Source organism: Pangasianodon hypophthalmus, chromosome 30 (assembly GCF_027358585.1).
Source record: "Pangasianodon hypophthalmus isolate fPanHyp1 chromosome 30, fPanHyp1.pri, whole genome shotgun sequence".
Lineage (NCBI taxonomy): Eukaryota > Metazoa > Chordata > Actinopteri > Siluriformes > Pangasiidae > Pangasianodon > Pangasianodon hypophthalmus.
This window is the reverse complement of record NC_069739.1, coordinates 12,683,256-12,739,710: the sequence shown is the minus strand read 5'-3', so window position 1 is coordinate 12,739,710 and position 56,455 is coordinate 12,683,256. Positions and strand designations below refer to the sequence as shown.

General features: G+C 42.1%; 1 protein-coding gene across 1 annotated transcript; it reads left to right on the top strand.

Moving 5' to 3' along the window:
* The first annotated feature begins 15,228 nt into the window (after window positions 1–15,228).
* LOC113528725 (zinc finger protein 345) lies at window positions 15,229–49,419 on the top strand. The gene is made up of 7 exons (XM_026917405.3): window positions 15,229–15,468; window positions 19,343–19,430; window positions 19,693–19,855; window positions 20,613–20,884; window positions 25,117–25,184; window positions 25,347–25,537; window positions 44,736–49,419. The coding sequence occupies exons 2-7, from the start codon at window positions 19,362–19,364 to the stop codon at window positions 46,250–46,252; spliced, it is 2,280 nt and encodes a 759-aa protein (XP_026773206.2). The 5' UTR covers window positions 15,229–15,468; window positions 19,343–19,361; the 3' UTR covers window positions 46,253–49,419.
* The last annotated feature ends 7,036 nt before the right edge of the window (window positions 49,420–56,455 follow it).

The window sequence follows — 56,455 nt, the reverse complement described above, 5'->3', positions numbered from 1 at the left end:
CTAGAGAGGGTTAGTGAGAGTGAGAGCAGCGTAGTTTCTGTAGGGGAAAGTCTGGATGCCTTAGGCGGAGTTAGTAATCCCCCAACTCCGGCATTAGAGCCCTCACAGCGGGGCGAATGGGTGACGACTCGGCGGCATAATCGCAAAGCCAAAGCTAACGCTAAGGCTCGCCCACAGGAGCACCACTCCTCTCCGCTTCACGTGTCCAACAGGTTTGCTCTCCTCAGTGAAGCACCCGCTGAGAAACCTGAAAGAGCTCTGGTTATAGGTGACTCTATCTTGCGGCACGTGAAATTAGCTAGGCCTTTAGGGGCACCAGCAGCTTTAGTTAGGTGTATACCGGGAGCCAGGGCGCCGGACATAGCAGGTAATCTTAGGGTCTTAGGCAAGCACAGGTTCTCAAAGATAGTTATTCATGTAGGAGCTAATGATATACGCCTTCATCAGTCTGAGGTTACTAAGATTAACTTGGTAGAGGTGTGTAAATTAGCGAAGGCGATGTCCGATGCTGTAGTATGCTCTGGCCCCATCCCAATGCGGCATGGCGATGTAGCTTACAGCAGGTTATGGTCGCTGAACTGCTGGATGTCCAGGTGGTGCTCCGAAAACAATGTGGGCTTTATAGATAATTGGACTAACTTTGAGGGCAAGGCTGGCCTGTTAGGGTGGGACGGTGTCCATCCCACTCGGGAAGGTGCTGCTCTCATTTCTTGCAGCATAGCACATAGTCTCAGAACAGGCCTAGTTAATCGGTGACAATCCAGGGCCAAGGCCAGGGAGCAGACAAGCAGGCTAAACCGACCGTCTGCTAGCTGCACTGAGTCGTCACTTAGGTTCCACCGTATTGAGACTGTGTCTGTTCCCCGAGCTAAACAAAATTATAGACATACTCAGACAGTTTGTTTTAGTAATCTAATTAACATAAAATTAAACCATACCGAATGCATAGCCAGCACTGTTGATCTGAAGCTAGGACTGTTGAATATTAGATCTCTTACGTCTAAAGCGCTTATTGTTAATGAAACCATTACTGATCAGGAGTTTGATGTACTGTGTTTAACAGAAACGTGGATTAAACCAAACGAGTTTGTAGCATTAAATGAAGCTAGTCCTCCCGGGTACAGTTACATACATCAGCCCCGTCTAACTGGCAAAGGAGGAGGCGTCGCAGTCATTTATAATGATAATCTAGCCGTCACACAAAAACCTAGTCATAAATTCAACAAGTTTGAAGTTCTTTATTCTAACATAACATACGTAGCCACTAAAAATAAGTCTACCCAGGTGATTCCAGTAATTATTATTTACAGACCCCCAGGGCCATATTCTGAATTCCTGTGTGAATTTGCGGATTTCATCTCTAACCTGGTTGTTTCTTTAGACAAGGCATTAATTGTTGGAGACTTTAATATTCATTTTGATAATCCAGATGACCCTCTGAGAACAGCAGTTGTGTCCATTCTAGATTCTGTAGGGGTTAATCAGAATGTAATAGGACCCACCCATAGTGGTGGTCACACTCTTGATTTAATACTAACATTAAATATAGAAAATATAGTCTCATGTCCACAGTCTGAAGCTATCTCAGATCATTACCTCATCTCATTTAAAATGTGTATTAATCATAGTATATGCACCTTGCCACGTCACCGTGTCAAACGTACGTTCACGTCAACAACTGCACAGAGTTTTATCAGTAATCTCCCAGATTTATCAACCATGATTGGATCACCGTCTGATCCCGAAGAACTTGACCAGGCAACTGAATGTTTAGAATCAACGTTCTGCAACTCACTAGATAAGGTAGCTCCACTTAAAAGAAAAATAATTAGGGAGAAAAAGCTAGCACCCTGGTATAGCGATCACACACGAACTTTAAAACAGACCACTCGAAAACTAGAACGTAAATGGCGTCAAACTAACTTGGTAGTATTTCAAATAGCATGGAAGGAGAGCCTATTGAGCTATAAGAAAGCTCTTAGTGCTGCTAGATCAATGTATCTCTCCACCCTAATTGAAGATAACAGAAATAATCCTAGATTCTTATTTAATACTGTAGCAAAATTAACTAGGAATAAGACCACAATAGAAACACGCACACAATCATTATATAGCAGCGATGACTTCATGAATTTTTTCAATGGTAAAATTGAAAATATCAGGCTAGAAATTCAGACTATTAATTTAAAACCGGACAGTTCTATAACTAACCCTGTAGATGATAATATGATAATATTAGATAAACAACTACAACGCTTTAGTCCCCTTGAAGAGACTGAACTAATTTCACTAATTTCATCATCAAAATCATCAACCTGTATGCTAGATCCTTTACCTACTTGTTTCCTCAAACAGATAATTCCTGAAACAATCAAACCTCTTTTAAAGATAATCAATTCTTCCCTTAGCATTGGCTATGTACCTAAATCTTTTAAATTAGCAGTTATCAAGCCCCTGATTAAAAAACCTGACCTCAATCCCTGTCAACTGTCCAACTACAGGCCAATATCAAACCTCCCCTTTATTTCCAAGGTCCTTGAAAAGGTTGTAGCACAGCAGCTATGCTCATACTTACATAGGAATAACATTCATGAAATGTATCAGTCAGGATTTAGGCCTCATCATAGCACAGAGACAGCACTGGTAAAAGTTGTAAATGACTTACTACTGGCCTCTGATCAGGGTTGTGTCTCCTTGCTGGTGCTGCTTGACCTTAGTGCAGCTTTTGATACCATTGATCATGCTATTCTCCTCAATAGACTAGAAAATGTAGTAGGCATTAAGGGAACAGCCCTTTCCTGGCTCAGGTCTTATTTGACTGATCGTTATCAGTTTGTAAACGTAAATGGTGACTTCTCTTCTCATGCTAAGGTAAAGTTTGGTGTTCCGCAAGGCTCTGTTTTAGGCCCACTGCTCTTTTCTTTATATATGCTACCTCTGGGCAAAATTATTCGTAAGCATGGTATTAGCTTCCACTGTTACGCTGATGACACACAGTTGTATGTTTCAGCAAAGCCAGATGACAGACACCAGCTTAATAAAGTTGAGGAATGTGTAAAAGACATTAGAAACTGGATGCTTATTAACTTTCTCTTACTTAATTCTGACAAGACAGAAGTACTTGTACTAGGACCACATGCAGCTAGAAGTAAGCTTTCTGATTACATAATAACTCTGGATGACCTTTCTGTTTCATCATGTGCAGCAGTAAAAGACCTTGGTGTGATTATCGACTCTAGTCTTTCTTTTGAAGATCATGTAGATAATATAACTAGGATTGCTTTCTTTCATCTCAGAAATATTGCTAAAATAAGAAATATATTGTCACTACACGATGCAGAAAAATTAGTTCATGCTTTTGTTACCTCTAGGTTGGATTATTGTAATGCCTTACTGTCTGGATGTTCCAGTAGATGCATAAACAAGCTCCAGTTAGTCCAGAATGCAGCAGCGAGAGTCCTTACTAGAACCAGAAGATATGACCACATCACCCCTATCTTATCCACACTGCATTGGCTCCCAATCAAATTTCGTATTGATTATAAAATACTACTATTGACCTATAAAGCACTAAATGGTCTCGCGCCACAGTACCTGAGCGAACTTTTGGTCTTTTATGATCCGTCACGCCTACTCAGATCAAAAGATGCAGGCTATTTGTTGGTACCTCGAATAATGCGGGCTACAGCTGGGGGTAGAGCTTTCTCATACAAAGCCCCACAGTTATGGAACAGCCTTCCACTTAGTGTTCGGGGCTCAGACACAGTCTCAGTGTTTAAGTCTAGGCTGAAAACATATTTGTTTAGTCAAGCCTTTTGTGAATAGTTTTCTTAGGTACAGGGGCAGGTCTGGAGGGTTTCACAGGCATAGAGTGTTGTGGTGAACTGGGATGTTTGGATGCTGTCGCCCCCCCACTCTCACACGTTCACTCAGGTTTGTCGACGGTGGAGTGGCTGGCTGCCTTATGTCCCAGGGTGCCCTCATGTCTGTGTTAGCTTCTGGCTCTCCCTTTCAGTTATGCTGTCATAGCTAGTCTTGCCGGAGTCCCTGCTTGCACTCTGCATGCAAAGTACATCGTGCTTAACCATTAGAGGACAAAAGCTCACCTAACAATCTCTTCCTTTCTCTCCATCTCTCTCTCTCCCTCACTCTCTGTCGAGCTACACATGCTACTTCTGAGATGCCAGTGATGCCAGTGATCCTGACCCCTTCTGCTCCTCCTCGCTGCCTGACCCATCCTGATGCCCTACTTCTGGTTGGAGTTCTCATCGGTTGAGTTCGCTCGCTGCTGCTGGGGGTGGCCCCATATGGACTGCCTGAAGAACTGTTTGGATTGCTGGGGATGGTGCCACCTGGGGGCTGTGGAGATGGCTTGGGGATCACATATGGGGAGCTGTACTGTAATGGCTTGGGACTGCGATTGCTGTAGTGGCTTTGGGGCTGCAGTTGCCACGAGCAGCTTCGTACTCAGGACTCCATCAGTGGACAGTGGATAGATTTTAACCAGCCGGACCTCTTGCAAATACTGTGATGAATTTATTGGTTGCACAATTGCACTATTTGTCCATATAGTACACAATAGAAGGGATTTATTTATAATTGCACTATCCGTTGCACCCAGATGAGGATGGGTTCCCTTTTGAGCCTGGTTCCTCTCAAGGTTTCTTCCTCATATCATCTCGGGGAGTTTTTCCTTGCCACCGTCGCCACTGGCTTGCTCATTAGGGATAAATTCACAGTGATAAATTTAAATATTTACAATATATTTTTGTGAATCCATTTATTTCTGTAAAGCTGCTTTGTGACAATGTCCATTGTTAAAAGCGCTATACAAATAAAATTGAATTGAATTGAATTGATATAAATTTAAAATTTATGAATTTATGCCTAATGGGTACGCCAGAGGCAACGGTGGCTAGGAAAAACTCCCTGAGACAATAGGAAGAAGAAACATTGAGAAGAACCAGACTCAAAAGGAACCCATCCTCATCTGGGTGACACCAGACAGTGTGACTATAAAAAAATCCCCTTCTATAACAGTGTACTACATGGTCAAAAAGTGCAGTTGCCTGTACACTTCTCAGAAATGCAGCAGGTCATGGTTATGACAAGCAGCTGTTTCTACTAAGCATCAATGAACTGGACATGAGCAACTTCACACCTTTCTACAGGTCCATGATAAAGCCTGGAATGTTGTCTTTTCAATAGTTATGAACATCTCACAACCAAGCAACTGGATCATGGGGGAACCACTGTTTCACAAGCACTTGCTACAAACAAGAGTTCTGGCATCCAGAACCCTGGGGAACTGCTTGCTGAGGGCTGGCTGCACCATGGTAGGCCATCTAAGAGAGTATGGACAGTGGAAAACAGCAGCATCTCTTCAGGATGAAACAGGAATCCAGTCGCTAAGATTGCTGCAATATATTATGGACAAAGTGAGAGCAGTGCTGCCACATGGATGCAGAGAGGTGTTGCAGCAGTAACCACTTCAGGGACAGGGGCAAAATAAAAGCTTTCCACCCATCAATGTCATGCCTTCACAGGAGCAGGAGGAATCTGATGATGCAGACACAATCCTGTCCAAGACTCTGTTCAAGACTCCTGAGCTGGGGAAGTTTCAGGACACTAAGTAGAAGGCACTGTACATCATCTGTGTGAAAGTAAACCACCAGTCCTCTTTGAGGAGAGTGAAAGGTGGTCAGAAGTGTTTGGACTAGACTTTTCTTTGAGAGGACGGTGGAGGTCACTGTACAAACCCCCACTGAGAAATGGGTGGCGGCTCTACAGTGGAGGTTGATTATCGAGGCCGTAGCTACGAACAGACACATGGCACATGTTAATCCAGCAGTAGGAACCAACTGGCCATTCTGTGGGGCTGAGGAGACAGTCCAGCACCTGGTTCTGTACTGTGGCAGGCTGAGAAGTCTTTTATGATTTTAAAAGCATAGTTTAGTGGATTTGAAGAAGATTTCACTTGATGTTGTTTTCTCAATGGTCAGGACACAAGGTGTCGGTTCAACTAGTGCAGAGAAGCATTGCTATCAGTTTGCATCCATGTAGAGTTTGCATATTTTAGCCTGATAAACAACATTACAGTATTCACATCATTGTGAGGTGTGGGAGGAGTTTTTATGTGATGTTGGAGACATTGGGCAGTTTTGGATTTAATGTTTTAAACTTTGAAGTTGTATTCTTTTTTATTGTGTGGTTTTATTTTATTTATTTTACTTCATTATTTATTAACAGTTTGAAGAGTATTTCAAACCTAAATGATTTGAATTACTGTTTTAACATGTTATTTATTGTTCTATAATAATTAACAGGAAAACTAACTGAGTCAAACAGCTCAATAAAGTAGTGTTAAATCTCTTTCTCTTTCTGGGAATTGTTGAGTGAGAGTGGCATTATTTACAGCATTTTTTTCTCAGTGTTTTTGCATCTTTTTCACTTGGTGGACAACTAATATTAATAGCGAGCAAACAGTGATATTTGTTTTATTTCTTGCTGTTTGGAACTGTTGGTCTCTTGCGAGAGTGCAGGGATGGCCGTGGAGTCCGTCCTCTCTCACTCCATCACGGGGTGAGGTGTGAGGTGAACTCCGAGGCCTTGGTGGACCAGGTATTACTTGTCATGGAGAATTCTTTCATGTCACATACGTAGGTTTGAGGATTAGCAAGAAAACGAAAGCTTCTCAAAAACAACAAGAAACTTTATTATAAAGGAAACCCTAAGCAATAGCGTTGCTTAGGAGTGTACACTCCCCCCCAGCGGTAATGCTAAGGAGGCACTCTGTGAACTGTGTGGGGCTATTAGTGAACTGCAGTACACACACCCTAACGGACTGTTTCTTGTCGCTGGAGATTTCAACCATGCGAATTTCAAGTCAGTGCTCCCTAAATTCAATCAGCATGTGGACTTGCTGGAGAGAGGTGAATGCGCTGGATCTTGTTTACACAAACACCCCTGGTGCGTACTGGGTGTAGCCCCGCCCCCACCTCGTCTACTCAGGCCACATCGCTGTTATACTAATCCCAGCATACAGACTGCTCATCAGACTCTCCAAACCGGTTCTGAAGGAGGTGAATTCCTGGCCAGCAGGAGCCATCTCTCCTCTTCAGGACTGTTTTGAGCACACTGACTGGCATATGTTCAGGGAGGCTGCAACCGACGGCGACCTCCCCAATTTGGAGGAATACAGACTGCAGACGTGTGTGCACTGTTGAGGACCTGAGACTCCGCCTTTACAGCAGGTGACAAGACAGCCCTAAGAACAGCGAGGGCCAAACTGCCGCAGGGCATCAGACAGGCAAAGCGTACATGCATGGAGAATCCACAGCAACTTCAAGGACAGCGGCGACACGCAGCACATGTGGTAGGGCATCCAGGCCATCACCAACTACAGGACAACATCACCTGCCTGTGACAGTGATGCCTCCCTTCCAGATGCACTGAACAACTTCTACACTCGGTTTGAGGAGCAGAATGACGTGGCAGTGAGGAAGACCACCCCTCCTCCCAATGAGCAGGTATGGTGCCTTACCCTGCCTGAGGAAAACTCTACACAGAGCCAACCCACAGAAGGCTGCTGGACCAGACAGTATTCCAGGCAGAGTGCTCAGAGGATGTGCAGACCAGCTTGTGGATGTTCAACATATCCCTGAGCAGCGCCATTGGTCGAACGTGCTTAAAGGCCACCACCATCGTCCCAGTGCCAAAGAAGTCTTTAGTGTCCTGCCTCAATGACTACCGTCCCATTGCACTCACAACCATCATCATGAAATGCATTGAAAGGCTCGTCATGAGGCACATCAAGACCCTGCTGCCTTCAAGACCCATCCCTCACTGGACCAACCGCTCAAGAGATGACGCCATCACCACCACCCTCCATCTGGCCCTCACCCACCTGGACAAAAAGGACACGTACATTCAAATACTGTTCATAGACTTCAGTTCAGCATTCAACACAATCATTCCTCAGTACCTGAAAGCTGAAAGCTGAACCTGCTGGGCCTGAACATCTCCCTTTGACACTGGATCCTGGACTTCCTGACTGGGAGACCACAGTCAGTCTGGATCAGGAATAGCATCTCCAACACCACCACACTGAACACTGGGGCCCCCCAGGGCTGTGTGCTCAGTCCATTGCTGTTCACTCTGCTGACTCATGACTGTGCAGCAATGCACAGCTCAAATCACATCATCAAGTTCACCGGTGACACAATCGTGGTGGGTCTCATCAGCAAGAATGAGTCAGCATACAGAGAGGAGGTGCAGCAGCTAACAGACTGGTGCAGAGCTAACAAGCTGTCTCTGAACATGGACAAAACTAAAGAGATGGTTGTTGACTTCAGGAGAGCACAGAGCGATCAGTCTCTGCTGAACACCGACGGCTCCTCTGTGAAGATCGTGAAGAGCAATGAATTCCTATATGTGTGTGTGTGTATTATTGTACATGTATTTTGGAGTGGAAGAAATCGAGTGGCCTGCACAGAGCCCTGACCTCAACCCCACTGAACACCTTTGGGATGAGCAGGAATGCAGACTGCACGCCAGGCCTCCTCGCTCGACATCAGTGCCCGACCTCACTAATGCTCTAGTAGCTGAATGAACACAAATCCCCACAGCCACACTCCAAAATCTAGTGGAAAGCCTTCCCAGAAGAGTGGAGGTTATTACAGACGTGGACAAATTTGTTGGTACCCTCCCACGAAAAAAGATTTTCTCTTAAGTAATTATTAAGTTATTAAGAAATAACAAAAGTAATTGGCATCCATCATTGTTTATTCCATATTTTATAAAAATCAGACTCAGCATTGTGGACGACCCTCACACAAACTCCTTGCCCTTCTGCCATCTGGCAAACGGTACCGAAGCGTTCGGGCCTCACAACCAGACTGTGCAACAATTTCTTCCCCAAAGCCATCAGACTCCTCAATACTCAGAGACAGGACTGACAACACACACACACACACACTCAACTGAACACCGTCCCACTATCTTTGCATTTTTTGCACATTTCTATATTTACTACCTTCATTTTTTGCTGCTACTGTATTTATAAAATATTGTATATAATTCTTATTATATTGTATATAATAACTCTACCTGGCTGCTACCCCAATAATTGCTATGTCCAGATATGGTATAATTCAGCTTATCTGCTGAATACTATGTCATAGTTGTTATGTTTACATTCATGGCATTTTATCATATTGTTATTCTTTTTCACTACCTGTTATATCTGAAAGTTTCATACTAGAACTGTGTACTGGTCGGAGCTGAACTGTTTCTTACTGTGCCTATTGTCCTGATTTAATAGTTGTTGTACTGTCTTGTGCTGTTTGCACCTGAGTGCATGTCTTGTAGTCCTGTGTTGTTTTATGTAGCACCATGGTCCTGGAGGAATGGTGTTTCACTTCTCTGTGTACTGTACTAGCTGTATATGGTTGAAATGACAATAAAGCCACTTGACTTGATTTGTATAGAGTCCATCTGACACACACACATACACACTATTCTCACCCATTCCAGATTTAGTCCATGCTTTGTTGTTATAATAACCTCCACTCTTCTGGGAAGGCTTTCCACTAGATTTTGGAGCGTGGCTGTGGGGATTTGTGTTCATTCAGCCACAAGAGCATTAGTGAGATCAGGCGCTGATGTTGGGTGAGGAGGTCTGGGGTGTAGTCGGTATTCCAGTTCATCCCAAAGGTATTCAGTGGGGTTGAGGTCAGGGCTCTGTGCAGGACACTCGAGTTCTTCCACTCCAACCTTCACACACCATGTCTTCATGGACCTCACATTGAGCACAGGGGGACTGTCATGCTGAAACAGATTTGGACTAGACCCCTTAGTTCCAGTGACAGGAAATTGTAATGCCACAGCATACAAAGACATCCCATACAATTGTGTGCTTCAAACTTTGTGGTAACAGTTTGGGGAAGAACCACATATGGGAGTGTGATGGTCAGGTGTCCACAAACTTTTGACCATATAGCATATATATCTTGGACTAAGATACAAATGCCCTAAATATTGACAAAAATATGTACATTGAATGCATACGTAATAATAAATTACATTTTATCTATATATTATTATAAAATCATGTATTTTGGGTAGGAAACACACACACATGTCCAATCTTGGACTTCATCAACAGGTTAAAGATATATAACAGGTTATATATATGTGTAACGAATCCGGTCTCTGTGGTTCCCCCTGATCGTCACCAGAGGTCACCATCACCCGAGTATTGACTTCTCCCTCTAAACTCCATTTCCTATCACCCCTTGCGTAGCACTGATTACGAGCTCACCTGCAGCTCGTTACCAGGACTACTTAAGCCTCAGCCTCACACGCATTCTCCGCGAAGTCTTGTTTTGCCCTGGCTGACATTTCTGAGCGTTACCACCTTTGTTATTGGATTACTGTGTTTGACCCTGGACTGTTCTCTCTCATTTCGACCACGCCTGTACAACTGTGTCTTCCTTTTATTAAAAGCTGCAGATGGATCCCCACTCCGGTGACTCGTCATTACAGAAGACTTCGCCAAATCTCGATCCAGCAGCGGTCTACAGACTCTCTACAGAGGTCTCTGCCCAGGCTAACGTGCTAGCCGCCCATCAACAACAGCTAGCATGCCTCACGTCCCTCACGGAGGATTTAGTAAAAACTTTGCAAGCGCTACGGCTACCTTCATCTGAGTCTGCCTCAACGCCATTAGACCCAGCACCCCAAGCACCTCCTCCGAGTCATCCCACGGCCAGCCCTCGCTTAGCTTATCTGGAGAAATTCGACGGCACACCAGCTAAATGTAAGGGTTTTTTGCTTCAATGCTCCTTGTTTGTCTCACAACAACCGGCGCTATACCCCACAGAGGAAAGTCGCATCGCTTTTGTATGCTCTCTCCTGACTGGCAAAGCACTAGACTGGGCCACCGCCGTGTGGAATTTTAATCGACCAGCTTTTCCCTCGTTTGAGGCTTTTCTGCTGCGCTTCCGGGAGGTGTTTGATCTCCCCGAGGGAGATGAAGGAGCGGGTGAACAGATTCTCATGCTGCGGCAGGGGGAAAAATGGCAGTGGAGTTTGCCTTGTCATTTCGCACACTGGCTGCACAAACTGGATGGTCTGATAATCCCTTAAAACTGCTTTTTCGCAAGGGTCTGAATCTGGAGCTACAGGCTGAGCTCGCTTGTCGAGATGAGGGAAAAACTTTGGATCAACTGATTAATCTCGCCATTCGCACCGATAATCTGATTCGCTCTAGGAGACCCAGCAGGGGTTCAACGTTCCGTTCACCGAACCCTCCGTTAGTACCCGAACAAGAGGCGATGCAAGTGGGACACACTCGAATCTCTCCAGAGGAGAGAGATCGTCGTTATCGCAGAAACCTCTGTCTCTACTGCGGCCAAGCCGGTCATATGAAAGTCTCCTGCCCCACAAGACCCAAGCAACACGCTGCCTCTGCGGTAAGTCAATCGTCTAATGCTTCTAAGTGTATCAAAGTACCTGTTAAACTAGTCGCTAGTGATGGTGTGATAGAGACAATGGCTCTAATTGATTCTGGAGTGGCTGGAAATTTTATTGATGCTGACTTCGCGAGAATTCATGACTTTCCTCTCATACCCTGTGAATCTCCTTTGGCAGTGGCAGTGTTAGACGGGAGACCTCTGGGTGCCGGCCAGGTCCAGTACACCACCAATGACATCTGCCTGACTACTGGCACCATGCACTCAGAAATCATCCGTTTCTACGTTATACAAGCTCCCAATAATCCGGTTATTCTTGGACTTCCCTGGCTTCAGCTTGCACTCAGCTAATCTACCCTCGGAGTATGCCGATTTAGCTGAAGCATTCAGCAGGTCCAGCGCCACCCAGCTACCCCCCACATCTTGAACTGGCCCCAACCTACATCTGTCAAGGAGATGCAGAGGTTCCTTGGGTTCACTAACTTTTACAGACGATTCATCAGAGATTTCAGTTCCATTGCAGCCCCCCTGACTTCAATGACTAAGAGGAGGGGAGGTCACTTATCATGGTCACCAGCAGCTGACAGAGCCTTCAGCCACCTCAAGGAACGTTTCTCCACTGCACCCATACTGCATCACCCTGATCCTGAGCGTGAGTTTGTAGTAGAGATAGACGCTTTCAGCACAGGCGTCGGGGCAGTTCTTTCACAACGTCATGGCAGCCCATCCAAACTCTTCCCCTGTGCCTACTTCTCTCGTAAGCTTAACCAAGTGGAGCAGAATTATGACGTGGGGAACCACGAGCTATTGGCAATGAAGGCAGCCTTTGAGGAGTGGTGACATTGGCTTGAGGGAGCCAAATTTCCCTTCTCAGTTCTCACTGACCATCGCAATCTGGAATATCTCCGCGCTGCAAAGAGACTCAATCACAGACAGACCAGGTGGGCTCTATTCTTCACACGGTTTCAGTTCACAGTAACTTACCGCCCAGGTTCCAAAAACACCAAAGCAGATGCGCTTTCTCTTCAGTTTGAGTCAGCATACCAACCCCTTTCACCTGATCCCATCTTACCCTCCACTCTCATTGTGACACCCGTGCAGTGGGATGTCATGACCGAAATTGCGGAGGCTCAGGGCATGGATCCTATACCTGCAGACTGCCCACCCAACAGGACCTTTGTACTTCTTCCATTGAGGAACCGAGTTATTCAACAGGTTCATGACCTCCCCAGCTCCGAATAACGGCATCCATCCAACTTCTCACCAACAAATTCTGGTGGCCCTCACTTCGCACTGACACCATTGCATACATTAAGAACTGTGTTATCTGCAACACCACCAAGTCCTCGAAACAGGTGCCTGCGGGTTTGCTCCAGCCTCTACCCGTTCCTCAGAGACCCTGGTCCCACATTGCCATCGATTTTATCACCGACCTTCCTAACTCCAGAGGCAATACCACCATCCTTACCGTCATCGATCGCTTCTCTAAGTCCTGTCGCCTGATACCATTACCCAGACTACCTACAGCCCTAGAAACAGCAGAGACTCTGTGCAGTTATGTGTTCCGCTTTTATGGACTCCCAGAAGATATTGTCTCGGACAGAGGTCCTCAGTTCACCTCACAAGTATGGGTAGCTTTCTTCAAACACCTCGACATCAACATAAGTCTTACCTCCGGCTACCATCCTGAATCCAATGGGCAGACTGAACGCCTCAATCAAGAAATCACTCGCTTTCTAAGATCCTACTGTCACCGCAACCAGGCGGATTGGAGCAGATATCTGTTCTGGGCAGAATATGCACAAAATTCCCTGCGCAAACCATCCACCGGACTTACACCTTTCCAATGCGTGCTTGGATTCCAGCCACCTCTCTTTCCCTGATCCGGGGAGCCAACAGACCTACCCGCAGTCAATGACTGGCTCAGGAGGAGTGAAACTACCTGGAACGAGGACCATACTCATCTCCAATGCGCCATCAGGCGACAGAAGGAACAAGCAGATCGCCACCGACGTTTCAACCCTGAGTATGTCCCGGGATCGTGGGTCTGGCTCTCCACTCGAGATCTTCGGCTCTGACTACCCTGCCGAAAGCTCAGTCCCAGGTATGTGGGTCCATTCAAAGTCATTAGACAAATAACCCCTGTTTCTTACCGTTTGGCTCTACCTCCACAATACCGTATCTCACCCACTTTTCATGTCTCTCTGCTCAAGGCAGCTGGTGCTCCGAGAAGGGCGGACGACCTAGATGAGTCCCGGAACCAGGGACCCCCTCCTCTCATCATCGACAGTGAGGAGGCATATCGGGTTCAGGAGATCTTAAACTCTCGGCGCCGGGCAGGAATTCTGCAGTATCTCGTGGACTGGGAGGGGTATGGACCAGAGGAGAGATCCTGGGTCGATGCCAAGGACATACTTGACCCATCACTCACCACTGACTTTCACAGGACCCATCCAGATAAACCGGCCCCTTGTCCTCGCGGAAGACCCCGGCATCGTCACCATCACCCAAGTATTGACATCTCCCTCTAAACTCCATTTCCCATCACCCCTTGCGTAGCACTGATTACGAGCTCACCTGCAGCTCATTACCGGGACTACTTAAGCCTCAGCCTCACACGCATTCTCCGCGAAGTCTTGTTTTGCCCTGGCTGACATTTCTGAGCGTTACCACCTTTGTTATTGGATTACTGTGTTTGACCCTGGACTGTTCTCTCTCGTTTCGTGTTTGTTTGCTGCCTGCCCCCACCATTCGCCTGTCTTATTACTCTGCCTTTTGTCTCGCCTCTGATTACCCTGTTTGCTGTTGCTCGACCACGCCTGTACAACTGTGTCTTCCTTTTATTAATAGCTGCAGATGGATCCCCACTCCGGTGACTCGTCATTACAATATGTGTGTGTATATATATATATATATATATATATATATATATATCACACACACACATATATATATAATGTGTGTGTGTGATATATATATATATATATATATATATATATATATATATATATATATATATACTGCATATATACTGGACTTCAAAATCATTAACATCATTAATAAATATTAACATTATAAATATTTACACAGTACACTATAATAAAAATATACACAAAAATGTACAGAACAAAATATTTTGTGCCACTTTGGTTTGCCTGCCTTTGCTTCCTGCCCCCTCTCTGACAGCAGCTCCCTTCAAAAATTTACAAACCCCTCTGTTGCCTCTTTTTTAGAAGAGTTCTTTCTTATAGTTCCTGAAATCACAGAAGAATTATTATCATTTTTTGTTTATCAGTGAAAGATCAGGAACGAATATTTCATTTTCATGTCTATGCTCAAAAAGGGGCGTGGCAGCTAACAGGTTAAACTTGTTTCAAAGCAAAACTGTCCCCGGGTTCATTAAAACCTATAAGCATGATGCAACAAAACTACATTTTTCCCATATAATTATAACGCTGTCTACAAGCTTATCAATGAGTTTAATCTATAATTTAATAATAACCATCCTACATTCATATGTAATGATATCTAATAAGCCTCATTTTACTGTTTATGATAATGCTTTGCTTAAATTGCCAGCAGGGCCACGTGTATGGATATCACTGGGAGTTACAGATAATGCGTAGAGACTGTTCTGCTCTTTCCATTCTAATAACTTACCCGAGACTCAGAATATTGAAAAACTGATTTTAAAAGTATAATGGTTCACTGCTTTATATGTGACCTACTGTATTTTTATTACGGCACATTCTATTCCACGCTGAAACTCCACTCCAGTCCAGGTGGCGGCGGTAACGCGCCCGCTAGCGGCGTCTCCAACCTCCAGCAAACACTGAAGAAGAAAAGCTTTTCTCTCCTGAGCATCTGTTTACCTGCCCGAACTAACCGCATTAAAATATTTCTAGTAGAGTTTACACTTACACTTAAATTTGATCTGAAATGAAAAGCGCGTTACTGTGAGGATTTAAAACTCCTTTCTGCTTTAAACCCTGAGGTAAGTTTAACTGAAGCTGTGTGGCTCTTGCGCATATTCACCGCTGAGCCAAAACATTATGAACACCTGCCTAAGGTGCTGTCGGTTTTCCGCTCGGACCCGCTGAGGCTTGGACTCTGCAGAACCTCTGAAGGTGTGCTGTGATATCTGGCACCAAGACATCAGCAACAGATCCTTAAGTCCTGAAAGTTGCGAAGTGGAGCCTCCGGGGATCAGGCTTGTTGTTCCAGCACATCCCACAGATGCTCGATAGGATTAAGATCTGGGGAATTTGGTGGCCAGGGCAACACCCTGAACTCTTCATCATGTTCATCATTGGGCCTCATTTATCAATCTTTTGGTAATGTTGTGTGTAAATGTTTGCGTAAACTGAATTTTTATTTTTTATTTTTTTTGCTGGATTCACAGAAGTTTCAGAAACGCTGATTTTCTTCCTTGTTGAATGTGTATGCCGAATCACCTGTAAATTACCAAGTGCATACATGGCACAGCTCATTTGCATTTAGTGACGCCCACAAAACTCCATAAAAGGTAATATGCACGGCCAGCTGGGAGCACGAAATGAGTGATCAGGGTAAAGGCTGAAAAACCAGAAGTGGAAGTTATTTTGACTCACTTTTATGCCAGTAAAAATATTTAATAATAATAAAAGTAATTTAATAATAATAATCATAATAATAAGTGAGCACTAAATCCTCCGTGAGGAGTGCAGTAATCCATAGAGATTATATGATCTGAAGTCGATCAGTCCAGCTTACCATTAGTTAGTCTTATGCAGAAATTTACACACACTCAGGAGCATGAGTAGGATACAAATGTTTTTCCAAATTTACGGAATTTCCATGAATACCAAATTACTTGCGTAAATGCTCATAAGCATAATTACAAAATATCAGTTCATTTTCAGCTTGATAGATGAGTCCGAATGTGTTTCAGAGCACATTATCCTGCTGAAAAGGGCCACTGCCCTCGGGGAATACCACTGCCATGAAAGGGTGAACCCGGTCCACAGCGATGTGTAGGCAGGCGGAATGTGTCAAACTGACGCGACATGAATGCCTGGACTCAGGGTTTCCCAGCAGAACATCACACTTCCTCCACAGGCTTGTCTTCCATCGTCCCACGGTCCAGTTCCGACACTCGTGTGCCTGTTGTAGGTGCTTTCGATGGTGGACAGGGGTTAGCATGAAGGGTTTGTAGCAACGCAGCCCCATATGGAGCAGAGTGCGATGCATTGTGTGTTGTGACATCTTCCTCCTGTAACCGTCATTAAAATTTTCTGTGACTGTGCCACAGTAGCCCTTCTCTCCGTTTGTTGTCCTCAGACAGCGAGGAGCCTTGGTTGCCCAACACCTTGTTCCTGGTTCACTGTTTGTCCCTTCTCGGACCCTGAGGGTTGGTACTCACCTCTGCTGACCGGAACTCACCCCACAAGCTTTGCCATTTCAGAGATGCTCTAACCCAGTCGTCTGGCTATAACAATTTGGCCCTTGTTAAAGTTGCTCAAGTATTCATGCATGCCCATTTCTCCTGCATCCAGCGCTTCAACTACAAGCACTGTTCACTTACCGTCTAATATATTCCAGACCTTCGACATATGCCGTTGTTACCAGATAATCAACGTTATTTGCTTCATCTGCAAGTGGTCCTAATGCTTTGGCTCATTAATGCTTACACAACGTTATGGTACCTGATAGCACTAATTTCTCCAAAAGCAGAGAGAGAGAGTGTGGTAACAGTGCATTTGTAAGAGCTGTGTGTTTGCGGTCACTTCTGAGCTTGTACACAAATTACGCTAAAACATTTCATTATAACTTGGACTGGATTCTTTAAATGATCCACTTCTAGATGTAAAAGCAAGTTAATTGCTATAGTGCCATTTTACAGAACAACTCCCACAATACTGACGTAATACATAAAGTACAGTTTATTTTAATATACTTCAAAATATACACTACCGTTTGGTTTTATATATATATATATATATATATATATATATATATATATATATATATATATATGTATGTATGTATGTGTGTGTGTATATATATATATATATGAGCTTCTAATGTATTCAAATCCATCAAATCCATCAATATTACATGTGGATTCAATTTTATTATCTATTCTTCAGAATTTTGCCCATAATGCTTCAGAATTTTCATAAGATTCTGAAAAGGGAAGGCTATCAGGACCTACAATTTGGGGAATTTTCACTGTATCATTTCCTCTTTACATGTGATAACAGCTTTGTCCGATTATTATACAAGGTAAAGTTTTGTAAAGTGCTTGCCAAAATATTTCCATAATGCTTAAAAATCTCCAAAATCTTCTGAAAGAGGAAGGCCTCCTGTATCTATATATGTATTATCGGAGTGTATTACTGTATAGCTTTGTATTAAATGCAAACATAACGCTATATGTTCTTAAATATGATTATTACATAAAGGTAACAATTGATCAGCTATTATTAAAAATTTCTATACTATAATACTTTAGAAAATCCACATTGCTATGTATTAGGAAGGCCTGTACTATCACCTTGTCCATTTTGGGGAACATTTACTGTACCAGTTTCTCTTCAATTCAGAATGAAAACTGTATGTGTGTTAATGGGATTATACGTATGTTGGTATGATTTATATGCTTTATATGCTTGCACAAAATATAGATCATATTTGTTGAGTTTTTTTTTTTTTTTTTTTTTTTTTTTTTCTTTTTCTTTTCCCCCACAGTGCTTAAAAAATCTTTACTACCCTCTGAAGGAGCAAGGCCTTCAGTATTTGCATCCACTGTGGGAAAATTTTACTGTGCAGTTTCATGTTAAAGGCAATCTCTACATGTGCTTAAATAGGATTATTAAATATACGATACATTTGGTCAGAATTTTCTCGTAATGCTCCAAATGTTTCATGACTGCAGTCACAGAGGAATAACTTCTCTATAATTAGTTCCATTTTGGGGAACAGGAAAAATGCATCATCCCCACAGCTGCTGGTTTATTGGCTACCAGCTGCTATGGTGAGAAACAGGGTTAACAAATTGAGATCATGCATTTTCCCATTTCTGTAGCCAGATAGCTACACTATAACACAGAGATATGGAGGCGAGAGCTGGTGGAGTAGCTACTGGAGGAAAAGAAAAGTAGATTGGAAATTATATTATGTGAATTTTATACTATTTTTAAACCACCAGAGCATCCTTGTTCCCAAATCTTGGGTAAATATTAAATCCTGAGCAACTTCATTTCAGTCATAAACTCTTCTTCTCACTGTCTGGTTAATAATCATATTTTGATGATGTTTCACTAAGAATAAAATAATTTAAAACTCGTTGGCACTAAATCTTGCTCCCGGTACGTGGATATCTTTGATTTGTATTATATAACATGTATATAAATAAACATCGTTTACAGACTGTTCAGTTTAGGGTACACATAAACAGTTAATTGGGAATCTTCACTCGGAATGAATTCATACAGACTTTACATTTAAACACAGACAGTGTTCCTGCATCAGATTACGCTGTGCACAATAAACTGGACCATCTCTGTTAAAGATGAAACGTGATTGGACCTTATCGTTTCTGTGACACAGGGACTGTACGTCACGCCTCAGTATAAGCAGGACAGTCACATTTTTACCCTCTCACTGTTACTGAACACGTTACTTACATTAACCCCTCGATAATCCATTTACTAGCAAACGTATTGTTTTCTCAATTTAACAGTAAAAAAACACAAAATGAACTTCATACCGTAATTTCTAAATGTTCATGTAAGAAATACATCTCGTATAGAAATAGAAAATTCCTCGTCTGATGAAAAAAGTTACCCATTATGGTCCATTGTCATGTATAGATGATCTTTTTCTAGGTCAAGGCAGTAAAACACTATGAGTTCAGCTGGAGACAGACAGCACTCTTCCAGGAAGTCTTCGGCTCCTGATTCTGCTCGCTCACAGGTAAAGCTTAATGATGATTTGTGTGAGAAATCAATAACGTAATGTTAAAGTTTGACCAGTTTTCTGTCTTTTACTGCCTTAATTCACTGATAGCCTGCAAGCTGTCTTGCTAATCACTCGTAGCTTAATGATATTTACTGAGGAGTTAAAAATTTAAAACTGATTTCATATTAACAAACTAGAGTCTATACTGGTATAAACAGCTTTATAAACAATGTGGATGTTGTTTGCTGAATAAGTGTCGTTGTTGTTTGATCTTTAGCTGTCTGAGGCCATGAAAACAGAGACTAATGGAGGGAAAGAAGGCAGTGTGATGAAAGAGGAGACCCTGGAGCTGAGCATCAGTAACCATGGAAACGGCCTTACCAGCACACCTGAATTTATCTCCATTAAAGAGGAAGAAGCTGATGATAAAGACTTCCTCTGTAAGACCTCAGGGCACTTTAGAGTCCAGTCTGGAGCTCAGTAACACTCTCACTGATTATTCTCCCTGTAGTGCACTAAAAGTCCAAAAGGGAGTCACTTGGGTCTGAGTCTCTGTCTCTGATTATTTATTCAGCAGTTTAGTTTTTGGTAAAGTGTGAACTGGCAGCTTTATATTTGGTCTCTCGGCTGGGGAAAAGTGGAGCAGCCACTAAGAATTTAAGAGAGTTTGTAAACCTTGTAAAAGTTTTAAAGTTTCTACTTAGTCCCCAGTCCTCCTGGTCACCCAGGTTAGCCCCGCCCATTCTCTTTACAGCAGGTTAGCCCCGCCCATTCCCTTTACAGCGGGTTAGCCCCACCCATTCTCTTTACAGCAGGTTAGCCCCGCCCATTCCCTTTACAGCAGGTTAGCCCCGCCCATTCCCTTTACAGCAGGTTAGCCCCGCCCATTCTCTTTACAGCAGGTTCGCCCCGCCCATTCCCTTTACAGCAGGTTAGCCCCGCCCATTCCCTTTACAGCAGCTTAGCCCCGCCCGTTCCCTTTACAGCAGGTTAGCCCCGCCCATTCTCTTTACAGCAGCTTAGCCCCGCCCGTTCCCTTTACAGCAGGTTAGCTCCTCCTGTTTACTTTATAGCAGGTTAGCCCCGCCCATTCTCTTTACAGCAGGTTAGCCCCGCCCATTCTCTTTACAGCAGGTTAGCCCCGCCCATTCCCTTTACAGCAGGTTAAAAAGGGGAATTTTTTTTCTCTCTTTCCAGATTGCGAAGTTTGCCAGTCCTTCTTCTTTAAAAAGTGTGAGGTCCACGGTCCGGCGCTCTTCATCCCTGATACTGCTGTTCCCATGGGGGTCACTGACCGAGCCAGACAAACTCTTCCTCCTGGACTAGAGATTCAGAAGTCCAGTATTCCTGATGCAGGCCTGGGAGTGTTTAATAAAGGGGAGACTGTTCCAGTTGGTGCACATTTCGGACCCTACCAGGGAGAGCTAGTAGACAGAGAGGAAGCTATGAACAGTGGATACTCTTGGGTGGTAAGATATTATTCATTTACTATAAATATTAAACATTTAATTGTGTTTGGGATAATGTTGCCTTCCTACTTTTTTTGTTCTCACTACAGGATAAATGTTAATTCAAATCTTTCAGTTTCTTGTTGCCAATGATAAGTAGAGACACTTTAAACTCACTTTCAGCTGCCTCAAACTTACTAGCACTCAAAAACCAGACAAAATTTTACTGACTGACTTGGTTAAAAGAACTACAGGAAACTGAATAAATTAAGAAGTGTAATTGTTTAAGCTTTACACTAAAAAGACAGTTCCACCTCAGTGCCGTGGTAAATGGGCTAGATCAACCTTACTAAATACAGCCAGAATTTTGATAAATTTGATTTTCTTTGTTCTCATGTGTATACAGTCATGGGAAAAAGAAAGTACACCCTCCTTCAATTCTATGTTTTTATTTATCAGGGGCTAAACAAGTCCTCACCAACTTCTATAAACAAACAAACAACCTCAGGTGAAAACAAACAAAAAGTCAACAAATTTCAATATGTAGTCATTTTTCCCAGAAAGTAAACCAACATTCAGAAACCAGGTGGGGAAAAAAATAAGTACACCCTTCCTACTTCCACAATCATTAAGAGAGTAATTAGCAGCCAGGTGTTACTAATGAAATGCACAAGATTAGTAAATCATCAAGAAGTGTGACTAACTCTAAAAAAGCAGAACTTTTTGCAGCACTCAGGTGTGTGTCTACATCATGCCAAGAAGAAAGAACATCAGCCATGACCTCAGAGAAGCAATTGTTGCCGCTCATCAATCTGGGAATGGTTATAAAGGCCATATCCAAACAATTTGAAATTCACCATTCTACAGTGAGAAGGATTGTTTACAAATGTCCGGCATCACTTGAGGGCCACTAGCTTGAAAAGGGGATCATAACTGGATCTTTCTGACAACTGTTGAGAGCTTTGGAAGGAAGATTAGCCAGTAACATTGCAGGTGGCTGGGCCTTCCCAGATGTTTAAGCAGTTTTGCCTTTATAGGAAGAAAAACAGACTGAAACTTCCCCTCAGTAGTGTGAGTGTGAAGTTTATGGTCAGCCAGGCAAGAAAGGTGCTACAGCCCAGCAACCTCTCATCAGCAGTCTCTCATCACATAAATTTGAGACCCAGGTACCTCAAACTCTTGCAGCAAATGTTGAGTCACATGATCATAGGCTTCAAAATTCACAAAACATACACAAAACTAGATTAGCACACTCCTATAACCCCTCATGAAGTTGTGCAAGAGTAAAGAATTGATCCACCATTCCATGGCCTGGGTGGAACCACCATAGTTTCTCCTGAATCTTAGGTTCACCTATTCAATTCAATTCAATTTTATTTGTAAAATGCTTTAACGATGGACACTGTCACAAAGAAGCTTTACAGAAGTAAATACATTGTAAATATGAGACTTTATCCTTAATGAGCAAGCCACAGTGGCAAGAGAAAAACTCCCTGGGATGATATGAGGAAGAAATCTTGAGAGGAACTAGACTCAAAAGGGAATCCATCCTCATTTGGGTGATTGGGTGGGGGATAGTGCAATTAGAAATAATTCCCTTCTATAACTGTGGACAAATAGTGCAGTTGTGTAACCAGGAAATTCATTACAGTTTTCATATGAAGTCTGTTTTGTTGAACCTATCCACTGATGGAGACCTGAGTACAAAACTGCTCGCGGCAACCGCAGCCCCAAAGCCACAACAGCAATCGCAGTCCCAAGCCATCACAGTACAACTGCCCATATGAACTGCAGTCCAAAGCCATCTCTCAAGGTGGCACCATCCCCAGCAGCATCAGCGAGCGATCTCCAATCGATGAGAACTCCAACCAGAAGTAGGGCATCAGGATGGATCAGGCACAGAGGGACAGAGGGAGAGGGACAGAGGGAGAGGGACAGAGGGAGAGGGACAGAGGGAGAGGGACAGAGGGAGAGGGACAGAGGGAGAGAGACAGAGGGAGAGAGAGGGAGAGATTGTTAGGTAAGCTTTTGTCCTCTAATGGTTAAGGACAATGTACTTTGCATGCAGAGTGCAAGCAGGGACTCCGGCAAGACTAGCTGTGACAGCATAACTAAAAGGGAGAGCCAGAAGCTAACACAGACATGAGGGCACCCTGGGACATAAAGCAGCAGCCACTTCACCGTCGACAAACCTGAGTGAACGTGTGAGAGTGGGGGGGCGACAGCGTCCAAACATCCCAGTTCACCACAACACTCTATGCCTGTGAAACCCTCCAGACCTGCCCCTGTACCTAAGAAAAAACTATTCACAAAAGGCTTGACTAAACAAATATGTTTTCAGCCGAGACTTAAACACTGAGACTGTGTCTGATCCCCGAACACTAAGTGGAAGGCTGTTCCATAACTGTGGGGCTTTGTAAGAGAAAGCTCTACCCCCAGCTGTAGCACGCACTATTCAAGATACCAAAAAATAGCCTGCAACTTTTGATCTAAGTAGGCGTGGCGGATCATAAATGACAATAAGTTCGCTCAGGTACTGCAGCGTGAGACCATTCAGTTCTGTATAGATCAGTAATAGAATTTTATAATCAATGCGTTATTTACATAATCTACATAAGCTTCAAATGAAATACTGGAGTCAATAATCACACCAAGGTCTTTTACTGCTGCACATGATGAAGCAGAAAAGCCATCCAGAGTTATTATGTAATCAGAAAGTTTACTTCTAGCTGCATGTGGTCCTAGTACAAGTACTTCTGTCTTGTCAGAATTAAGATGCTTTTGTGTGTAAAGCATCCAGTGTCCTTTACACATTCCTTAGCTTTATTAAGCTGGTGTTTCTAATTTGGCTTTGCTAAAACATACAACTGTGTGTCATTAGCATAACAGTGGAAGCTAGTACCATGTTTACAAATAATTTTGCCCAGAGGTAGCATATATAAAAAAAGAGTATGCGCAGAAAAGTTACCATTTACATCTACAAACTGATAACGATCAGTCAAATAAGACCTGAGCCAGGAAAGGGCCGTTCCGTTAACTCCTACAACCTATTTCCTAGTCTGTGGAGGAGAATAACATGATCAATTGTATCAAAACCTGCTCTAAAGTCAAGCAACACAAGCAGGGAGACACAAACCTGATCAGAGGCCTGTTGTAGGTCATTTACCATTTTAACCAGCGCTTAAATCATAACTGAAGTGCTACAACCTTTTCTAGGATCTTGGAGATAAAGGGAAGGTTTGATATTGGCCTATAGTTGGACAATTGACAGGGGTTGACCTATCAGACTTGTGTCTCCTCTCCAGACCTCTGTCATGGTCTTTTTCTAGGACATTGAGAAGCAATTTCCCCCTGGGATTAATAAAGTTCTTTGAATCTTGAATCTTGAATCTTGAATGATTTCCCTATAATTGTAACACACCCTTAGGTGCCCTTTTTAAAAAATAGGTCCCACTGTTTCAGTTTGCTAGTCAAAAGCGCTGCCCCACATATCACCATGCAACATTGAAGAGTCATGTTAATCACACAATTCCAACCCTGTCCAGTGTGCCTTTAACACCTCTAGCCAGATCTCATCCATTCCAACAGCTTTGCCACTTTGACAATTTCTAACCACCATAGTAACTTCAGCCCTGAAATGGATGACAAAACTCCCTCCTGAAGGTAGGGCATGCCCACTGAGTTATGGAGTTTCTCAAAGTTCCTTCCATTGCTTAACAATATCCCCAGTGGAGGTCACCCCTTCTCCTCACTTTCTTAGCAAAGATTGTGAATGATCTTGTCTCCCCTCCTGATGTGCTGAATGGTTTACCAGAACATTTTTGAAAATTTTAAAAATCGTTTTTGCATTGTCTCTTCAAACTCATCCCATGCCTCATCTTTTGCTTCAGCAACCTCTTTTTCTGCAAATACTTTTTGGGGCCACTGTATATCTAAATGTAATGCTCTTCATGGTGGTGCCACTAGAATTAGAGAACTGAGCAAAATAAAGTTTAGTGCAAAGTTGTGATATAACTTGCTGCTAGCACAGCATGCAGTTACCTCATTATTAAACATATCAAGAGAAATTAAAGACACCAGCCAGACTAGAATAATATTTATCACAAGCACCACATAGCCAGAACATTCGTCAGCGACTTTTCAAGGCCACAATGTGCTACGTTAGAAACGTTGTAGAAGTGGATATTGATCATGTAATCATATGCTCATGTGTTGATTTAATGGATAAAATGTAAATGTGCCATTTTTTGCAGATACATATGGGTAGCCAGTGTGAAGAATACATAGATGCCAAGAGAGAGATGCATGCTAACTGGATGAGGTGAGGAATACATCAGTTGTTGGGTCTTTATTTAGTCTTTAAGTCTTTCCAATTCCTTATTTGTTGGAAGAATGCATTCCTTGCTTTCTCTTAGTCTGTATCTCTGACATCTGGGTATTTTTTCTTTGATCCCCTTTCTACCACTTTACTTCAAACTCTTAGGTATGTGAATTGTGCTCGTAATGATGGAGAGCAAAATCTTATGGCATATCAGTATCGAGGGGAGATTCTGTACCGTTGCTGTCGACCCATTAATCCAGGACAGGAGCTCTTGGTGTGGTATGAAGAGAAATATGCCAGAGATCTAGGCCGTACGTTTGACTACCTCTGGAATAAAAAGTGCTCTGCAAATGGTAAGGTCCATACGTAGCGATATGCAATATTTATTTGGTCTTAAAGCTAATTTTTTGTTTAAAAACCTCTGTATACCTAAAACCTCGAGTGTGTTAGGTTATTGTCTTTTTGAACTGAACCACTGAAATAGAACTCATTTCCTTTTTCATGCCTACTGACAGCAAGAGATGATGCAAAGCACACTGGATGCTTCTATGTCTATTAAACAGGTCAAAAACCTACACCGATGTGGTGCAGTGATTGATGTAATGATTGGTGTAATGTAATGCAAATACCTTCCTTACACAGGGCAGCTTCTTTGCGGTTTTATTATTTACACTAAGGGGTGACACAATACCATTGGCTGTATCTGTTTACTGCTGTATTTGTATTCATGTCCATACCACTGTGCCCTGGAAACACTGAAAAACACTGAAAAAATGGAAAAAGAAGTCATTGTTCATTCACAAAACATTGCAACAAACAGCAATTTGAACATAACTTTATTCAACTCTTAAACCAGAGGTTATTGGACTTTTCTGGCAAGCTCTCTATCTTCTATTTTATATGACTGACTAAGTAAACTATGTTTTAAAACACCATTGGCTTTCCCAAATCAGGCACCTGTTTATAGTGTACATCAGTAGCCATGTAATAAAGCAATAAGCCGTGAGATGGCATGCTTTATGGCGGTAGAGGTAACCTGCCTGCACCATCTGTGCCCCTGGCCTGTGGACCAACTCAAATTTGAATGGCTGAAGTGCCAGATACCAACAAGCTATCTTTGCATTGGCATCCTTCATGCAGTGGAGCCATTGGAGCGGAGTGTGATCGGAACAAAGGGTAATGAGGTGCCCTGGTTGGTAGTACCTGAGATTGAGGACCGCCCACTTGATGGCCAGACACTCCTTCAATATCGTGCTATTCTTGGTCTCCCTTACTGAGAGCTTCCGGTTAAAGTACAGTATGGGGTGCTTCTGCCCAAAAAGGAGACAAAAGTTAGGAGAATTCAACAGTAGACCCTCACACAAAACCACTTTAACCTGGCAAAAAGCCCAGTCACATGGCTCTGCTCACTGGACTGGATCAGTCACTCCCTTTTAAATGAGGTCAGTCAGCAGGCTGGTGATATCTGAAAAAAATTAGGCACAAACCTGTGATATAGCCAGTCCCAGCAACTGCCTCATCCCATTTTTTGTCTTTGACCTCGGGCAGGCAGCAATCTCTGCTGTCATCAATCTGGTGACACACCTTCCCATGGCCCAAGTGGAAGCCCAGATACTGTACTTTCACCCATCCCTTTGCACACTTCTTTGGATTTACTGTGAGTCCCTCTCCTCTTAAGGATCTCAGGACAGCTCTCAGATGTTGTACATGCCGCTGCCAATCATTACTGCAAGTGATCATGTCATCTAAATAAGCAGTGGCATATGCATTGTGCAGGTTGAGTATTCTGTCCATGAGACATTGAAATATTGCTGGTGTTCCAAACAAACCAAATGGAAGCATGACAAATTGGTATAACCCAAACAGAGTGGAAAAGGTAATTTTTTTTCTCAAGATATTGGAGTCAAGGGAATTTGGCAGTATCCTTTGATTAAATTCAGTGTTGAATAAAAGAGAGCTGTGCATAACTGATCATCAGTGCCATTCATCAATGCGTGGCATTCGGTATGCATCAAATTTAGACACCGCAGTTACTGTTCTAAAGTCCACACAATAATGGACCAACCCATTGGCCTTGGGCACTGAGACCACAGGGTTGCTCCAATCACTGTGGTATTCTTTGATTACTCCCAAGTAGAGCATAGCCTTGAGTTCATCCCGAGCCACATTTTTTTTGTGTTTGGGTAAATGAACAATGCTACGCTCATTCCACATCTTGCCTTCTCCTTCAGGACCCATCCACAAACATTTCTCTTACTGATGCTTGAAATCCTGGCCAATTTGGCCCAGGAATTAGTGGACAGGTGAGGTGAGGAATAATCACTGCTTCTACTCTGTGCTTTTGGCCCCGAAATTTAAGAATGACAGGCACAGTGGATAATTATGAACATCCCTGTGCACATACCTCACCTTCACCAATCATGTGTTTCCCAATGCCCCACATTCAATCGGGCTTTGATGGACGGTGGACTGGTTACACCTTGAGTCCACCAAGGCTTGACGTGTACTCCCTTGTATACTCACTGACATGCAGTGTGTTCTTGCTCAACCGGTAGAAGCCTGAGGCATGTCAGGGATCTGGATCAGTCTTCTTGCTTCCATGAGGGAACACTGATCCTGAAAATGCCTGGCTTCTCCACCTTGTGAGTGCTGTAGTTTCTACCTGTGTGGAGAAAGAGGGAGCTGGGGAAGTCATCAAAGAAGAAAGGGGGAGAAGGAGTTTCAGGGTCCTGGCAGTTCCGGGTTCCAAGGAGCTGGGACCAGGGGAGGAGTAGGGAGGAAGAGGTGGCACACCTTGGGAAGCTGCAGCATCCAGAAATGTTGCTCCTCTGGTGTTCGGCCGACACACTGCAGGAACACCCTCATGATGCTTCATGGATGGATACTCCAGTTGCATGGATACGGCCAGCTGGGCTTCCCCGATAGCCCATCCCATTCCCACACAGCTGCAGCACACAGGAAAAGCTCCAAGAAGGCCTCTGGATCATCAGTGGATGCCATCTTGGTGAGTGTTTGGTGTGGCACAGTGGCAGGGGACACAGTGGAGGGCTGCAGTAGCTTCTGGAGTGCTCACCGGCTCTCAGCCTGCTGCTTGTTGTGCAGGTCGAGAAACACTTGGTGTTGGGTTTGGTGGAGGCTGGTGAGGAACTTTATGATCCCGCAGATTGGGAAGGCCTCCAAGGCGGCATCTGAGTTTACCAGGATCAGGGTCATGGCACCACTGTAGATCCCTGGTGTGTAAGGATGTGGACGAAGACTCGAGAGGCAGGCAGAATTTTAGCAGACTTCCAGGCTCACATTTATTTGCATTGCACTTTTCAGCACACCTTCAACAACTCAATCAAAAAAAGAAAAGACAAACCAACGGAAAAGGGGCCATCACTAACTTGTGGCTTTCTGTTCAGGTTCAAGTTAATGCTCCATGTCTGAGTGTTTCACACGCCGCCAACTATATTACTCTCGCTCTTTCTGGTTATGGCCGTCTTGAAAGCACAAAGAAACACACATAAGTAGACTGGCGGTAATAAGACACAGGTGAGAATCACTTCCGCTGCCACAAGTACATACAGTAATCAGCAGCATAGTGAGTAGATTGTTGTGTGATGAGTAAAACCTTATCACTATGACTAACAGCATAGATGTCCCTGAGTGTTAGGAAAAGAAAAAAGACTGTTGTGCTTTGTTTGTATGACAGGTAATACTGGTCTAGGTGGACAGTGCATAATGATTTTGAGACCAGGTTAAGCCATCAGACATGTGTATCTCTAGAAACCAACAGTTCAGCACTGTCTGTACAGCAGAGTTATAGATGAGCAGTTGTTGGTGGTGCACACTGGTCTTCCTAAAGTCACCAATCATCTCCTTTGTCTTGTCAGTATTAAGAGACAGATTGTTGAGCTGACACCAGTCTACAGCTGCTCCACCTCCACTCTATATGCAGTTATCTGCAAATTTGATGCATTTTGAGCTGTGCTTCACAGTACAGTTGTGTGACAATGTGAACAGCAAGGGGCTGAGCATGCAGCCCTGGGTTGTGCAGGTGCTCAGTGTGAAGGTGCTAGAGGTGTTGCATCCGATCCAAACAGCCTGTGGTCTTTTAGTCAGGAAGTCCAGAATCCAACTGCAGAGGGAGGGAGTGAAGCCCAGCAGGTTCAGCTTTGTGACCAGTTTCTGTGGAATAATTGTTTTGAATGCTAAGTTGTAAATAAATAGCATTCAAAAATGTCAAAGTGAGATAGGGCAGTGTGTAGGACACTGGATATAGCATCATCAGTAGGTTGGTTTGAGTGATATGCAAACTGTTGGTTAAGTGGACTTGGAAATGATGCGTGGATATGACCTATTACCGTCTTCTCAAAGCACTTCATGATGACTGAAGGGAGTGCTATGGGAGAGTAGTCATTCAAGCACGTCACAGTACATCTCTTTGGCACAGGTATGACAGTTGTTGATATGAAGGCATGGCCACCTGCCTTTAGAGAGATCTCTGAAGATTTGTGTGGATTGACCTTCTCCTTACATGCACTGTGAACAGAGTACCTAGTTGCTGAGTGGAGGGGTGGTTTACTTCACAACAATGTTGTTCTATTGTTCAGCACATCTGGAAGGAACGGTTCGCTTTTGCAGGTATGTGCTATGGCTGATGGCCTGAATGGCCAACATTTATCCCTGGTATTTTGAAAGTGGTCATGAACCTTCTGAGGGTATATGCATTTTCTCGCTTTGGCTGCCTGAGACAGATTAGGCTTTACTGTCCTGAGTGCTGCCATGTCACCTAATCTGGGTTTGTTGAGGGTCCATTACATGCATGATAGGGGTGCTGGATTATCAGTGATTTCTTTCCATTTGTGCCTCGGCTGCAGGTTAGGGAGATGTTCTCTAATGAATCGGGATCAAAAGTGGTCTGTAAGAACCTGACTCTTCAGCCGCTGTCTCTAATTCAACATGTTAGGGTTTGCATATACTGCTTGGGGTAGTGATGCATCTTGCTGCCCCATGAGTGAAATATTGGGATTGATAGGGTCCAGATCCAAGAAATGTGCTAATACATAACCTAAAGTTTTAATACCCATTAAATCTCCATAAGTACTGTTCTCAACAACTCCTCGTTTACTGACTGGTTGCCTAGGATGGCACACAGTGCTGCTTTGATGGACCTGATTTCCCAATATTCCACTGAAATGAGGAGTATTAGGAGGGTTGAAAGTTTATTTGCTATTTAACCAGCTGTGAATTCAAAGTAGGACTGAGGGCTTCAAAAGACTCAGTCAGTTCTTTAATTCCTCCTTTGAAATATGTTCCTTGATTGGACTAAAGCTCATAAGGACGCCCTCTTATGGCAAAGAATCTACAAAGTGCCATTAAAAAACTGTCTATATTAAGACTATTAAGCAAGTCAATGTGAATGCATGGTCTGGTTTAACACTTGAAAAAATACCCCATCTTTTCTTGGTTTTACAGCCATGACTTTTGGTAAAGGGCAATCCATTGGTAAAGGGCACTGCATACAGGACCACTGGTGTTTGCGCACAGCTTGCATGTATGATCCAGTAATACCTAAGGAGTTCTGCAAACACTCTTTCAGGACAAGAGTGAAATAAGGCTTTGTCATAATGTTTAATCCAAAGTTTGGTTAAGGAATGGTTGGGGTCTAAATCTACTGGATGGATGATGTTAGGTTCAGCATTGTTCAGCTGTCGCAATCATCTTCCCACTCTAATCAGCCTAGTATGGGAGTCATATTCAGGTGCTAAAGTAGAGAATAGGCTGGAGTGCAAAATCAGCCAATTGGCTTTGAGGGCTTTTTTCTCCTCAGAAAAGCTTTCAGTTTGCACTTGCCATAACAGGATTCCTTGCGCCTCTCTCCTAGTGAGGTCTGTGATTGCAGAGGACAATTACTGATATGTTTCCTCAACAAGATCAGTCCAGCTGCAATATTTGGTGAAATCAAGTGTTTGGTTTAAGAAGCCAGTTATTGTATTACCACAGAACTGTTTTCTCATTTCTAATTTATTTGTGGTTTCAGGATGAGGAGACATACTTGGCTATAGGTCTTTTGATTTTAGGAAGGAAGGCAGGACCATAATTCTATATGGAGGAAGCAGTCAGAGAGGCTAAACTAAGACTGTGAGTTATGTCATCTGCAAGATTGCTTTTTGAACCACCATACTGGGTAGTGTGTAACAATGACAACAATTTGTGCCAAAAGGTAAAACTTGCCATTCATAGGCAAGGTGCTATCGTTTTCTGGTCACACCATAGAAAACTAGTGAACATATTGTCATCTGGAAGAAGTCAGTCTTGGTGGAACATGCCTGTGATATCTCAACTGATTGCTATAGGATGGTCACAGAATCTGAGGAGGACACAAATCAGTGTAGGACCAAGGGTGGGTCCTGGGAGGAGATGCTGATTCAGAATATGGACTTTATAGGAAAAGGAGAAATTAAACACAATGACATATTTTTGACAATGTTGTACCAAGGGGTGAGGACTGTACCAAGAAACAGTGGTTTGCTGTATATATCCTGAGTATTTTAGCCTTTGAAGCTCTTGGGTATAGACTTCAGTTAAATGAGGATTTATTTGGAGCGCTTGCTCTGTGCTAAGGAGCAATGGCAATACTGCCTCTTTTGTTGATTTTAAAGCAGGTAATCTACCCTCCCATAATAGAGGTGTGGCATAAGGTTGTATACAATCCATCTCAAGGTTCACAGTGTTCCTATCCAACAAATTTAAGACCCTTTTTTCCGGTTTGGATCGAGTGACTCATTTTGATAAGGTAAGACATTGACTTATCACAATCTTCAAACATTTTGCAAGAGTTCAGATGAGGAAGATATGGAAACAAACATGCATTTTGCACTGTTCTTAAGTGTACAGTCACTGTTCAGATAAGTTGGACATTGTAAGGTCCATCCTAACCTGGTGTGAATGATGGCAGGAGTTCCAGGTGGTCCAGCTCTGACCTCTTCTGTGGAGGTTATTAAATGGGAATTATCTACCCAGTAAGCAACAATGGAGTGACCTTTTCAAAGTCTGGTAAAGGTAAATCTTCCAGATGTTTGTAGTACCCCTGGAGATATTTCATTGGACAGTCATGTCCTGTTATAGTGAATTGTGGGGATATAATTGCTCCCTTGATTACATAATGTTTGGAAGGATCATCAGCAACTGCAATATTGAATGTTGCAGATGAACCCTGTACTTCCTCAATGCCTGGAAGAATTGACCAGTGTCAGAAGAACTTTGGGTGAATAACTTTGTGGATTCACATAGAAGACTGGTGTGTGCTGAGGGTGTGGATCACCCGCTTTCATGTTTGCTTCTTGGAGGATGCCTAGGTGTAGTCTTTGGCACTTTGGGAAGGGTTTCTTGAGATAATTTCTTGCTTGGTGTTTTTTTTGCTCATTGCCAACATAATCCATTGCATTCCCTCAGGTCATTAGGGCTCAGTTGCTTGACTCATGGACAATAGGTCTACTACACTATATGGCCAAAAGTTTGTGGACACCTGACCATAACATTCATACAGCAGGAGGTCAGGGCTCTGTGCAGGCCACTCGAGTTCTTCCATTCCAACCTTGGCAAAACATGTCTTCATGTGATAATGACAATGTGCAAAGGGGCATTGTCATTCTGGAACAGGTTTGTGCCCCTTAGTTCCAGTGAAGGGAAGTTGTAATGTTATAGCCTACAAAGACATTGTATACAATCATGTGCTTCCAAATTTGTGGCACCAGTTTGGGGAAGAACCACATATGGGTGTGATGGTCAGGTGTCCACAAACTTTTGGCTATATAGTGTATGCCTTTGAAATTGTAGTATGGACAGGACTTGTGATTTCTGGCAGTCTCACATGATTGAGTCAGATGGTTATTGGCTTGATATCTAGTCTGTTGGAAGAAGGAAGCAGTAGAGACTGAATAAGAGGGCTCACGTTTGTGTGGCTTAATGAAAGTTGGTCTGAATGACCTCAAATAATCACTATTGGCCATGACACCAGAGGCTAGAGTTTAACATTGTGTTTCTACTTGAAGCCAGATACTAAAATCTATCAGATTATACTGGACATTTGGTTGATGCAACTGAGCAAAGGGTGAGCAGGATAGCTCTGCTGTTCCAGTCCCTTGACCCATTGACTGAAGCATTTCACCTAGAGATCATGAGGGCAAAGGGAAAGCTCTTTGAGTCTCCTGGACATATACAAAGAGGTTGCAAAATAGAGGATATTTTCCTCAGGCCCAGGTGGTAGGGTTGACCATACTGTTGCTCAAGGGCTGCTACATTTGCATCTATACCTTCAATTCTTCTGTTAGTGATTGAGAAAGTGGAGGATCCATAGAGGCTACACTGTCATGGATCAGGAAAGGTTCAGGATAGGTGGCTCAAAGCAAGTCAAATTTATTTGTACAGCACAATTCATACACAGACATCATTCAAATTGGTTTACATAGAGAAAAATAAGAAAATAACAGGTATAAGGTATACCTTATATAAGGTATAATCATAAACACAGTAATTTCATAAAATAGATTATGAGACAAAATTGCAGTGCTAAAAAGAGATTAAAAGTGCTATGCTAAAATAAAGTGCAACAATATAATGCAGATCTTCTAGATTCGTTATAGGCACAAGAGAATAAAATGTTTTAACCTGTATTTAAAAATGGTAACATTTGGGGACACATCTAAGGTCTTCTGGGGGTTTGTTCCAGTTGTGTGCAGCATAAAAATTAAAAGCTACTTCACCATGTTTAGTTTGCATTTTGGGCTCTACAGGCTGACCTGTACCCATGGATCTAAGAGACTGACTAGGTTTATATTCAGATCAGAAATGTATTCTGGGTCTAGGCCATTCAGTGTAGAGATTTTAATAACATGGGTAATGTGCTCATTCTTCTTTGTACTGGTTAAAACTCTTGTGGCAGCATTGTCAATGGGCTGGGGCTGCTTAATGGTCTTTTTTGGGAGATTTAAGATGGTAGAAGGCTGTTTTAGTGATTGTTCGGATATGGTTAGTAATGGTGAACATTTCTTGCTTGATTTTTAGGGCCCTAGATTTAAAGTGTGTACTAATTTTAAAATGCTCCTCTTTGCTGTCAAATACAATAACCTCTGTTTTTCCTTATTTAATTGAACAATGTTTTGACTCATCCAATTATTTATTTATATCGTCTGTTCAGGCCATCCATCACAACAGCTTCCCGGGTTTCGGCACCGTTGAAGAATAGTTGTGGGAGAGCAAGGTGCGAGTTGCAGGCAAGCTATCATGTGTGATGTCGTGTCTGTTAAAACATAGGAAAGTTACTAAACACACAGGGATATAGAACAAATGGAATGTTTAAAACACAAGACCAATTTGAGGTTTGCCTGATTAAAATCCCTAGTAACTATGAAGAAGCCATCTGGGTGTGCAGTCTGTAATCTGCTCACAGTCTTGTGTGTGTATGGAGACTCCTGCAGATATAAGCTGCCTTATGCACAGCCCATGGTCTGTGTGGACTATATGGAGTGGTAGGTCAATAAATAAAAGCATAATACTATTGTTTATTCAAAAGCAAGGTAGAAATATATGATGAGTGACAGGTATAATAAATGACAGCCGATACAACTCAAGAACACAGCAGATTCAGGGACAGATAGCATGTGAGCTTTTATTATTTTTTTGTGCCAGGGTAGGGTTTGGCTGCTTTTCAGTGGCTCTGAGTCTGTTCATTCACCTCATGCTCTGACAAACAAACGCGTGCACACACACACACACACACGCACACACACACACGCTCTGGCTCGGTTCATTACAAGAGAGAGATACAGCTTGTTAATAAGCACCCACAAATAAGCAAAGCTGTACCATGTTACTTTACTCACATCCCCCCAAACTCTCACTGCAGACTTCTGATGGGATAATGTCTACATGTTTCAGATACAACAAATCAGAAGTAAGTGTATGCCACTGTGTACTTCTTTCCCATCCAAATACTGAGAAAAATAAGAAAAAAATGTGTCTTTCTTATCCAATGGCTGAACATTTTAAGTTATATTGTGTGGTGTTTGAGATGTTGTGGGGTGAGAATTTATCTGAAATCTGGCAAGAAAAATGTTTGCATTTACACAACTGTCCAGCCACTGCTTGCGCTAGATTTCCCTCATGTTTATCTGTGCTATAAAATTGCTATTTGGATAAAGGTAATACTACATGATAAATTTTGGAGAACTGGATCCGGCAACAGCTGTTATTGCTATTTCTGTGGGGCCACAGTAGTAGCTAACCACTCACCCTTGCTCTGACCTGTGAGTCTATGGCTAGTTCTCAGGTTTCTGTTGATGAAATATACACCTATCAGCTGTAACATTAAAACTACCTGCCTAATATTGTGTAGGTCCCCCTTGTGCCACCAAAACAACTCTGATCCATTACAACATGACTCCACAAAACCTCTGAAGGTGTGCTTTGATATCTGGCACCAAGAAGTTACCAGCAGATCCTTTAAGTCCTGTAAGCTGGATCGGACTTGTTTGTCCAGCACGTCCCACAGATGCTCGATCGGATTGAGATCTAGGGAATGCGGAGGCCAAGTCAACACCTTGAACCCTTTGTCATGTTCCTCATACCATTCCTGAACAATTTTTGCAGTATGACAGGGTGCAATTTCTTGCTGAAAGAGGCCACTGCCATTAGGAAATACCATTGCCATGAAGGAGTGTACTTGGTCTGTAACAATGTTTAGGTAGTTTGTACATGTCAAAGTAACATCCACATGAAGGCCAGGACCCAAAGTTTCCCAGCAGAACATTGCCCAGAGCATCACACTGCCTCTGCTGGCTTGCCTTCTTCCCATAGTGCATCCTGGTGCCATCTCTTCCCCAGGTAAGCAACACACACGCACCCAGCTGTCCACATGATGTAAAAGAAAATGTGATTCATCAGACCAAGCCACCTTCTTCCATTGCTCCATGGTCCAGTTCTGATGCTCATGTGTCCATTGTAGGAGCTTTCGGTGGTGGACAGGGTCAGCATGGGCTCTCTGACCAGTCTGCAGCTACGCAGCTCCATACACAGCAAGCTGCAATGCACTGTGTGTTCTGACTCCTTTCTATCAGAGCCAGCTTTAACTTTTTCAGCAATTTGTGCTACAGTAGCTCTTCTGTGGGATCGGACCAGACGAGCCTTCACTCCCCACGCGCATCAGTGAGCCTTGGGAGCCCATGACCCTGTCACTGGTTCACCAGTTGTCCTTCCTTGGACCACTTTTGGTAGGTACTAACCACTGCATACCGGGAACACCCCACAAGACCTGCTGTTTCCGAGATGCTCTGACCCAGTCGTCTAGCCATCACAGTTTGGCCCTAGTCAAAGTTGCTCAGATCCATACTATTGCCCATTTTTCCTGCTTCCAACACATCAACATCGAGAACTGACTGTTCATTTGCTGTCTAATATATCCAACTCTTTGAGAGGTGCCAATGTAATTGGCAGATAATCAATGTTATTCACTTCACCTGGTTTTAAATTTTATGGCTGATTGGTGTATAATCTCTGCGTGTCCTGTTTCACCTGTTGATCTGGCTTCCTGGTTATTTCTGTCTCCTCATAAGTAAGAGCATGAAATGACTTTTTCAAGGCTCCAGACTAATGCCATACCATTGTTGGTTGGTAAAAAAAATAGGGTACAGGACAATATAAAATCTGGTTTGGGACACTTTTGGGATGATAATGTTGCATGCATTTACACATTTACACAAAAATATAAAGTAAATAAAGTAAATGAATGTTATACTGTAGTAAGGAAGGTGTTTTTTTTTTTTTTTTTTAAGGTTGCTGCAAAAAGTGACCACTACTAAGCTGTGGTTACTGCTCCCTGAAAACAGTTTGTATTAAATGAACAAGCAGTGAGATATTGCAGTGAGATATTTGATCAATTGCTAAAATATTGAATTTTCAGTGATAAATAATCTAGACACTTAAACATTTCATTGCTGCATTTTAGGGGAGGCCAGGCTTCCCATGTAGTCTTAAAGCAGTCACTTTTGCTCAGTACTGAAAACCTTTACACTGCTACTGCCAATAAATTTTTAAATGATATTTATAAGTTTTTGTATTTTATTGTTTGAATAGTTAACCATTTTGTTATGGACATTGTTAACCCCATTTTGTTTCAAGTCTCAATATTTTTGTCTAGCTTGTCTAGCTTTTTTTCCTATCAGCATCTCAGAAGCTAGCTAAAGCTGCCAGCAAAGACTTTTTTTTTTTAATAATCTGCCTCACTTTTAAGTTGGTTCAAATAAAACCATTTGGCAAATGAATGCATGCAAAGGTATGTCCTGCATTCAAGTGTGACTGGATGCAAGACTGGACGTAGAGGGGCAGCCGTTCTCGATCACTGCAGAGTAGGTACTGGAAAAAGCAATGCTTATTACTACACACCTAGCATGATTTAGGGCCCCTGCACTGTTGCTGGGCAAAATCATAGCAGTGCTGGCATCTATGTGAATTCACCTTAGACTTTAGAGTTCCTTTAGAGTAAAAACAGAATATCTCACCAGTAAGGCATCCTGGTGCTAAACATAGACTAACTAATATCAGACCCCATTGAGTCTGGCTACAGTATCTCAAAGCAACAAATTGCAGTTTTGCTGGAAACCTTGAAGGGCTTAAGAATCAAGTTTTTATTCTTACTGTCTCAAAATAGGGGATCATCATGGAATTGTAATGCATTGACAGCATTTGTCAGACACCATTATTCAGAACACAAAAGTGCTTTGTATTTTATATCAAAATACCTCCTCATGCTAATGCAAATAGGCCACTGTCTAAAAATACTATTATGGTAAAACTGTTAGGGAGGAGTATGAGTTGGTACAGCAACTAAACAGTACAAATTGAGAAGTTTATGATGTGGTCATAAACTCAACATGGTGAGGTAACCAAGAAATCGTTTGCAAGGATGGGAGAACCTGGAAGGACAACCATCTCAGAAATACTCTGCCAATCATTTTTTTAAGGTTGAATGGCTATAGGGAAAAAGGCATTTGGCAGGCACATAAAGGACTAAATTTTCCTTGTTTCCATAGATTTTCTGGTATGATGAGACAAAAGTTGATGTCACTGGCTGAACTCAAAGATCTACATCTGTTAAAAAAAAAAAAAAGGTAGTGCTCATCAACTGGTTAATACTATCATTACAGTGAAGCATGGTGGTGGTAACCACAAAGATGCAGCTTTTTTTTAAATGTGAAACTTCTTTTATTTTTTAATGCTGGGGAGAAGAGCTCAACAACTTAAAAATGCATCACCATCTGATTCTCCAACAGTCTTCTCTTACAGTCACTTTTTGTAGTGTACACAAATCTTTGAATATTCATGCTTACATTTTTCTCTTTGGTAAGACAGGACACTAATGGATAGTTTAAGAGAGGAGAATCTCTGAACCTCAGAAACAAAGGTGTTATTCAAAGAATTGTTTTCTCAGTTTCAGCATAATGAATATCTTGTTCTTATTTTCTAGGAATTAGACCTTGAGCAGAGTTTGTTACTTAGCACAGCATAAATAAATATATAATGAATAAAACACACAATATAACTTTCTACTTTATTATGACCATAATTCAACCAAACTGCAATGATCAGTTACACATATACAGCTTCATCAAAAGTGTATATAAAGCATATTATAACAAACGTTTTGCAAATGTACTGCATAAAATTCATGCCACTCTGTTGAATTCTTCACTCTGCAGAAGATGGGCAGCTTTCTTATAATATCACTATTGTGGCAATGGCCTTGTTCTATTCTCACAGCTGCACCATAAACCAGCTAGAATTCAAAAACAAGTTTTACTTGCAACAATACAGAATTACATTGATTAATGCTTGATTAATACAATACTCATTACAAATAATTAATAGTAATCAAACTATTATGGAAGCACATTTTTAAAAAAATTCCTCCATACTGACAGACAGGATTCTCCTACAACTGAGTTATACAGTCAGGTCCGGAGGTATTTGGACAATGACGGAGTTTTTGTGATTTTGCTTTATTATCAGCTTTATTTTAAGAGGTTCCACAAAAATATGGCATTTATCATTTAGGAATTACAGCCATTTTCAACAAAGTATCTCCAATTTCAGAGGCTCAAAAGTATTTGGACAAAGTGACATAATTGTAAATATAACCATAATTTTAATACTTGGATGAAAATCCTTTGCAGTCAATGACTGCCTGAAGTCTGGAGCCCATGTTCTCAAAACTCAAATTCTGAGTTTCCTCCCTGGAGATGCTTTGCCAGGCCTTCACTGCAGCCACCTTCAGTTGCTGCTTGTTTGTGGGTCTTTCTGCCTTCAGTCTTGTCTTCAGTAAGTGAAAAGCATACTCTATTGGGTTGAGATCAGGCGACTGACTTGGTCATTGAAGGATATTCCATTTCTTTGCCTTTAAAAAGTCTTGAGTTGCTTTCGCAGTATGTTTAGGGTCATTATCCACCCACACTGTGAAGCGGCATCCTATCCGTTTTGTAGCATTTGGGTGAATGTGAGCAGAGAGTATAGCCCTATACACCTCAGAATTCATCTTGCTACTTCTGTCAGCAATCACATCATCAGTAAACACCAGTGAGCCCGTTCCATTGGCAGCCATACATGGCCATGCCATAACACTGCCTCCACCATGTTTGACACATGATGTGGTATACTTTGGATTATGAGCTGTTCCTTTCTTTCGCCATACTTTTCTCTTCCCATCATTCTGGTACAAGTTAATATTGGTTTCATCAGTCCAAAGAATCTTATTCCAGAACATGGGAAGCTTTTTTAGATGTTTTCTGGCAAAGTCTAATCTGGCTTTCCTGTTCTTGAATGTTACCAGTGGCGCCTTGTTGTAAACCCTCTGTATTTACATTCATGAAGGCGTCTCTTGATTGTAGATTTTGACAATGATACGCCTACCTTCTCCAGAGTATTCTTGACTTCTGTTGATGTTGTGAAGGGGTTTTTCTTCACCAAGGAAAGAATTCTGTGATCATCCACTTTAGTTGTCTTCCGTGGTCTTCCAGGCCTTTCGATGTTGTTGAGCTCACCAGTGCTTTCTTTCGTTTTAAGAATGTACCCAACTGTTGATTTGGCCACACCTAAGGTTTTTACTATCTCTCTTATAGATTTATGTTGTTTTTTCATCCTAATGATGCCCTCCTTCACTTGCATTGAGACCTCCTTGGACTTCATATTGGTAGCTCCAGTCGAACAGCTGCCAAATGCCAACTAAATACCTGATATCAACTCCAGACCTTTTATCTGCTTCATTTGTCTTGAAGTAATGAGGGAATGGACCGCACCTGGTCAATTAACTTCTTGTCAGTCAATTGTCCAAATACCTTTGAACCCCTGAAAATGGAGGTACTTTGCTTAAAATGGCTGTAATTCTTAAATGGTAAATGCCATATTTTTGTGGAAAATCTTAAAATAAAGCTGAAAGTCTACACTTCGATCGCATCTTGATTGTTTTATTTCAAATCCATTGTGGTGTATAAAGGCAAAATCACAAAAACTCTGTCATTGTCCAAATACTTCCGGACCTGACTGTACATGTTTGGTTGCAGACATTTAACAGAGATGGAAGGGAACATAGAGAAGATGCTACTTTCTAGGATTCTGGATTTGAGGTACCTTCTAAGCGACAATGGTCCAAGAAGGTCTTCCTTCTCTGGGCTGTGGAGATGGCACTTGACCTTGGGTGGCCTTATACCACTCAGGGGCCTGAGTGAGCTGCACTGGTCCGTGGAGGCCTGATCGCTTTGTAAGTCGATTTCAAGCAATACACCGTCATTTTGCATTTTTTTTCAAAGAGTAATTAACATAATGTTGATGAAAGATTTTAGAGACACTTCTGGATGATCTGCTGCCTAAACTGTTCCATTGTCTGTGGGATGACAGGGATTAAAACTGTGAGTTTTATTTACAAAAACCCACAATGGCATTTAGAGATTTTTGTGTTCACTGGGGTCTCTCAGTCATTCTGAGGTCCACTGCTTTGGTTTGGATTGATCTGGAATCCTCCTGTCAAGGTTTTACAGGTGGAGGCCACTGACATTTTTTTCCCTACTCATCTTTTCTGACTGTTTTTCACTAGTTTTGCATTTGGCTAGGGTCAATGTCACTACTGGTAGCACGAGGCGATACCTGGGCCCTACAGAGGTTGCACAGGCAGTCCAACTCCTCCAGGATGGTACATCAATACATGCCATTGCCAGAAGGTTTGCTGTGTCTCCCAGCACAGTCTCAAGAGCATGGAGGAGATTCCAGGAGACAGGCAGTTACTCTAGGAGAGCTGGACAGGGCCGTAGAAGGTCCTTAACCCATCAGCAGGACCGATATCTGCTCCTTTGTGCAAGGAGGAACAGAATGAGCACTGCCAGAGCCCTACAAAATGACCTCCAGCAGGCCACTGGTGTGAATGTCTCTGACCAAACAATCAGAAACAGACTTCATGAGGGTGGCCTGAGGGCCCGACGTCCTCTAGTGGGCCCCGTGCTCACTGCCCGGCACCGTGGAGCTCGATTGGCATTTGCCATTGAACACCAGAATTGGCAGGTCCGCCACTGGCGCCCTGTGCTTTTCACAGATGAGAGCAGGTTCACCCTGAGCACATGTGACAGACGTGAAAGGGTCTGGAGAAGCCATGGAGAACGTTATGCTGCCTGTAACATCGTTCAGCATGACCGGTTTGGTGGTGGGTCAGTGATGGTCTGGGGAGGCATATCCATGGAGGGACGCACAGACCTCTACAGGCTAGACAATGGCACCCTGACTGCCATTAGGTATCGGGATGAAATCCTTGGACCCATTGTCAGACCCTACGCTGGTGCAGTGGGTCCTGAGTTCCTCCTAGTGCACGACAATGCCCGGCCTCATGTGGCGAGAGTATGCAGGCAGTTCCTGGAGGATGAAGGAATTGATACCATTGAATGGCCCCCACGCTCGCCTGACCTGAATTCAATAGAACACCTCTGGGACATTATGTTTCGGTCCATCCGACGCCGCCAGGTTGCACCTCAGACCGTCCAGGAGCTCAGTGATGCCCTGGTCCAGATCTGGGAGGAAATACCCCAGGACACCATCCGTCGTCTCATTAGGAGCATGCCCGACGTTGTCAGGCATTCATACAAGCACGTGGGGGCCATACAAACTACTGAGTACCATTTTGAGTTGCTGCAATGAAATTTCAGCAAATTGGACTAATGGACATCATTTTTTCACTTTGATTTTCGGGGTGTCTTTGAATTCAGCCCTCTGATAATTTTCATTTCCATCAAACGATGTGGCATCCTTTCGTTCCTAACACATTACCCAGTCCATATCAGTATAGATATCCAGCATGATATTTTTCCCCATTGAGATCTGATGTGTTGTCAAAGTGGTCCTTTAATTTTTTTGAGCAGTGTATACATATGTATATACACACACAGAAATACATAAATTCAGGATATAAACTTTAAATTTATGAGTTTATCCCTAAGCAAGCCAGAGGCGATAGTGGTGAGGAAAAACTCCCTGAGACGATATGAGGAAGAAACCTTGAGAGGAACCAGACTCAGAAGGAAACCTATCCTCATCTGGGTGCTAATGGATAGTGCGATTATAAATAATTCCCTTCTAAACTGTATACTATATGGTTAAAAAGTGCAATTGTGTAACCAGGAAAGTTCATTATAGTTTACACATGAAGTCTATTTTGTTGAAGTTATCAACTGTACAGAGCCTGTCTACCAGCTGACCACATGTGTCAATGTCTTGTTACTTTAGGTAGAGGATATGGTGAGAGGAGATTGCTGAATAGTATTTGATTATGATTCTGCACTTTATTACAGTTCTCATGATTGTGTGGTTACACAGTAAGTTTGGTGTGCTACCCGAGCCTGCCTTACCTTAACTTACAGTAAGAGTAAGATACAATGCTACTGCATTCACAACAGATTACCGAGTCTTTAGAAACTGGAAGCTTACTGGAAGATTACTAGAAGAAGAATATTACTGGCTATGCTATATACATATATATATATATATATATATATATATATATATATATATATATATATATATATATATATATATATATATATATATATATATAAACATTTTTTTTTTTTTTTTTTTAAGTGAAGTGACGTGTGGCTATATGACATGACCATTTCAAGGTCTTGATTTGTTTGCTGGCTAGTAGAGAGTATGCATTATCATTATCCTGCTGAAAAGTCCACTTCTTTCATGTGAGTATTTCTTTGCTGATCTCAACAAGTTTGCATCCAAAATTCCTCTGTACACTTCTGTGTTCATAATGGCATCAATGAACACCAGCTCGCCAACACCACTGTAGGAAAAACAGCCCCAGCCTTTATAGTCTATATAGCCTCCGTGCTTTGTAGTACGCTTGGTACACTTTGGTTGGAATTCTTCTCCTGGCTTTCTCCAAACAAACACACTACCATCAGATCTATCCAAGTTCCATTAGGATTCATCTGAAAATAAGACACTTCTCCAGAAGCTGTTGTCTTTCTGTGCATGTTCTTTTGCAAAATTCACCCTTGCTTTCTTACTCTTGAGGCTGTTGAATGGTTTCTGCCACATTACTCTCCCTCTGTGCCCATGCTCATTGATCCTGTTTTGAATAGTTTTACTCTAGTTGTATCTGTTAATTCTTATTGATGTCTGAAGAAAACCTTGGTGCTGTTTCTCGCCTGTTTTTCTTGATTTTACAGACAATTATCCTGCCCAGTCTGCTGGTGGTCTTTCTGGGTCTGCCTGTATGTTGTCTGTTTACAGTCACAAGTCCTTTATCTTTGTACATTTTTACAAGGTTTGCTGATCTGGTGAAGAGAGTGGCCTTCTTTGTGTAAACAGATGATGCTATAACTTTCTGTAAACTGATTTTGTTCTTTCTAGGCATTTTTGCAATTACTTTTAATCAGCTGGTCCCAAGGTATTTTTTTAGTGGATGTATGTAGTCAGTTACCTTTAATTTCATACAGGTCCCCTAGCAGCATAACCACATGATGTAGTTCATCACAAAATAACTATGGAGTAACCGTGACAAGCAGAATACACTTAAGTGTCCAAATGTTTTATTTCATTATGACAGATATATCTATTATTATTTTATTTTTAAATTTATTTTATTTTTAAATTTAAATTTAAATTTTTAAATCTATTTTTTGGAAAATGTTTTGCTTGTAAAGGGTGCTTATGTCATTTTTCTTTAAAATAAATGCCACTTGATTTGATATTTTCTAAAGCAGTGAAATTCATACATTTGTAAGTTTGGCTTAAGTGTCCAAAAAGTGTCCTTTCTGGGGAAACTGTACATTAATATTCTCTTGGGGTATCTGCAAATTCAATGACAATAAATAATTATTATATATAATTAAATAATGTTTTTTTACTTAACCTCAAAATATTTTAGCACTCCTATACATTGGGTTAGTTCCCAACAATAGATTTATAATTTTGTTGCATTTCATATTGAGTTTCTGATATTTTTGTTTTCTTTGTATTCTTCAGAACTAACTGACGGTCTTTTGCAAATCTTCTCCTGCTCCTTGTGCCCGCTTTCCTATACATCTAAAATTTACCTCAACAAACACATCAAGAGATGCCACTACGAGGAGTATGTGAGACTGCAGCAATCAGGAGAGTTTAAATATGAGATTCAGATACCTACAAAAGGCTCCAGTTGTCAGCAAACATCATCTGGTACTCTCAGTTCAGACACGTCTCACAGAGAAATGCAGAAGGAAGTTCACCACTGCTCAGACTGTGGAAAGAGATTTACTCATCAAGGCAATCTTCAGCGACACCAGCACATTCACACAAGACAGAAGCCGTATCACTGCTCACAGTGTGGAAAAAGTTTTAATCGAAAGGATCATCTTCAGCAACATCAGCGCATTCACACAGGAGAGAAGCTGCATCACTGCTCACAGTGTGGAAAGAGTTTTAATCATCAGAGTCAACTCCAACAACACCAGCGCATTCACACAGGAGAGAAGCCGTACCACTGCTCACAGTGTGGAAAGAGTTTTACTGATCAGAGTTCTGTACAACGACACCAGCGCATTCACACAGGAGAGAAGCCGTACCACTGTTCACAGTGTGGAAAGAGTTTTAGTCATCAGGGTAATCTTCAGCGACACCAGCGCATTCACACAGGAGAGAAGCCTTATCACTGCTCACAGTGTGGAAAGAGTTTCTCTCAACAGAGTCATTTCCAACAACACCAGCGCATTCACACAGGAGAGAAGCCGTATCACTGCTCACAGTGTGGAAAGAGTTTTAGTCATCAGGATAATCTTCAACTACACCAGCACATTCACACAGGAGAGAAGCTGTATCAGTGCTTACAGTGTGGAAAACGTTTTACTGACCCGAGAAATCTTAAACGACACCAACGTATCCACACAGGAGAGAAGCCGCATCACTGCTCACAGTGCGGGAAGAGTTTTATTCAAAAGATTGAACTTCAGTTACACCAGCGCATTCACACAGGAGAGAAGCCGTACCACTGCTCACAGTGTGGAAAGAGTTTCTCTCACCAGGGCTATCTCAAACAACACCACCACATTCACACAGGAGAGAAACCGTATCAATGCTCACAATGTGGAAAGAGTTTTATTCAAAAGAGTGCTCTTCAACAACACCAGCGCATTCACACAGGAGAGAAGCTGTATCACTGCTCACAGTGTGAAAAGAGTTTTACTGACCCGAGAAATCTTAAACGACACCAGCGTATCCATACAGGAGAGAAGCCGCATCACTGCTCACAGTGCGGGAAGAGTTTTATTCAAAAGATTGAACTTCAGTTACACCAGCGCATTCACACAGGAGAGAAGCCATACCACTGCTCACAGTGTGGAAAGAGGTTTAAGCGAAAGGATCATCTCCTACAACACCAGAGCATTCACACAGGAGAGAAGCCGTATCAATGCTCACAGTGTGGAAAGAGTTTTATTCAAAAGGGTGCGCTTCATCAACACCAGCACATTCACACAGGAGAGAAGCCTTATCTCTGCTCACAGTGAGGAAAGAGTTTTACTCGAGTAGTTTCCAAAGACTTCAGAACATTCACACAGGAAAGAAGTATCACCGCTCACAGGGACTAGGCATGTGTGATATAACCATTTAATCTACACCGTCTCTACACAATATTACACTGCCACCATATCTAGTGGTGTTTATTATGATTATATTATATTACCATATCTACCAACCTTTACACTAAGGAGTGCTGCAATTTCGCAAAAAAAAAAAAAAAAATTTCAAAAACAGCACTTCCAGTGTTTGGCAGAAAGAAAAACAAGGATGAAATATTTGCCATCAGAAAGTATAAATTTTAAATTTTTAAATAAGGCCTACAGTGAAATGTCAAATCTGACACTTTACAAATATTGTTAAAGGTGTTAATTAGAATGTGACTAAATATGCTCTTTTTTTTTTGCTCTCTTGCGCCATATCACCACTCAAAATGGGCCTCGTTTATCAATTTGTTTATAGGAGCATTTACACAATTTGGTATTCATGAAAAACCTGTAAGTTCTGTAAATGTTCGTATCCTGAATGTGTTAGTATATATATGTAAAATATGAACTAATGTAAATCTCATATATATATAATATATATATATAGTGTGTGTGTCACAATTTTACACTTATGAGTTTAAATCACATATTTATTTATATTTACACACACCAAATTAATGAATGATTTGTGAAGCTTAGTCATTTCATATTAATGGCATTACCTATAGAAATATTAAATAAATAAAAAAATCAAGAAAGCAAGCTAATTTTTGCTGTTCAAAAGTCTTAGGCACATGTTAAGAAATGCTGTAAAGCAAAGATGGCTTCAATATGATAAATAATAACATTAAATGTTTCTACTTTAAAAAATTCTATAAAGAGCAATGAATAGCAGAAAACTAAACAAAGTCAATATTTGGTGTGAGAGCCCTTTTTTTAAAAAACAGAAATAATAATAATTAATTAGTAGACTCTTGTCTGGTACATTTTTCTGAGCATCTTGGGAAATGTGTGACATTTGAGTGTCACACTTGCTACTGTTTTTTTTTTTTGCAGGTAAAATCTGACAGCCTTTATTATGTGTTTTGAAAAGTGACTGAAAAGTGGTCTGATATGTAATATGTTACTTTCTGTTACTTTCTCTTTACTAGCATACATCTTTCTGTAACATAAAATTTTTTTGTTGGAAAAATAATGTTTGGAAAACTTTTTTTACTGACTCAATAATGCACACAGCAATCATCTAAGCCAAAATTTGTAATTAGAAACAAATAAGGCAAGTCATTCTAACGTGCTATATACTCCCTAATTTTCAGCATGACATCATTCAGGTTCCTTCTGAGACATCACCATCTGCTTTTCCAACATGGATGTTTGTGGATGTGCACTTCTCGGTTGGTTCGCAACACTTCTAGTCTTTTTGAATTTGTTAAGTTTGGCAACAGTGTCATGTGTGATGTGCTTGCCATGTTTCCTATTAAAGTCCTAGACAACTGTGTCAGAGCATCTCCAAAACAGCAGGTGTTGCGGGGTGTTCCCGGTATGCAGTGGTTAGTACCTACCAAAAGAGGTCCAAGGAAGGATAACCGGTGACTCGGAGACAGGGTCATGGGCTCCCAAGGCTCACTGATGCGCGTGGGGAGCGAAGGCTCGTCTGCTCCGATCCCACAGAAGAGCTACTGTAGCACAAACTGCTGAAAAAGTTAATGCTGGCTCTGATAGAAAGGAGTCAGAACACACAGTGCAGCTTGCTGCGTATGGAGCTGCGTAGCTGCAGAGCGGTCAGAGAGCCCATGCTGATTCTGTCCACCACCGAAAGCTCCTACAATGGACACATGAGCATCAGAACTGGACCATGGAGCAATGGAAGAAGGTGGCCTGGTCTGATGAATCACATTTTCTTTTACATCATATGGATGGATGGGTGCATGTACATTGCTTACCTGGGGAAGAGATGGCACCAGGATGCACTATGGGAAGAAGGCAAGCTGGCAGAGGGAGTGGGTACTTTGGCTAGGACATATGAGGAACATGATGAAATGAACTTGTGGATGTCTTGGAGCATACGGGTCCACCAGTATTTGCCCTGAAGAAATTGTGTGCCAGGGTGTCCAGTAGCTGTTGAGGTGTCAGCTCATGTAATCAGTTTGTCTCTGAGGTGAGAAGGCACATATTATTTGTCAGCTGGGCAGTGTGCAGGAACTCTCCTCAGGTGTTCTCTCTATGTCCCAATCAGTGTCCCAGGTTATATACCCTACAAAGCATGACTGAGGTAGGATACATTCCTCTGTGGTTTCTCTGGGAGGAGCTGATAAGAAACAGGAGAGAGCGTCAGCCTTTGTGTTCGTGGAGCCTGGTCTGTAGGAGATGGTAAAATGAAAACTTGAAAAGAACGGGGTAGAGTTTGTCATTTAAGCGAGTTAATGTTCTCTAAGTTCTTGTGAACAGATTTGGCCTGGCTTATTTTTGCATAACAGGCCAAAACCAGCACAGATACGTTCTGTTACATCTGATGTGAATTTAGGCCAGAACTGGCCCAGCTCAGCCTTTAATTTTATTATATTCAGCCCAGATCAGACACAGACCCATGACTCATTTTCATATCTGGTCCAAATGTGGCACAGAATCGGTTGCAGTTAGAGCAACACTGGTCCAGCTCCACACATTAAACCCCTGCTTATCCAAGACAGATGTTGCCCAGATCCTATAGCTTTATTTGCATATGAGTGCTAATAAATGCTATATAATTTAACATATTTAACATATTTTAGTTTTTTTTCCCCAAATACTTAAAATGTCATTGTAATTCTTACAACAGACATTATCTTGCCTAAACCGTGTGTATAAACATAAAAATACAAAACAGACTGCTTAACCAAAAGGTCAAGGTTTTTGAATGGCCTAGCCAGAGCCCAGACCTGAATCCAACTAAAAATCTGTGGGGTGACCTGGAGCAGGCTGTGCACTGGAGATGCCCTTACAATTTGATGGATCTAGAATGTTTTTGCAAGAAAGAGTGGGAAAATATTGCCAAGTCAAGCTGTGCCACACCGATAGGCTCTTGCCCAAAAAGTCTGAGTGGTGAAATAAAATCAAAAGGAGCTTCAACAAAGTATTAGTTTAGAGGTGTGCATACTTTTGCAACTGGGTTATTGTAAGTTTTTTTATATTTCTTTTTTTCTCTAAAGAAAAGTTGATTTTTTTTTCACTTTAATTTTTATATAGTGAAAAAAGTTGCCATAAAAGGGGGTGTCTAGACTTTTTATATGTTAGTTTGTCCAGTTACTTTTCAGCCCGTGAAAATGGAAGGACTGTAAAAATGGCTGTAATTCCTAAACGGTTAATGCAATATTTTTGTTAAACCACTTTGCAGAACCTAGTATGTGAGAGTGTGGAGGAAGACTTGAGAGGCAGGCAGAATTTTAGCCGAGTTCATGGCTCATGTTTATTCAGCTGCGCTTTTCAGTGCACTTTCAAAAACTCAACAAAAAACGGAACAAATCAATAGAAAAAAGGGTCCGTCACAGACTCACTGCTTTCACTCCATCAAGTTCACATTCCTCTGTGAGGCCAGATGGAAGAGAGACGTTCTCCGCAAGAGCATGGGGGAGCAAAGCAAATGACAATGCAAGGGGAAAAAGTGATGTCCTAAGCGGGGCAAGGAGACAGAGTGACATCCTCAGTGAAGCGGGGAGGCAGAGCAACGTCCTCGGCCAAGCAAGGAGGTGCCCCCACCACCCAACCCCGTCAACCCCCCTAAATGCGTGGCTCCTGAAGCACAATGTGCTGTTCAGAGAGGGTCCTGGACCCACCAAGTGAAATGTCTTCTTGCTAATAGGGACCCTTAGGCTGACAAGTTACATGGAGAGCGATACACTTAGTGGAGCAGGCAAGAGATGTGATGTCCTGATTAGGTGAAACAGGAAACAGGTGCGGGTGATCAGTGAAGCATGTGAAATGAGCATGTGATGTGCTGGGGCTGCTGGGAAGAGTAGATCTGCACCATGTTCAGCACTACCATGACATTGTTTTGTTTAAATCAGGGGTCTTTATCTAGTTTTAGGTAATGTTATACGTTACACTCAGTCCAGTGTCAAGTGGGTCTGACCACAAAAAAATTAGTGTGCTAGGCCAATTACACATCTACAACCCCTCATAAAAGTTTTGTCATAATTTAGCTGAAAGGTAAATTCAGAATGCACAAACTATCTGAACCATAATCACCTAAAACATTAGATTGCCAGACCTCAAAAAATATAAGAGATGCATGCATATAAATGCATTAATATTCATCTTCAAACAGAATGTTTTAATCGCATGTGAGCATTGCAGTCTTCATTAGTCTGACTTTTTTTTGGCTAACTGAGTAATGACAGCAGCTAAGCTAAGAAAGGCTAACTTAGCTAGCTAACTGATCTAAACTTTGTTCTGTAAGGTCATTTATCATCAGATATCATACTAAAAGGGATGCTAGCGAATATAGTGACCTAGATTTCCAAGTTCAGTTTACCTTAAGAGCTGCTGTTAATAGCTCTGACTGGAATTTTCCACATAGTTTAATCTAAAACTTTTTCAGCTTGAGGAATGAAATAAAATCAGCACCAACCTCCAGATTATCAACATAAACATTCCTTAACACATTTTAACCATCTCTTAACCAAATAATTCTGACTAGTTTACTGCCACCAAATGCAGTTTCTTCTGATGAGTTTTGCCAGTGTTTTTCATTCACTTCTTGAGGAAGTAGCACTCAGAGACAACTGCTAAGCAGTGATTGGTTGACCATCATTATCACTCAAATTTTGCTAATGGTAAATTAAGGTACATGAAATTCATCTGGGTGCTGTAAAAGAACCATAATCGGGCTAATCCCTGCCCGCAATCGTATGTTTCACACCTCAGGTTTAAGTGTTCCTAATACATGAATCTCAGTTAATGCACACTTTACATTATATTGTGTCTAGATTTAATCTAAAACACATTTAAAACAGAACATAATAATACAAATGTAGGTGTCTTGAGCCATGCATTGAGCATTGTGCCTGTGGTAGGAAAAGAGATGTTTGTGCAGGAATATACAAGTCTGAAAGAATTGAAAAAAGCATGCAACCGCACCTATGGAAATGTTAGAATGTTAAAGTTAGTTAGAGAGTTTCAGTGTCATTCTAGCCATATACAAGTATACAATAGCATGAAATAGCATTCTCCAAGGCCATGTTTTGACATTACAGAGGTACACAGACAGCAGCGTACACAATAGACAACATGTAGCGCAAAAATTGAGAGTGGGTGGTGTGTGGTGAGTAGGGGAAAAAATAGCAATAGCAGCATAGAAATCCATGAATTATAGAAATAAAGTGACAGTGCTGTAACGGACCTGAACATCCGATCTGAACAGTTTGTGGCCATTTAGTCAGGCAGTCCAGGATCCATTTATAGAGTGAGGGAGTGAAAGCCAGCAGGTTGAGTTAAAGTCAATGAACCGCATTCTGACATGTGTGCCCTTCCTGTAAAGGTGAGACAGAGCTAGGTGTAGGGCTGGAATGGGTCAAATGAGGCTGGAAATGATGTCTTGACATGTCTTATTACTATCTTCACAAAGCACTTCATGATGACAGAGTTGAGTGCTATGGGGCGGTCATTCAAGCATGTCACTGAGGACCTCTTTGGCACATGTATGATAATTGTTGACTTGAAGCACTGGACTTGACTGCCTGCCTCAAAGAGATGTTGAAGATGTCTGCAAGTATTCAACCCAGTATGTTGTCAGGTCCTATGACTTTGTGCGGATTAACCCTAGATAAAGTTCTCCTTATGTCCACTGTGGACAGACAGAGTACTTGGTCGTCTGGTGGACCAGTGGACTTCCTTTCAGGGATGTAGTTCTGTGCTTCAAACCATGTGTAGAAGTCATTCGGTAAGGATACTTCACTGATGCCTGCATGTGCTGTGGCCTTGTAGTCCGTGGTGGCTTGAATGCCCTGCCACATACGAACATATCCCTGGTGGTTTAAAAATGGCCATGGATCTTCTGAGCATTGTTCCACTCTGATGGCACAAGACAGCTTAGAACTTGCCATCCTGAGTGCTGTCACATCACCTGATCCGAAGACATCATGAGATCTGAGCAAAGACCGCACTTTGGCTGTGAGTCATGGTTTCTGGTTGGCTCTTACCATGATGTTCTTAGAGACAGTGACATCATCTATACTCCTCCATATTGGTGGTGTTGTTATAGGTAGCTGCTTCTCTGAACATACACCAGTTTGTTCAGTCACAGCAGTGTTGTAGAGCTGAAGTGTCATCCTTTAGTCATATTCTTAGTTACTTGAGAACTGGCCTGGTCCCTAGTAGGAGGAGGAGGAGTCTATATGCTGGAATTAGAATGATGGAAATATGCTCTGAGTAGTCAAGGTGGGGGCAGGGTTCAGCCTTGTAGGCTTCAGGTAAGTTTGTGGATGCCAATACAATGTGTTCTTTCCTCTGGTTGCAAACTTGACATTTTCATGAAACTTAGGCAAGAATATTTTGAGGTTAGCCTGATTAAGGTCCCCAGCAATGATGAAGAAGCCATCCGGTTGTGCGATCTGTAATTTACTCACAGACTTGTATATTTCCCTAAGCACTCCATTATTGTTTGCTTCCAAAGGGATGAACACAGCAAGAATAATCACAACTGTAAACTCCTGCAGTAAATAAAATGGTTTGAGTTTAACTACTGAAAAGAGTATAAAAACACTGATGTGCAGAGAAATTGCAGGGGCAGGGATGTTATAGTACATATATTCATAATAAACATCAGCACCTCAGAGAGAAATAGCAGAATGATTTTTTAGTCATTTTTGAGAAAATTATTTTTTTTTAAATCTGAATATGAACTTTCACGGTTCATATACCAATCTGTCCATGTGATGAAGTGATCATCACCACTGGGAATGGCAGCACTGGCAACACACACACTTGCCTCAATCATGCTCCATTTCATCCTCTGCTGTTTCTGCTGTTGGAGAAGCGGGTGCAGACGCGACACCGATAGTGCATGGACATAATATTCATTACATTTTCTACCATATAGTATCTACACTCCTGAATATCACACACACATTATAGTTTATTTTGTTGTTTTATTTTGTTTGTCTTTGTCGGGTCTGTGGTGTGTGGTGGTAGTCAGTCTTCCGGGTCGCGGATCTGCACTGGCCAAACAGAGCCTTCGAGCAGCAAGTTATGAAATCACTGCCCACATCATGCCAGCTGAATCCATTTTTGCTTTGCAGGGAAAGGGGGGGAATACCTGTAAAAAGAAACAGAGAACTGCTCAGGTGTATTGTTTAATATTGTGTTTATTGATTTAAATGGGGGCTTTACATATTGCTATGGTGTATAAAATGTATGTGTGGTACTTATGGTGATATGTACTTACCTTTTGTACCTGGTAATTACGTGGTCCCAAAAAGAGTCTGGACTTATAAAAGGGGAGTGACACGCTGACAGCGGTGTTTGGCGAGTTATGTGGTTGCCCCAGTCCCCAAGGCTTCTATGGAGGGTCTTGAGGTAATTGGCTGGTGGATCCCAGAAGATATTGGTAAATTGCAAAGACAAGATGAGACATTGAAACCTTTGTTTGCCAAAGGTGAGTGTAAAAGTGAGTCTAATGTGTGTGATGAGCAATATGTTGTTGTGAATGATGTGTTATATGTGCAAACTGGATATGTGACATGTTCGGTTGTTCCCCTGTCTTATTGTCCCCTAGTTTTGTACCTACCACACATAGTCCCATGGGCTGGCCACATTGCTCAGCAGAAAACATACACATGCATCAGCTCATGCTTTTGACCAACAGTGTATACTGATGTCAAGACATACTGCACCACATGTTCCACCTGTCAAAAGAGCAGTGCTGTGCATCGGGGGCAAAGCACCCCTACATCCACTGCCCATCATCTTTGCCCCTTTCCATCGAATCACCATGGACATTGTGGGGCCACTTGAAAAGAGCAGTGCAGGACATCGATACATCTTGGTCATCTGTGATTATGCCACAAGATACCCTGAAGCCTTCCCACTCTGTACTATCACCATGCCCAAAGTCATCCATGCCCTCATCCAGCTGTTCTCCAGGGTAGGCATCCCAGGGGAGATATGAACAGATCAGGGGATGAACTTTACCTCACATTTCATGAAACAGCTCCACTAGCAACTGGGCATCACCACTCTGAGAACCAGTTCTTACAACCCACAGACTAATGGATTGGTGGAGAGATTCAATCAGACCCTGAAGTCCAGGCTGCGGAAGTTCATCGTGGACACAGGATGGGACTGGGACAAATAAGAATATTGTCTTTATTGATTTAAATGAGGCTTTTACATATTAGTATGGTGTGTATAAATGTGTATATTTGTATTTATGTGTGGTACATATGGTGATATGTACTTAACTTTTATACCTGGTAATGGTGTGGTCCCAAAAAGGGGTGGAGTCTGGACCTATAAAAGGGGATCCCAGACTCATCTTGCTGTGGAGGGGTGTTGTTATAGTGGGTTTTTGTTTTGTTTGTCTTCTTTTGACAAGCCTGGTGAGCATGCAACAGTGGTTCCATGAATTATTTAAAAGGGTGTATATTGCAGATACTTTGCATATCTACGTGTAAATATTTTTCTTTTCTTTGTTTTTCTGGACCGTGCACTTGTAAATATTACCTTACCACTGGATTTTTCCTATTTTCCTGCTGCATTGTAAATAAATACCACCTTGCACTTATGTGCTGCTGCGGGTCATGCTATCATTTATACATTTTTTCTTCCACAAACCTTAACATCTCCCCAGCAGGTCCTAGTGGACCCATTCTTGGCCCGTTTAGTGATGGGAGTGGGTCTGCGAAGATCACAGTCCATAAATATTCTAAAGGAAGATAGAAGCAAAATATAGACTTCCAGACAACTTCACATCAATAATTTCACATGAAATATTGAGTTTTTATGAAACGTGTGAATTAATTTTCTAATATCAAGGACAAACCTGGTGTTTCAATCTTACGGTTTCAAATCAGTTTCAATTCTCACTTTCTATTGAACTGTCACCTCAATGTGATCTTTGACTAAAGAATGATCTCTGCTTGAAGATCTGTTCAGTATCCTCTAGGAATCTGGGGGTTTATTACAGACACTTTCTTAAGTTAAGATTAAGACTTAAGTCTCAAGATTCAAGATTTTATTTGTCACATACACAGTTATATACAGCACATAACTTGCAGTGAAATGAAAACCTGGCCTACTCCTGTTTTGACTTCTTCTTTCGGCTTTTCCCTTCAGGGGTCGCCACAGCGAATCTTCACTCTCCACCTATCCCTATCTTCTGCATCCTCAACACTTGCACCCACTAGCTTCATATCCTCATTTATTACCTCCATATACCTCCTCTTTGGCCTTCCTCTTCGCCTCCTGCCTGGCAGCTCCATGTCCAACATTCTCCTACCAATATACTCACTCTCCCTCCTCTGAACATGTCCAAACCATCTTAATCTGGCCTCCCTAACTTTGTCCCCCAAACGTCCAACATGAGCTGTCCCTCTGATGTCCCTCTCGTTCCTAATCCTGTCCAACCTTGTCACTCCCAAAGAGAACCTCAACATCTTCAGCTCTGCTACCTCTAGCTCTGACTCCTGTCTCTTCCTCAGTGACACTGTCTCTAAACCATACAGCATGGCTGGTCTCACCACTGTCTTGTACACCTTCCCCTTGATTCTCGCTGATATTTTTCTATCACACAGAACTCCCGACACCTTTCTCCACCCATTCCAACCTGCCTGCACTCGCTTCTTTACCTCTTTATTAAATTTGGCAACGTTTTACGCCGGATGCCCTTCCTGACGCAACCCTCTCTATTTATCCGGGCTTGGGACCGGCACAGAAGTCACTGTACTGTGACCCCCATGGCTAGATTTGACTGTGCATTTAAATAACGAAATTAAAAAATAGAAATGAATAAAAAATAGGAAATAATAAGAAATATATTTACAGGAATGTGCAAAAAAATAGATGTACAAAATATGCAAATATGTTGCATGTAGTAACAATACAAAGTGCAAAGTGCAGTGTGTGGTGTTTCAATGGAGTATTGAGTGACAATGTTACAATGAGAGTCTTTATGGAGTCCTAAGTGATCTGTATTGTGGACATGTCCATATTAAGGATTCTGATGGCCTGGGA

What these genes read in the sequence shown, in the direction of transcription:
- LOC113528725 (XM_026917405.3), top strand. Translation starts at nt 19,362, where the DNA reads ATGAGTTCAGCTGGAGACAGACAGCACTCTTCCAGGAAGTCTTCGGCT. An exon ending in CTGATTCTGCTCGCTCACAG is followed by an intron (nt 19,431 to 19,692) that starts GTAAAGCTTAAT and finishes TTTGATCTTTAG; the next exon opens with CTGTCTGAGGCCATGAAAAC. An exon ending in ACAGTGGATACTCTTGGGTG is followed by an intron (nt 20,885 to 25,116) that starts GTAAGATATTAT and finishes CATTTTTTGCAG; the next exon opens with ATACATATGGGTAGCCAGTG.